The sequence below is a fragment of the Papio anubis genome, chromosome 1 (assembly GCF_008728515.1).
Source record: "Papio anubis isolate 15944 chromosome 1, Panubis1.0, whole genome shotgun sequence".
Lineage (NCBI taxonomy): Eukaryota > Metazoa > Chordata > Mammalia > Primates > Cercopithecidae > Papio > Papio anubis.
The window spans coordinates 157,140,497-157,201,444 of NC_044976.1; the positions used below are offsets into that span (position 1 = coordinate 157,140,497).

Here is a 60,948-nt window from a genome sequence, read left to right on the forward strand (position 1 = left end):
GACTAATCAAATGAATTCAGAGTTGGGGACAGACATCACAAGGTTAACTCTGTAAGCCCAAACCTGTAATGATTTGAATTTTTCCTAATAGCAATAACTCTTTTCATACCTTTATATGATGGACTTGTGTAACTCCAGCAAAAACAAACAAACAAAAAACCCCAAACCCTCAAAACAAGCACTGATGTGAAATTTACCTATTAACAATAGTTTGTGCCAGGCAAAAACAACATTTTGGGAGGCTGAGGTGGGAGGATCGCTTGAGCTCAGGAGTTCTAGACAAACATGAGCAACATAGTAAGACCACACCTCCTCACACACACACACAAATATTTTAAATTAGCCAGGTGAAGTGGCATGAGCTTGTGGTCCCAACTACTCAGGAGGCTGAGGAGGACTCTTACCACTTGAGCCTAAAAGGCTGAGGCTGTGATGAGTCGATTGCATCACTGCACTCCAGCCTGGGGTACAAAGCGAGACCTTGTCTTCAAAAAAACCTGCAATACTCTGTAAGCTCAGTTACGTTTCCGCTTGCCTTCTTCCTCTAGTATCAAAAATACATTCAACAAAGATGATACATCTACAGCACCAGGAACTCAAGGTGAGCAGGATGGAAAACCCCAGGAAACATGTTATGCAGTTGAAATTGCATTAGAGTACCTTGCAGAGGTCATGTACAAAATGTGAAAAGGCTTAAGTAGACAAAGAAGCTGGCCTCATTATTGTTTCTAATGCCTCCTTGTTTTCACTTTAAAAATACTGGGGGCCCGATATGGTGGCTCGCGCCTGTAAACCCAGCACTTTGGGAGGCTGAGGTGGGTGATTACTTGGGCCCAGGAGTTCGAGACCAGCCTGGGCAACATGGCAAAACCCCATCTCTTCAAACACAAAAAATCCAGCCAGACATGGTGGTGCATGCCTGTGGTCTCAGCTACTCGGGGGGCTGAGATGGCTGGATCGCTTCAGCCAGGAGATCAAGGCTGCTGTGAACCTCTCGCCACTGCACTTCAGCCTGGGTGACAAAACAAGACCCTGTCTCAAAAAAAAAGTTACCATGTGTCCAGTATCAGCCCACCCCATCCCCAAGGCCTCCTCAGATATATATTACATATCTCCAAAGGATATCATTTATATGGCAGCCTATGAAGAGTGCCCCAAGAACTATACAGTTCACACCAATCTGCACCAACTATATGGTAATCCAGCCCCCATCGAAGCTCAGGACAACCAGCCAGATGTTTCACTCACCTTAATGGCTTTAGCTGCAAGTGAATGACCTTTTGAAGAGTCTATGTGCTACCAAGCTTTGTAGCCCATTCACTCTTCTTTGGTATCCCTCCAAAGAACAGAACCTGAGGGTCATGGATCAGTGGCTTCAATGAAGCCCTGAAATTGATGTTTACTATTGTGCTACTTATAAGAGGTTTCATGAGATTCATTAGCTTTTCAAGGAGGACTATAATCCCCAAAAGTTTAAGAACCACCAGTAGAGACCCTAGCAGATGCTAGGCATACCAACTGATTAATGCATATGATGTGACAAACCCTCAGTACCTCTCATACTAGCCACAATTTAAAACCACAAGCTCAATGTTAGAAAATACTCTATAAAATTTGGTGGATTTCTTTAGGATTGGGACCCTGAAAATAAACATGGCAACTGCTCTAAAAGGTAAGTGGGGGAAAATATCCAATGCTGCTGATTTTAAGTCCATTAACTTCCCCCAAAGAAGTAACAGAAGTAATTTTCTGTTATATCTTTGGTCTATCAGACCAAAAGATAGAATAGCAATGAGATTTAACTGTATATACACAAAATTACCTATTTCACAAATAATGACAACACACAATGGCAAAAGGAAAAACATTTAATACACAAAAAAGCACAATTAAAAAGTATTAAAAGCATTACATAGTGCAAACACCAAAAAGACAGCTATTAATTTCATGGCGCTTATAAAGAAAACTAGGCAAGAATGCAGAAAATGCCTTCCTCTTTCCTCATTTAGTGAGCTGGCCACATTCAAAAGGTTATTATTATTATTATTTTTTTTTGTGAGAGACTGAAGTTTTATTACTCAATTCAGTCTCCCAAAAAGTTATTTTAAATTGCCACTTTCTTCCCACTTTATGAAACCACATTTGCTGCTCTTGATTGTGACTCTCTGATCGGAAACATTTGGAAAACTGCATGTTTTCTATATATGGGCAGTGCATTTTATGCCACCTACTCAAGTGTACGTAGAAAGAGACATTTTGGGCCAGGCATGGTGGCTCACGCCTGTAATCCCAGTACTTTGGGAGGCCAAGACAGACAGATCGCCTGAGGTCAGGAGTTCGAGACCAGCCTCGCCAACATGGTGAAACCCTTTCTCTACTAAATATACAAAAATTAGCCAGGTGTGATGGTGCACGCCTGTAGTCCCAGCTACTTGAGAGGCTGAGGCAGGAGAATCGCTTGAACCCAAGAGGCTTACAGTGAGCCAAGATCACGCCACTGCATTCCAGCCTGGGCGACAGACTGAGACTGTCTCAAAAAAAAAAAAAAAAAGAAAAGAAAAAAGTTTTGTACATCAAGACCACAGCAAGATGGTTTTATCAGGATAGAATGTACTATCCAAATTTACAAACTTCTCTCAGAACACCTAGAGAAAGAACTCTTTTCTAGTCAAGAGCCTCATATCAAAGAAAGAATACCTAAACTAGAAACATGGGTAAAAGGGCTTGCAGTAAGCAAACAGGCTCTGCCAGGCAGGCAATAAAGGAGAGCTTGTGCTCAGCTTCCAGAACATGAGGTATTCTGAATATATACCCAGAGCTTGGTACACCAAGAGCATAATACTTCTTAGATCTCTTCAAGGATACTAATAGGCTTCAAAGTTGCTCTCCCATATTGAATCCCCACAACAAACTATGAGGTAGAAGGGTAGGTATGTGTACTGCTTTTTATAGATACGAAAAACTGAGGCATATGGAGGTCAAGACTGGCACTCAATACTTACTCTACCTCCACCCCAAGAGGCACTTAATAGTGCACAGCTAGAGACTAAAGAAAGTCATATTCAGAGGTTGCTATGAGGTCTACCTTGCCAAGTGCTGAGGAAGTCAAGCATTTCATCCATCCTTTGAAATATTTCCTGTTGATTTTTAAAGAGGGAAGAAAAAACCCCCGAAGAAACACTTCGATTCTCATTGAAAAGGAAGTGAAAAAATGAGGCAAACTACAGAGAAAAAAATAATCATGTTAGAAGGAAGTCTGGCCTCAATTTCTTTGAGACAGGGTCTCTGTCACCCACCTTGGATTGCAGTGGTGCCATCTCAGCTCACTGCAACCTCCACCTCCGAGGCTCATGCGATCCTCCCACCTCAGCTTCCTGAGTAGCTGGGACAACAAGCGTGCACCCACCATGCCATTTTTTCTATTTTTGGTAGAAACAGGGTTTCGCCATGTTGCCCAGGCTGGTCTTGAGCTCCTGAGCTCAAGCAATCTGCCCATTTTGGCCGCCCAAGTGCTGGGATAACAGAAGTGAGCCATTGCGCCTGGCCTGACCTCAATTTCTTAGTGCTGAGACAACAGGGGAGCTAACTTCCCAATCCCCCGTCACACACAAAAAGGAAGCCTCAACTACGAGTTGTCACTTTATTAGATAGTAGCTCTGCCATCACAGCTTCCCATCTACTGCCTAACTCTGCAACAGAAACATTCCCTCTTTCCCTGGGAAGAGGAATCTTATCTAAAGATACTGTAGTTACAAGGACTGATAAGGGTCTTTGGTATAAAAGCAATATCCAGAAATAAGATAACAACTTTGAACTAAGGGGATATAAATGACACAGTAAAGGTGGAAGAAAGGGTTTTTTCTAAGGGAGACCACAGTTTTATTATTACTCAAATCAGTCTCCCAAAAAGTTATTTTAACATGCTGTTTTCTTCCCACTTTATGAAACCACATTTGCTACTCTGTTGACAGGGACTATCTGATCAGAAATATTTGTCTGTTGATATCAGTACTTGACTGTTAAAAAAAAAATGCCTTCAGATAGCTGTTATAATGATAAATGTCAATTTTCTTTTTTCTTTTTTTTTTGAGACTGAGTCTCGCTCTGTCGCCCAGGCAGGAGCGCAGTGGTGCGGTCTTGGCTCACTGCAAGCCAGAGATTGTGATTCAAGTGATTCTCGGATTCAAGTGATTCTCCTGTCTCAACCTCCTGAGTAGCTGGGACTACATGTACACACCACCACAACCGGCTAATTTTTGTATTTTTAGTAGAGACAGGGTTTCACCATACTGGTCAGACTGGTCTCGAACTCTTGAGCTCAGGCAATCCACCCACCTTGGCCTCCTAAAGTGCTGGGATTACAGGCATTGAGTCACTGCCCCTAACCTAATATCAATCTTCGATAAAGCATTTGCCAAATTACAGTAACTGCTCTGAAAGAAAAATTGCTCTTCTAGCATTATTTGACCCTTTTTAGGTATCCTTGACCCTCTTCACCTTAAGAAATGGAGAGTTCCGGCCAGGCGTGGTGGCTCACGCCTGTAATCCCAGCACTTTGGGAGGCTGAGGCGGGCGGATCACAGTCAGGAGATCAAGACCATCCTGGCTAATCCGGTGAAACCCTGTTTCCACTAAAAATACAAAACTTAGCTGGGCGTGGTGGCGGGCACCTGTAGTCCCAGCTACTAGGGAGGCTGAGGCAGGAGAATGGCATGAACCCGGGAGGCAGAGGTTGCAGTGAGCCGAGATCGCGCCACTGCGCTCCAGCCTGGGCGACAGAGAGAGACACCATCTTTAAAAAAAAAAAAAAAGAAAAGAAAAGAAATGGAGAGTTCTACTAACTGTCCTGTGCTCCCAGAGGGGATTCAATGAGGATCGTAAGAAGGAAAACAACCTGTAGGGAAGCAGCATGTTGGATTTCAGATAAAATACCAAAAAATATTAGCTACCTCTTTCTGCAGACATGCCTCTTTTTCTGTAACACTTTCAGTCATTCAAAAGCCTATTGGTAGAGGTGCAGTAAATCCAAGTGTAGATTTACTGTAACAGTTTATTTAACTATGCTATATTCACCAATAACAGCATTACCAATAACAGCATTAGTGCATATCAAAAGATCTGAAATGCTAATGGGACATTTCCCACAAAAGCAAAGAAGCCCGGTGGCTCCTATAAAGGGAGAATATAGCAATGGCAAGCAAAATGAAAATTTCTTCAACACAAAGTACTTCTCAAAGCAATCAGGAAAAACTGTTCCCAAATTAGGCCTGGGGAGCCACATCAGCCGCTATCTCAGACATTGATTATTCTGTTTAGCCTTAGGGGCCTCAATATTCCCCCTCATCTGCTAAACTTCAACTTGTTTACTCACAGTCTGATAAATTCCAGCCAAGTAACCTTAACATTCCCTATGGCAGTGCAAAATTCCAGACATTTGTAAACACTATACATTTCAGGTTCGGTACATGAGAGAGCTTACTGGTTCCTTTATCTTTGAAGTGCAGATTCTAAAAACATAGCTAGTTCCTAATCTACGGCCATTTTTAGCAAAGGAAGCATCAGGATCGAAACGTGCTTGCACACATGCACACTCATGAGTGGGAGAACCATCAGAACAAACGGCTCCTTAGGATGTAATTCTGAACAATTTAAGCAGATAACTGACTAAATGGAAAACAGATTCACAGTATCTAAAGCCATATATCAGAAATTCACATAATTCTGAGGGGAAAAAATTCAAATATCTCATTAACAATTGTCTTCCTTTCAAAAGTGAGTCAAGAGGTAATATTACATAGCTTTGTATTATGGAACAGAAGAACATGCACCAATATATCAGTGACTTTTCAAGGGAGCCAACATTGCATTGAATTTACACACACAAAAATATTACAAATGGCCGTGACCCTTAAAAATAAATTCTTACAAACCAAATAATATCACACAATGCATTACATACATCTAACTATACATAAATTATAATTAAAACACAACTGCATATTTCAAATGCTTGGCAGTGACTCAATCTTGTATTATACAAATTAGTGGCAGTGCAGAGGCTGGCATGGCTCAACTTCAATCCATTGTACAAGCCTAAGATTAGAAGCCCATACTATTCCATTGGTAGACTGGCGAAATGGCATACCATATTAAAGGCCTGGTTTAAGATTTTTATAAAGTCTGATTTAAGCATTAAAAAAAAGCATACCAATTACTGTTAAGTACACTGCAAGGAGAGTGAGTTAATATTGAGACAGAGGAACTTTTTAGCCGTAATACTGAAATTCATCGTTGTTCTAATGATTTGTCATCTCTGAACTTTTTGCCCAAGATAACAATCATAACTATTAATTTAAATGACAACTAAAACAAGAATTCTGATGGTAATGTGGTATGATTTCATTATTCATAGTCTATGGCACATTGCAGCAGAAACAATGAGCTCCAATGACACAGATCTTTCCTCACCATCAAGATTTCAACTCAAGCATGGCTTACCTATAACTAGGTGACCATATAATTTAACATCCAAATGAAGACATTTGAAAGTGAAAGGGGACAGACAGAAACAAACCAGGTGGGATGCAGAAGGGAGCAAACTGGCAGTCTCCAGAAAACCAGAGCACATGGTCCCAATAACTACAGCTAAAAGGTGAATGTCAGTATTAGGAAGTTTCCTTATAGCAGTAAACTCTGAACACTTCACATATAAACTATGCCTTGCTTTAGTTTAGTGGCAGTGAGTAAAAAAAATCTGTACCGCAGTGGCAAGGAAAAAAGAACAAAATCAAAAACAGATCACGAAAACAGTTTAAGCTGGGCACTGTGGCTCACGCCTGTAATCCCAGCACTTTGCAAGGCCAAGGTGGGTGGATGACCTGAGGTCAGGAGTTCGAGACCAGCCTGACCAACATGGTGGCACCATCTGTACTAAAAATACGAAATTAGCCAGACATGGTGGTGCACACCTGTAATCCCAGCTACTTGGGAGGCTGAGGCAGGAGAATCATCTGAAACTGGGAGGCGGAGGTTGCAGTGAGCCAAGCACTCCATTGCACTCCAGCCTGGGCGACAAGAGCAAAACTCCATCTCAAATTTAAAAAAAAAAAAGAAAAGAAATAAAGTTTCCTACAAGTGAAGATGAAATTCGGCTCAAGAACATAGCTTAGGATCGCCTAAGTACTTAGTGCTAACAGAAGCAGTGAAAAACCCTGGTGAGCAAGCAGGAACAGGAGTAAAGCTGAGTAGCATAAGAGGATACTTTCGTGGGCAATGATGTGCCAAATTAAGATCAAATATCTATAAACATAAGTAAAATGCTTAATTCTTCTTAAGTTTTATTAAAAATTATAACTTGGCTGGGTGCGGTGGCTCACGCCTATAATCCCAGCACTTCGGGAGGCCGAGGGGTGTGGGTCATGAGGTCAGGAGTTTGAGACCAGCCTGGCCAACATAGTGAAATCCCATCTCTGCTAAAAATACAAAAATTAGCTGGGCATGGTGGTATGTGCCTGTAGTCCCAGCTACTTGGGAGGCTGAGGCAGAAGAATCACTTGAACCCAGGAGGCAGAGGTTGCGGTGAGCAGAGATCGTGCCATTGCACTCTAGCCTGGGCAACAGAGTGAGACGCTGTCTCTAAAACAAACAAACAAAAACAACAACAACATTATGAGATTTTTTTTTTTTTCTGAGACAGAGTTTCGCTACTGTTGCCCAGGCTGGGGTGCAATGGCGCAACCTCAGCTCACCACAACCTCCACCTCCCAGGTTCAAGCAATTCTCCTGCCTCAGCCTCCTGAGTAGCTGGGACTACAGGCATGTGCCACCATGCCCGGCTAATTTTTTGTATTTTTAGTAGAGATGGGGTTTCTCTGTGTTGGTCAGGCTGGTCTCGAACTCCCGACTTCAGGTGATTCACTCGCCTCAGCCTCCCAAAGTGCTAGGATTACAGACATGAGCCACTATACCCGGCCCACAATTTTTTTTTTAAGCTCATCAGCTATTGCTAGTGTTAGTGTATTTTATGTGTGGTCCAAGACAATTCTTCTTCTTCCAATGTGGACCAGGGAAGCCAAAAGATTGGACACTCTTGTCTAAGGCAAGAATTCCAAAAGCATGTTCTGTATAAAACTTGCATAGAGATTCCAGAAACACTTGTTCAAATGCAAATTCCTGGTCCAGATCTCAGGGATCAGTCTCGGGGGGTTTGGGCATTTTTAACAAGCAACTCTCGTGATTTTTACGATCCTTAAGTTTGACAGTTCTAGGGCCTTGGTCTCCAAAATGACACATGCATACACCAACATTTTCCCATGGGGTAAGGATACATGCATAGCTCTATGGAAACCAACTTAAAGATGGTGCAAGCAGCTCTGGAGGCACTAAACAAAAGGATAAAAAAAAATCTAAATGACTCCTAAGAGGCAAAGAGGGTAGGGGGCAGTAGCTCAGGACTATACTCCTAGCACTTGGAGAGGCTGAGGCAGGACAGTTGCTTGAGGCTAGGAGTTTGGGACCAGCCTGGGCAACATGGCAAAATGCTATCTGTACAAAAAATACAAAAATCAGCTGGGCATGGTGGCACGCGCCTATAGTCCCAGCTACTTGGGAGGCTTAGGTGGGAGGACTGCTTGGATCTGGGAGGTCGAGGCTGCAGTGAACTGTGATTGTGCCAGTGCACTCCAGCCTAGGCGACAGAGCAAGATCCTGTCTAGAAAAGAAAAAAAAAAAAAAAAAAAAAAAGGAACTGATCCTTCTGAAGGCTGCGCTGGAGAAGTATGTTTGTGCATTTATCTGAATGAAAACCAAGACATGTTCTGACTGAAGTTAAGTCTGATTTGGCTAATTAAACTGAGAACAGGCTTTGCCAGTTTATATGACAGGACTTTTTCTATAATCAGCTAAATCTGCCCCAGGGCTTTCATAAAAATGTCTTTAAGCCAAGCATAGTGGCTTATGGCTATAAGCCCAATACTTTGGGAGGCTGAGGCAGGGGAATCACTTAAACCCAGGAGTTCGAGACCAGCCTGGGCAACATAATGAGACGCTGTCTACAAATTTTTTTAATTAACTGGGTGAGACAGTAAATGCCTGTGAGGGAAGCTGAAGCTGGAGATCACTTGAGCCCAGGAGGTGAGCCATGTTTGCACCACTGCACTCCAGCTTGGATGACAAAGTGAGACCCTGTCTCTCAAACAAAAAAAAAAAAAAAAAAAATCTTTAAAGCACATATATAATATGCAGTATGTTGGATAGTATATCCTTTGTAAGTACTTAAATTTCAAAAATTTAGATGTCGGATTAAAGTCTTGCAAAAGGGCCAGACTAGGTGGCTCATGACTATAATCTCAGCACTTTGGAAGGCTGAGGCGGAAGGATTGTTTGAGCCCAGGAGTTCGAGACCAGCCTGGGCAACACAGTGGGACTTCATCTCCACAAAAAATTAGCCAGTGTGGTTATGCTAGTCTACAGTCTCAGCTATTCAGGAGGCTGAAGTGGGAAGACCACTTATTCCCAGGAGACCAAGGCTGCAGTGAGCCATGATCATACCACTGCACTGCACTTCAGCCTGGGAGACAGAACAAGACAGACCCTGTCACCCCACACCTCCCCTATATCCTCGAAAAAAAAAGTGCAAAAAAAAACTAATCTAGGGTGAGAGCCTTGAAATAGCTGAAGGACTGTCTGAAAAGGGGCAGAAGGGAGTATTTTGGGGTGACAGAAACATTCTATTGCTTTTTTGGGGTGGTTACTCAGATTTCTACAACTCGTTACAAGTAAACACCTTATCATGTTAATTATACCTCAACACTGTAAATGTGCATGGAAGAAATCTCTTGTTTTTCAAGAGTTTTTCTTTTGGGTTCACCTACCTATGTACCTGACTGCTGCATAAAGTAATCCACGGCACTTCATAATTTGACTAATCAGATTACTTCTGTTCTTCATTGTTAGCTCCAGTATTTTTCCTACAGCTACCTCGGATTTTGATGCCTAAGAACATTCTGACAGGTAAGAAATAAAATTAAATAAAGGACTGATTTTCAAACAATGTGTAAGTGAATTGAAGAAACGCATTTTTATGTTCTACTACCATTATGCTATAAAAACCTTAATAACCAGCTGAATCTCTTTCTTGCAAATAGGGCATGAAGCCCCAGCCTTCTTTAGTCTTCTGGCACAGTGAAAACAAGTGACAAGATGGCCTGTCCTCCCATGAATAATGTTCCCGTCTCGTGGTCTTTTCTCACATAAGCTACACGGCTTCAAGAGGTTCTGGCAATCCTCCATGTTTTCTGTATCTGTTCTCTGTTCAGAAAGGTTATCTAACTGTTCTCCCGTGCTTGAGATGGTCTCTTGGCTTTCAGAACTGTGAGCCAAATCCAAGAATTCCACCGAGTTGCAAGGATCAAAAAGTTTGGAGTTTTCTTTCTTTATATACACATCTTTAGGCCTAACGACAGGAGCCGAAATGGTTCTTCGACAATCAGGGACATCATTTCCTTCATTTTCCTTTTCAGGTATGGCAGTGATATCAGATGTGGAGAGAGAATGGGTTAACTTTGAACAATCTGAATACCAATCCTTCCTCAAGGCCCAACAACGAAAACAGTACCTCTTGCTTGGAGAGTTAAATTTCTTGCATTCAGTACACTGCCACTCGTCCTACAAAGACAAGCGAAGCCAATTAATACTCAGGGGGTTAATATGATGCTGAGAAAAAGGAAAGGAGGCCAAATTCATTCACATCCTCTCACTAAGCTATTTCACACCAGTGATCTAGCCTAGGATTTGAACAAATTCTATAGCCACATGAAGGAAAGTCTTTGGAAGTTTTACACCAATAGTGCCACAACTGCTATATTCGAGCCAAAATCTGATATAGCTATCTTTAAGAAAGTTAAATTATTCTGGCTTTCTACCTCATCTCAGTGAAATTTACATTGTCTGCTGTACCTTATGGGCTTCTTTGGAGTTACTTTTTTTTGCACAACTTACTCCTTTATCGGGCAAGAGGCTGAAGAACGAAGACTGTCATTGTTTTCTACACTAATAGCAAATATTATAAAATTTGGCAAAAAAGACAGCTAAAACAGATGAGATGTGAAAACTACTAAATTTACTCATGCACTCTCATTGTACCCAGGATTATAGGTATAATTGCATGCCTAAATCATGCCCTCTGAAAAATAAATGTTCTTGTCCTTGAATGCCAAGTAATTTTTCCCTACTTTTCCATATTCAAATTAGGAGATACTAGATCTCAATCAATTTTAAATGCTTTGCTTAATTCAAAAATAGCTACAAAACAAGTAAGAATATTTAATGTAAGAACAAGTAAGAATATTTAATGTGGTTAACTGCCTGGCTTTGACAGGATCAATGATTTCACATAAGCTGAACTTGGTTACTTTCAGGTCAAAGGCCAAGCACTTTAAGTCTAGAAGTCATAACTCAATTGTCCAGACTGAGAGGCCAGGGCACAACCATGTGTTAAACTGACTCCAGACGGCCTCAAAACACTCTTGCCAGTCTAAGATCTTCCAATCTCATTTAAAATGCTATACAAATAATCCAAGGAACTTCGTAAAGATTTGGAATTCGTGATTGATGGTGTGCCACAGTTTAAATTACACCACTTTTTCTTAGTAGGACATAAAATAGGGCTTATTAAATTCAATGGCATCTTTGATTTGATGAAATACAGTCTATTTGCTTAATAGGTTTTCTGTGCCCAAGTAGTCACAGAAGTCTGATTAAGATGGAAACATGGCCAGGAGTGGTGGCTCATGCCTGTAACCCCAGCACTTTGGGAGGCCAAGGCAGGCGGATTACCTGAGGTCGGAAGTTCGAGACCAGCCTGACCAACATGGAGATCCTCATCTCTACTAAAAATACAAAATTAGCCGGGCGTGGTAGCACATTCCTGTAATCTCAGCTACTCGGGAGGCTGAGGCAGGAGAATTACTTGCACCTGGGAGGCGGAGGTTGCAGTGAGCCGAGATTGTGCCATTGCACTCCAACCTTGGCAACAAGAGTGAAACTCCATCTCAAAAAAACAGATGGAAACTTTTATCTCTGTTATTTGTATTATGGTCAAGAACACTTCCTGGACCAATATATTTCACTTTATTACTAAGCTACACACAGATAATGGGCAATGAACTACCATAATGGTCAACAGTGGTGTGGTGGGATTAGGGGAAGGATCAACACCAGAAACAATCTAAAAATGTTTCTCTTTTCAAGCAGCAAAATGTAAAATCCCCTTCTTACCCTTCCTCCACCAACCTTTTTCCCATAGTGTGTTACCTGTGGCAAGACTAAAAGAAACATGGGGAAATAGCAAGAAAAAAGCAAGGTATACATTTGGGTCTAGACTTCAGTTGTCAACTAGTGACAAATCCATCCCTATTAACCTAAGAGCGGAATATCAAATCTTCTTTAATAGTCCTCCATTAATACTAATCTGTGTGGAAATGAAGCTGTTTTCCATTTGCTTCTTTTTAAGAAAACAATGACAATATTATTTTTATACTCAACAAATAATTTTAGATAGCCTATGGGTCTGTCTTTGGATTGCAGAGAGGTGTTGAGTCAGGGAAAGCAGGGCAGGACTATTTTGAATAACTTTGTGTCTCCAAAGAGATTTGATGGCAGGGAGAAAGGCACACAGAGGCATTTATATCATCCTTTTCAAGGTAGGGAGAGGTTAAGATCAACTTATCCCTTTCTCTTCTTAAGTTCTAATAAAAACCTCTTAAAAGACATAAAGAAATCAACATCACTTAGCAACTATGCAAGGGAGACAGAAATGGGGGGAAAAGCAGCACTCTTCAACACAAATGAACTGCTGGGATTACATCATCTGAAGATGGGGCTGGTGCAAAATAGCTTTAGCTAGAGATTCATACCTCAGAGGTAACTTCTACATCAGTATCATCACTTAAGGACTTAGAGTCCTCAGGGTCATCATTTTTTCCCATTTCAATCACCTGTGAAGGCAAAAATCTCATTAGTAATGTTTACTTGTTTCAGATGAAGCTAATTACCTAAAAGCAAAAAAGACAACTGCTTCAATTTAAAACTCACATTCTGCTCCTATCTCTAGCACTTAAGGAGACAGCTTAAATGCAAGACCAAACACATTATTCTGTACATCTAGTTGGCATTTCAGTAGTAGCACAAACGAGAGAAAAGCACCCAGAAGGGTTACCAAATAAATTTTGCATTCAGAAGAGAGAAGATGCCCATATTTATGACTTTAGAGAAAATAGCTGGGCATGGTGGCTATTTTACAGCCAGGTTCCTATAATTTCAGCACTTTGGGAGGCCAAGGCAGGAGGATCGCTTGAGCCCAGGAGTTTGAAACTGGCCTAGGCAAGAAAGCAAGACCCTATCTCTACAAAAAATTTAAAAAATTAGCCAGGTGTGGTGGTGCACACCTGTAGTCCCAGCTACTTCGGGGCTGAGACAAGAGAACTGCTTGAACCCAAGAGTTCCAGCTTGCAGTAAGCTATGATCTCACCACTGCACTCCAGCCTGGGTGACAGAGTAAGAGCTTGTCTCTAAAACAATTTAAAAACAAATAAATAAATAAATAACTTCAGAGTAGAAAAGCTCCAAATTGTTAAACATGAAAATTTTTATCTAAGCAGACAGGAAAAATGAAACAAAATATTTTAAAATTTTACTTTTCACATTCAAAAGTAAAACCAGTTATGTGATACTCTGGCTGTCCTATAAAAACATGCCCATATAAACAGAAACAAACAAAAAAAAGTCCATTTCAAAAGTGAGGAGTGTTCTAAATTTTAAAATTTAGAATTTAAAAATTTAAAGCCCTAGTTTTGTGGTCCAATAAAAGGAATAAAACCAATTATGAAACCATTATGAACCTCTGTACAGCAACCTTCTCAAAAATGGTCAAGTATTTTAAGTCCCATCTCTCTCTATAAAAGTTTCCCAGGCCAGGTATGGTTGCACATGCCTGTGACCCCAACTACTTGGGAGGCTGAAGTGGAAGAACCACTTGAGCTAAGAAGTTTAAGACCAGGTTGGGCAAAACAGTGAGATCCCATCTCAAAAATAAATAAAGTTTCCAAATGTCACTTTTGTCTTAATTCAAGCCACCTGCATTCCTTCTAATGCTACCCATATAACTAGTCTAAGAGAACCCAAGCACCATTTGACTACAACGAATATACTAGGGTATCCTTCAGGAACTCAAAATTCCTATGAAAATCCCTTAAATAAATAAAAAAGATGACCCAATTTAGGTTTGGTTTTCTTTGCTGTATTTATTCAATGGATGTTTACCAGCACTCTTCTACATCCTGGCCACTGGATCTCCTCCCCAATTTCTTCTGAGTGTTGAGCAAGTTGCCTATATGACTCTTCATCTGTACATGAGTACACACTATATGTATGAGTACTTCATGAGTACATACCATATGTACTCAGAGTTCAATCTCCCCTCTTTTCTACTATTTTAACTCTAAAATAGCTACAAAGAAATAATCTTATCTTTCCATTTAGGTATAAAATGGCTATGGAAGCTATCAAGATTTCCAAGAAATAAGTTTTCTCCTACAGACTGCTGTTCATTTAGAACAGAGATGTCCAATCTTTTGGCTTCCCTGGGTCACACTGGAAGAATTGTCTTGGGTCACACATAAAATACACTAACACTAATGATAACTGATGGGCTAAAAGGAAAAAAAAAATCACAAGAAAACTCAGAATGTTTTTAAAAAGTTTATGAATTTGTGTTGATTCAAAGCTGTTCTGGGCCGCATGTGGTTCACAGGCTGTGGGTTGGACAAGCTTGATTAGCACCTTACCTTGTTAGCAAAGGGAGAAAAAAGATAGCTAGTTGCTATAAGCAGGGGAAAAAAATAGCTTACTGCTTTTGACTAAGTAGGGGCTTTTTAAGGCAGCCCTGGTTAACTTAACACTTAATGTGAATCTTAAAATTGCATTGAAAAATTAATTAAAGTTAAAAAGGGGATTATGTAAGCAATCTGTTATACAAAGAGATACAAAGAGATCTGAACAGATTATACTATGAGCACACAAACAGAATCAACATGGAATTTTTCCACAACATACCTTTTTGTCGCTTACTTTCCCTACTTCTTCACTTGTTTGTTCAGTATCAGCAGCTTCAACTTTTATTCCAACACCTAACTGCTCTGATACTGACTCATTCAAAAACCACAAGTCATCTGTAGTATCTGAAACAATGGCAGTACCCACATCCTAATAGAAAAAAACAAACATGAGTTTCTGTATTCAGAGGTTTATCAGACATGTTGAAACAACACAAATGAACCCAAAACTCAATGTCGTCACACTACATCGCCAAAGAACATCTTGCCTTTATTCAGTGGACATGTATTCATTCAACACATATCTACTTGACACCTACTATGGATAAATTAATGGATGGATATAATAGTGCCAGGCATGGACTTTCCTCTTTTAACACTCAATCAGGTATAACACCTGAGAAACAGTACTGAAGAGTTTAAAAGGTAAGGACTTGTAGTTGCTCAAGTAAACAGAATCTGTTCCCTAAATTCCCTTCTACAGGTGACACTCTAAGAAGCTAGAAAACATTCCATTAGTTCTGAAATATTCTTTCCCTTAAAATGTCAAGGATGCTTATTAAAGAAATATGAGAAATACTGATGGTCACCCAAACCTTTTGTCCTGACACTTTCTGAACTCCATATAGAACTTTCTTTCTGCATTCATCTATGAGTATTTCATGACATGCTTTTCTACAACATTCATGAGAGACAATTTATTATTTTGCCACTGTTATATACTCATTCATTTATTAAACAAATACTCACTGAATACCTATTATGTGCCACATACTGTTCTAGGTACTAGGTAATGGAAAAAGTGGTGAACAATACAAAAGCTCTGGCCTTACACTTCAGTGGTAAACAGACAACACACATATAAAATATAGCAATATTTTTACAAAGTGAGAAGTGCTATGGAGAATAAAACAGGATAAAAGAGAAGAGTGGCTAGAGAGGAGGCTATTTTAACTAGGGGATGGTTTTGCAGGGCCACCACCTATAACTACACAGCTCCAAAACAAAAAGTGACTGGAACCTACTGGAACTGTGTAACGTAATAGCCTCAGGGGCCAGGAATGACCTCTTTGAAGAAATTACATTTGAGTTGAGTCCTAACTCATGAGAAGGCAAAGAAATAATATGGGGGAAGAGAGTTCCAGAAAGAGTAAAGAACAAACTTAAGGTGCCTGAGGAAGAAAGGAATTTTGGGCTACAGGGTCAGAAAGGAGCCTGGTATATCCAAAACACATGTAGTGAACAAGAAGAATGACAGGAAGTGAGGAAGGAGGGGGCTGAATCAGTTATTACTATAGTAAAACAGGCACATGCCACCACGCCTGGCTAATTTTTTATTTTTTGTAAAGATGGCATCTATGTTGCCCAGGCTGGTCTCAAACTTCTGGGCTCAAGCAATCCTCCTGTCTCGGCCTCCCAGTGTTATAGGCTGAGACTCCCAGAGATTACAGGCATGAGCCACTACGCACAGCCAAAAGCTCCATTTTGAAATGGTTCAATGTCAAATCCTCTAAGTACAGCTGTTAGTTAAACAGGCATCTGGAAACTGAAGTTGGGCATTTAGGGAAGAGGTAAGGACTAGAGATACAGATTTGGGTATCACATGCATACAGATGGTATTTAACGCTATAGGAGTAAATAAGAATTCTTAGAGAATATAATGTGTGGTCAAGAGTAACCAAGAATGTTACCCTTTCAAAAGAAAAAAAAAAAAACACTCCCCTTCAAATGTGAAATTTACCTGATTTGTTTGTAAATCAGTTGAGCCATTACTTCTAGGTGTATAGTTGCTTCTCAAGTTTCCTAAAAACCACCAAGGCAGGCCAGCTACATCCCACTCCTCAAATCCAAGGTCCAGCCTAGATGTCTCATCTTGGGTTAAATTTTCAATTAAGTCTCCATCTGTAGAAGTCAAATGAAAAGGATGATAACTATGCACAATACGTAATAACCAAGACTATCTTTAAAATACTTAAAACTTCTTTATCAAACAGGTAAAAAGAAATTCCTGTTCTAAGAAAGAAAGAACCAGAAATCAAGTATCTGTCTTAGTGGCAGAGCTCAAATCTCCTCCCTTGTTTAGGCTTCATTAGCAAGTAATGACACTACAAGTAGATCATCGTTTATCAAGTCTAAACTCTAAAAGCATTGTCTTCTATGAGAAGACAGGAAAAAAAAAGACTCCAAAAGCATCTGAACAATGACCTTGTTCTAAAAGAATTTCTAAATGGTCATTTACTGGCATTTTAAACACTCCTACCATGTATAAACTATAGAATTACTTGCTCTAGTACATAGTGCCTGATAATAGTTTGATTAATAGCAATGCAAATGATGGTAACATAGTGGTCTAACCCTTAAGATCAAAGCAAGGCAATACAAACCATAATAGGCGATCACAAGACTGTCCAGGCCATCTCACTGATACCACATATTCTGGGTCATTTCTCAATAATCCGTATGTTTTAGTGGGTAACAACCACTATAAAATACTAAACTCTAGGTTGTCCAAACACGTACATACGCCCTTGCTGGATCAATGGGCTCTTAGAGCTAAGTATCTAGACGTACCACAAATACTAAGACCCCACATTATTTCAAGTAAAAGATCTCACATTGTACATCTGAATGACACTGAGGGCTGCTAATAAGTCTGTTGTTATCACATGATATTCTTTTCTTTCCCAGACTCCAGTCTTTTGTTGTGCTCTGCTGCTCCTTTCTTACTTTCTCATTCTCTTCTACGTCTTCCCAATACATCAGGCCTGCCCAAAGCAACCATGGGCATTAATGTGTGCTGAAGTACATATGGTGAAAGAATTTCTGCAATACGTGGGTCCTTGCCAGAACATAAGGTTACCCTATTTACTTATAAATTATGTCAATATTGCTGACTAAAAGGCTTATCTGTGGCCAGGGAAACTTCAATTATGTTTCTACTTATTCATTACTGAAAATATCAGAAACCGGCCGGGCGCGGTGGCTCAAGCCTGTAATCCCAGCACTTTGGGAGGCCGAGACGGGTGGATCACGAGGTCAGGAGATCGAGACCATCCTGGCTAACACAGTGAAACCCCGTCTCTACTAAAAAATACAAAAAACTAGCCGGGCGAGGTGGCAGGCGCCTGTAGTCCCAGCTACTCGGGAGGCTGAAGCAGGAGAATGGCGTGAACCCGGGAGGTGGAGCTTGCAGTGAGCTGAGATCCGGCCACTGCACTCCAGCCTGGGCGACAGAGCGAGACTCCGTCTCAAAAAAAAAAAAAAAAAAAAAAAAGAAAATATCAGAAACCAAATTCTTGAAATGGTCCATATTAAAGTTATTCTTCCCTACTCGAGCTCTACAACTTATGAAGGAAATGAAAATAGGTCATTCTTTCCACAAATAAAAATTCTGTCCAGGCTGGGCGTGGTGGCTCAAGCCTGTAATCCCAGCACTTTGGGAGGCCGAGACGGGCGGATCACGAGGTCAGGAGATCGAGACCATCCTGGTTAACACGGTGAAACCCCATCTCTACTAAAAAAAAATACAAAAAAACTAGCCGGGCGAGGTGGCGGGCGCCTGTAGTCCCAGCTACTCGGGAGGCTGAGGCAGGAGAATGGCGTAAACCTGGGAGGCGGAGCTTGCAGTGAGCTGAGATCCGGCCACTGCACTCCAGCATGGAAGACCGAGCCCCCGTCTCTAAAAAAAAAAAAAAAAAAAAAAATTCTGTCCCTTCTACCGATAGGTCTTCCTGAAAAATACTATTATTTATTCTCAAATTTTCATCACAAACTACATATCCCCCCTTGAATTGGCTGTTCTTATACCTGCCCTTGCCCCCAACTTTTTTTTGAGACAGGGTGCCACTTTGTTGCCCAGGCTGGAGTGCTGCGACATGATATTGATTCACTGCAACCTCCGTTCACTGCAATCTCCACCTCTTGGGCTCAAGTGATCCTTCCATCTCAGCCTCCTGAGTGGCTGGGACCACTGGTGCACACCATCGTGCCCAGCTAATTTTTCACTGGGCTAATTTTTTGTAGAGACGAGGTCTCATTATGTTACCCAAGCTGGTCTCAAACTCTTCAGCTCAAGTAATCCTCCTGCCTCGGCCTCCCAAAGTGCTGGGATTACAGGACGAGCTACCATGCCCAGCCTTGATTTTCTAACAGTGCCCAGCCATGTTCTTATACATCTTAAAATTGCCTTTTGAGTATAAAATAAGCAAGGATTTGCATTAAGGAATAAAATTACACATTTAATATCATATAGACTGGAATAGTTACAAAGTAGGCAGACCAAAATTCAGTTTATGCTCAAATGAAATGTAAAGAAAACAATCTAGCATGATAAACTTATTCAAATTAAATTTAAGCTTTTAAAATAACTTCAGCAGCCAAAGTTTCTCGGATATAACCAGAGGCTTAACCTGCCATTGTTCCACATGCCTAGACTAGAAGCCATCATGCCATAAAATGACTCTGGGGAATTTATGATTTTACACATCTTTACCAAAAGAAAAACAAAAACAAAAAACTAATTTTAGAAAATGTTTGTTTGTTTTTTGAGACGAAGTCTTGCTCTTGTCCCCCAGGCTGGAGCGCAATGGTGTGATCTCGGCTTTGCAACCTCTGCCTCCCAAGTTCAAGCAATTCTCCTGCCTCAGCCTCCCAAGTAGCTGGGATTACAGGCGCCTGCCACCGTGTCTGGCTAATTTTTGTATTTTTAATAGAGACAGGGTTTCACCATGGTGGCCAGGCTGGTCTCGAACTCCTGCCCTCAGGTGATCTGCCCGCCTCAGCCTCCCAAAGTGCTAGAATTACAGGCATGAGCCACTGCGCCCAGCCTAGAAAGTGTTTTTAAAATAGAATTTTGGGGAAAATATGGATTAACTCATTAGCCTGATCACAGCATATCTAATGGAATGGCAAAGATCTGGTGACCACCATCCAAGGGCAAAACAATTTTTTCTGGATTTGGAATATCTGCATATATATAATGAGATATCCTAGGGATGGCAGCTAAGTTTTCTTTTCTTTTTCTTTTCTTTTTTTTTTTTTTTTTGAGACAGAGTCTCGCTCTGTCGCCCAGACTGGAGTGCAGTGGCGCGATCTCAGTTCACTGCAAGCTCCGCCTCTCGAGTTCACACCATTCTCCTGCCTCAGACTCCTGAGTAGCTGGGACTACAGGCGCCCGCCACAAAGTCCAGCTATTTTTTTGTATTTTTTTTAGTAGAGACGGGGTTTCACCATGTTAGCCAGGATGGCCTCGATCTCCTGACCTTGTGATCTGCCCGCCTCAGCCTCCCAAAGTGCTGGGATTACAGGTGTGAGCCACCGCGCCCGGCCAACGGGACCCAGGTTTTCATGCACACCTTGTACACATAGCCTGAAGGTAGTTTTATATAATATTTTAAATAATTCTGTGCATGAAACAAAGTTTTCACTGCAACCTGTCACATGAGGTCAGGTGTTAAATTTTCTACTTGTTGTGTCATGTGAAAAAGTTTTCAGAGGCTGGGTGTGGTGGCTCATGCCTGTAATCCCAGCACTTTGGGAGGCCAAGGCGGGTGGATCACGAGGTCATGAGACCAACCCATCCTGGCCAACATGGTAAAACCCTGTCTCTACTAAGAACACAAAAATTAGCTGGGCATAGTGGTGCACGCATGTAATCCCAGCTACTTAGGAGGTTGAGGCAGGAGAATCACTTGGAGGCTGCAGTGAACTGAGATTGCGCCACTGCATTCCAGCCTGGTGACAAGAGCAAGACTCTGTCTCACAAAAAAAAAAAAAAAAAAGTTTTCAGATTTTGGATGCTCAACTTTAATTCTAAGATCCTTTGAAAGGGTCTTGCACCATCTTAGTATTCATGGGTTGCTAAAAGAGCATTGCCATCTTTCAAACTGAGAATGCTCAACATTTCAAATTTAGAATGCTCAACTTATACCAGGCTTCTTATATCTCATTCTTGGCTTTGTGATTAAGTATATTATGTCATCTTTGCAAACTTCAAAATGTGTAAAAATTGGGCCAGGTGCAGTGGCTCGCGCCTTTAATCCCAGCACTTTAGGAGGCTGAGGCAGATAGATCATTTGAGGCCAGGAGTTTGAGACCAGCTTGGCCAACATCGCAAAACCCCAAAATTAGCCAGGCATGGTGGTGTGCACCTGTAATCCCAGCACTTTGGGAGGCCGAGGCGGGCAGATCACCTGAGGTTGGGAGTTGGAGACCAGTCTGACCAACATGGGGAAACCCCATCTCTACTAAAAATACAAAATTAGCCAGGCGTGGTGGCACACGCCTGTAATCCCAGCTACTCCAGAGGCTAAGGCAGGAGAATTCACTTGAACCTGGGGGGCAGAGGCTGCGGTGAGCTGAAATCACGCCATTGCACTCAGCCTGTGCAACAAGAGTGAGACTCCGTCTCAAAATAAATAAATAAATAAATAGCTGGGAGTGGTGGCACAGACTCGTAATCTCAGCTACTCAGGAGGCTGAGGCACAAGAATCACTTGAACCAGGGAGGTGGAGGTTGTAGTGAGCTGAGATGGCACTGCTGCACTCCAACCTGCATGACCCAGTGAGACTCTGACTCAAAAAAAAAGTATGAAAATTAGCCTTTGCCTCAAGTAGACAAATCAAAATAAAAATTCCAACCAAATCATATACATACAAGAATACTAAGATTGAAAAGTCTAAGGCAGCTGAATTCATGTATATAGAAAATTCACCTGGTGGCAAATCAATAAATGTATGGCTATTTTCTAGTAACACGCTAGCTCATGGAAGGGTCTCGCACCATCCTAGTACTCATGGGTTGCTAAAAGAGCACTACCATCTTCAAAGCTAACAATGATAGTAACTAGGCTGATAAAAAGGTTTTCAGTAAAGGATGAGAAATGATGACATATGCCTCTCCTACTTCACATACGGAGAGATTAAAAAAAAAAGGTTGGGTGAAGAGGAAGAGAACAAAAGTCCGTATAGCCTTAATCCAAAACATACCTTCTCTAGAATTTCTGCATTTATGCTCTGAGGTAGGCAGTGTGGGGATATCGTCTTCTGTAGTTCTTTTCCTGGAAGTGGAACTTTCCTCTGTACTTTGCTGAAAGAAGGGAAAGGTGTCCATCAGTGCAGTCGAAATAACTGAGACCAGGGGATGTAGCAGTTCCATTCTGGCTCACCAGTTAGTGTGCAACACAATGGGTTACACACAAGAAAGAGAACTCAAGTTCACAACAGTCATCATATAAAGGCAACACCTCTCCTCAACCCACTGTGAGCAAAGCTAGAAGAATCCCAAACCTGGGGCGATAAAAAACCTCTACACAAAGGCCAAAATCTACTGTTAAAAACAGGCTATCTGTATAAAGCCTCAAGTCTACTACAAAATTAGGCATAATTCAGAAAACATATGAAACCCTCACATGTACCAAGATGACTATAAAGTTTCCCCAGGTTTGGGGAAGCTTTAGGAAATGGCCTGACATGAACTTAACTGCAACAAGCCTATTAAAATCTAATAAAGCAATTTCCTCAAACACACACACACAGGTACACACAAACCCAAAGAAAAATGCAACTGGAAGAACTGAAGATCAGAAGTGCTACATCCCAAAGAAAGGTTCAGAGACTGGAACTCTGTTATGGGCAGAACAGAGAAGGTTCACTCTGTCCCTGGTCTGTGAACTCCCAAGAACCTTTCTTATTAAATTCTTACCATATTCAGGGAAAGGTCTTGGGAGTCCAAGATCCATAGGTACAGAGAAGGGGCCACTCTGTACAACAAAAGAAGTCACCGTGTGGTGATTTTACCTTCAGTTGGTCTTGACTTGGAATATCCATACTGTGATCCTGTGCGAGAGCGAGAGTCTGAGCAGCATCTGGATAGCAAGTAAAACAAAAGGAAAACCTTCCCTGGTAATAACCATTCTTTCCACACAAAAAGGACCTCAGCAAACAACCCGGGAGCCAGGTTTAGTCCCTAGAAATGTACTTCTCCATGTTGGCTGGACAAAGCTCTCATTTGCAAGGGAAAAATCAAAATTGATAAAAATGACAAAGACCAAGACAGGCCATATCCAAAATATATTACCAAAATATAATTGGGAAAAAAAAAAGTGAAAAATAGCTAAAAATGTTCTTCCATATCAAGCTTTTAAATTTTTATATGAAAATTGGCTCCAAGCAGGACACAATGGAGACTATTTTTGTCATCTCTTCCTATATTACCGAATTCACCTAACTCACAAACAACAGCAAAAAAGTGTGTGGCTTTTTAAATTTAATTTTGATTTTCAAGTGTTAAGTCATACAGGGTTATGAGATCTTAAAATCTGGATTTTTCCCCGTTTGCTTCATAAAACAATAGGATCTTCATCTAAAGCGACATTCTAAGTGTCAAGGATAATTTTATGGTTGAAATTCCCATCACCATCACGTGTATATAAATTAATTTTTTTCATCATCTTATTTTTCCCAGTTACGATAAACATTTCCTAAGAAGCAGCAGCAAATAAAGTTTTTTTTCAAGGCCAATAAAAAGAAGCAAGGAAAACAACCCAGTAGAGAGAAATTCTTAGATATTACATTAATCTAAAAGAGAGATGTATTCCAAGGACTTACGAAGAAATTTTTCAAGTAGAACAAAAGACAAAAACTTGGCTACAGGAAAAGATCAAGCTGCAAACAATTTAATAATCTGGACTATTCATTATTTGAGGCTATGTAAATGAGATACACCCAAAATAAGTCTACTGTGGGTCAGGTTCACCAACCACTACCAGATTCAGAGATAAAATATGGAAAATATCATCACCATCCAATAAAGGCTTCTAGAGGAAGGATACAGATCCTACAACTTATCTGTCAATGCAGTTCTACTGAAAAAGCAAACATTTTCAAAATTCTAATTATAAAAAACATTATTTCCAGAAACATTTTTGTAGACAAATGGAGACAATGAAAAGTTTGAGAGATGGCATTTTCTGACCACAGTGATCTTCAAAGCAAAGTTCGATTAACATATAATGCAGATGGAGCAATTTTTTTGTTTGTTTGTTTGAGACCAAGTCTTGCTCTGTCACCCTGGCTGGAGAGCAGTGGCACAATCTCAGCTTACTACAATATCCACCTCCCTGGTTCAAGAGATTCTTCTGCCTGTGCCTCCCAAGTAGCTAGGCTTATAGGTGCTCATTTTTATATTTTTAGTAGAGACAGGGTTTCACCATCTTGGCCAGGTTGGTCTCAAACTCCTGACTTTGTGATCCACCCACCTCAACCTCCCAAAGTGCTGGGATTACAGGCGTGAGCCACCGCATGCGGCCAGGAGCAATTATTTAATAAAGCAATCCTATTACTGTCATTTATATTTATAAAGCCTTACTAAGGTTAAAACAGTTACAAGCAAAAATAAATTATCTGGGGAAACCACAATATAAAAAAGAAGTTTTAAAACCGGCCGGGTGTGGTGGCTCACACCTGTAATCCCAGAACTTTGGGAGGTCGAGGTGTGTGGATCGCTTGAGCGCAGGAGTTTGAGACCACTCTGGGTAACCCACCAGCCTGGTGAAACCTCATCTCTACTAAAATCACAAAAATTAGCCCGGCATGGTGGTGTGCACCTGTAATCCCAGCTACTCAGGAGGCTGAGGCAGGAGAATCACTTGAACCCAGGAGGCAGAGGCTGCAGTGAGCTGAGATCACACCACTGCACTCCAGCCTGGTCCACAAAGCAAGACTCAGTCTCAAAAATTGATAAACACACACAAAGTTCATCATATTTATTTCATTTGTATACATGGGAAAATTTGGAGAAATGATTTAGAAAGAACTACCATTTCAGGCTAGGCGCAGTGGTTCACGCCTGTAATTCCAGTACTTTGGGAGGCTGAGGCTGGCGGATCACGAGGTCCAAGGTTAGGAGATCGAGACCATCCTGGCTAACACGGTGAAACCCAGTCTCTACTAAAAATACAAAAAATTAGCCAGGCCTGGTGGCGGGCACCTGTAGTCCCAGCTACTCAGGAGGCTGAGGCAGGTGAACGGCGTGAACCTGGGAGGCAGAGGCTGCAGTGAGCCGAGATCATGCCACTGCACTCCAGCCTGGGAGACAGAGCAAGACTCCATCTCAAAAAAAAAAAAGGACTACCATTTTAAACAATGTCATCTTCTTGATCAAAATGAAAAGTCTAACCCATCTGCAAAGGTATAAAATAGATTACATGAAAAGCATTTCTCTCATTTGTCCTTTCAAATAAAACACAAGCAACCGAAATCATAAAAATCAACAGAGATGGGCCGGGCGCGGTGGCTCAAGCCTGTAATCCCAGCACTTTGGGAGGCCGAGATGGGTGGATCACGAGGTCAGGAGATCGAGACCATCCTGGCTAACACGGTGAAACCCTGTCTCTACTAAAAATACAAAAAACTAGCCAGGCGAGGTGGCAGGCGCCTGTAGTCCCAGCTACTCGGGAGGCTGAGGCAGGAGAATGGCGTGAACCCAGGAGGCGGAGCTTGCAGTGAGCTGAGATCCGGCCACTGTACTCCAGCCTGGGCGGCAGAGCAAGACTCCGTCTCAAAAAAAAAAAAAAAAAAAAATCAACAGAGATGGCCATCCACAAGCACCATAGCAATTGCAAGTAAGAACAGATAACCAATCAGAATTACTTGGGGCAATTTTCTGGTTTTGATCATCACACTATTATCATGTAAGATGTTACCATTTGGGGACTCTGGATAAAGGGTATAGGGAAACTCTATGCAATACTTTCGCAACTTTATTAAATCTGAAATATTTTCAAAACGATAAGTTAAAGAATAAAAATGGGCCAGGCATGGTGGCTCACGCCTGTCATCCCAACACTTTGGGAGGCCGAAGAAGGGGTATCGCTTGAGTCCTGGAGTTCAAGACCAGCCTAGGCAACAAGGGGAAAACCTGTACTTACAAAAAAATACACAAAAAACTAGCCATGTGTGGTGGCATACTCCTGTAGTCCCAGCTACTGGGGAGGCTGAGGTGGGAGGATTGCTTGCGCCACAGAGGCACAGGCTGCAGTGAGCTGAGATCTTGCCACTGCACTCTAGCCTAAGCAACAGAGAGATCCTGTCTCAAACAAAACAAAACCAACAACAAAATATTCTTTATATGGCATGTTAAACTCTGCAGAGAAAGTACAAGAAAGGAAATGAGAGGAAAAAAGGGAGAATTATATTCAGAGAACAGATGAATCCGAAAACAAATTTTACTGAAAAAGTAGATCAGCAATTATAAAATCCTCCATGTATTTCAAACCTTTAGTGATTATCCCAGGAAAGCCATGCTATTTCACAAGTGACTGAAATTCAATAAAGCTGCCATATCATTTGCAGGATCTTCACTCTCAAATTTACAGCTATATAAAGTGGGCAAATGACTCAATGAGACTAACAGGCTTCAAAATTCAGTAACTTCAAAATCATATTTCAGTATGACAGCAACGTCTCTTTCTCTGCCTTTAAAGAATAAATCTTTATTAGGAATTGATTTAGGTCTGGGCGTGGTGGCTCATGCCTGTAATCCCACCACCCTGGGAGGCCGAAGTGGAAGAATCACTTGAGGCCAGGAGTTCAAGACCAGTCTGGGCAACACAGCAAGACCCCATTTCTACAAAAAAAAAAAAAAAAAATTAGCCAGGTGCAGTGCAGTGCCATGCACCTATAGTCCTAGCTATTTGGGAGGCTGAGACAGGAAGATGACTTAAGCCCAGGAGGTAGAGGCTGCAGTGAACTATGATTGCACCACTGCATTCCAGCCTGAGCGACACAGCAAGTCTCCCTACATTAAAAAAAAAAAGAAGAAGAAAGAAAAGAAAGAAAGAAAAAGATAAAAAGGCATGGATTCTTCTCAACCTACTTATTTCAATAAACTATCAAAAGACAGTCAATCTTGGACAAGTGCAGTGGTTCACACCTATAATCCCAGGATTCTGGGAGGCCAAAGTGGGTGGATTGCTTGAGTCCAGGAGCTCGAGATCAGCCTGAGCAACACAGCAAAACCCTGTCTCTACTAAAACTACAAAAAATTAGCCAGGCGTGGTGGCACGTGCCTATAATCCCAGCCGCTCAGGAGGCTGAGGTGGGAGAACTACGTGAGCCTGAGAGGTCCAGGCTGCAGTGAGCTGAGATAGTGCCACTGCACTCCAGCCTGGGCAACCAGAGACCCGTTTCAGAAGAAAAAAAGATGGTCAATCTAAAAAGATTACTAACTTGGGCTTTCTTCAAAGGGCAATGTTACCTAAAATCTAATATGAAGCTCACAAAAGGGCTTTATGTAGTAGCGGAAAGGAAAAAAGTTTCATTATTTGGAAATGGCTACAGTCTGTCCAGTTTATTTACCTATCTCTTACGGACCACCATTTTGGAGACTCCAGACCCCAGTATAGCCAGTTTCCTATACATACCTAATAGATTAAACTCTAAGAGCAGTATTTAGAAGGTCTAGAATCAAGCAAAGAGTTAGACAAATTGGCATTCAGATAAGAGATGGCTAAAGCCATTAGGTGAAAGGTTCTTGAGTGACCTGTATAACAGATGGATCAGACTGATAACACCTGAACCCACAGATTGTTAACATGACTGACTAAAAGAGAGACAGGCAGACCTTACATGACTCTGATGTGATTAAACAGAAGTATGAAGCACCACCTATAAAGCTTTCTTGGCAAAAAATTTAAACTTGAATTTATTCAAGCATTACCAGTTTACCAAAAATAGAGGGGGGTAAAGAAACACATTAAACAAAATCACAAGGATACAATCTGCCAACTCTAGAACGTGGGAAATTCTACAGAACAAATGACCCATTTCTTCAACAAGTAAATGACATGAAAACAAAAGGAAAGTTTTATAGATTAAAGACACTTATGAGACATATCAACCAAAGGCAATGTGTGGACTTTGGATCTTAATTCAGGTAAGACAAAAATACAAGGTATTTTTGAGATAACTGGGGGAAATGATACATAAACTAGCTACGAAATAGGATTATGGAATTACATGTTAAATGTGTTTTGTGTAATAATGATATTCAATGTTTGAAAAAAAAAGTCCTTATCTGCTAGAGATTTTTAAAAGTGTGCCTAGATGAAGCAATATGACAAAATGTTAACAATACGTCTAGAAAGTGGGAATCCTTCTACTCTGTTTGATTTTTCAGTGAAAAGTTAATAACATAACATTCTGTGTGACAGGTAGTATGTATTTCTCCCAGTCATGCCAAAGATAGCATTCTATTTCCACCTTCATCTTCTTTGCTTTCCCATCATTTGCCCCCTGTATCAAAGCTGTGATACAGACTGAAGAAATATGATGTGACATACCTGTAGTAGCAGTGGCTAAAGTGACAAGATTCTTTCTTAGCATATCATAGAGAGGGCTGTTAAAGAAAGAAGATAAAAAATTAACAACCCCAAATGTCACTATGAAGGTATCAGTGGTTTGCTGTTAAATATTAAACGTATTTCTGATGTTATCTCTCAACTCTCTCTGTAAGGCACAGAGGCAGAATCTTTTTCCCAGAACAGTGTTTAATTATTTAAATATTAAGATGTTAATGCCCAGGCCTCCGTGTTACTCTGCCCCCATTAAAAAACTGATTAATTTACATTTTATTTCATTAGCTAACAGTAATCCAAGTGGGGAAATCTCTTTTGGAAACTATTCCTTCCTTCCAGGAGTTAAGTTTCACATTTTAATTGCAGAGTGGGGGTGGAGGGGAGTTTTTTGTTGTTTTTTTTTTTTTGGAGATGGAGTTTTGCTCCTATTGTCCAGGCTGAAGTGCAATGGCACGATCTCGGCTCACTGCAATCTCTGCCTCCCAGATTCAAGTGATTCTCCTGCCTCAGCCTCCCTACTTGCTAGGATTACAGGAGCCCGCCACCAAGCCCAGCTAATTTTTTGTATTTTTGGTAAGAGACAGGGTTTCACTATGTTGGCCAGGCTGGTCTCAAACTCCTGACCTCAGGTGATCCACCAACCTTGGCCTCCCAAAGTGCTGGAATTACAGGTGTGAGCCACCGCACCCAGCTAAGGGAAGTCTTAGTGTAAGACAGAATGAGCTCAGAAGCAGCAGTCATCAAAAATACAGAGAAAGAGAGCTTCTAAATTACTAATTAGCTTCTGACTGTATAAGCTAATAACTTACACCCCATGCAGCTGGAGAAAAGTAACAGGTCAGGTTAGCCCTATTGTGATTCTGACTAGGCTCATCATCAACCCCCAACTGCCCAGCAATTCTACATCTCTCTCATCTGCTCACTCCTCTCTCTCCAACAATTATTTCACAAAATTCTAACCTAGTAACATCAAGCTTCCTCCTACCCAGGCCTTTACACATGGTGTTCAATCAACCTCAAACTCTCTTTCAACTAACTCCCTCTGATCAACTTCCTAATTATCGTTCAGCTTTTGGCTCAAATTTCACTTGCTCAAAAGAACACTTTCTTGACCTCTAACACTCTAAATCCCACCCACTACCTGCTTCATGTATCTCTTTTCTGTAGCACTTACCACAGTGTAGGTTTACTATGAATTAGTGTGATTATTTGATTAAGATGGGCAAGAGCATCTATTGACTCACTACTCTGTATACTCCAAGAAATCAGACTGTGTGTTGCTCATTACCGTATTCTCAGTGCCTCATAGGCTACCTAACATACATAGGCCCTTATATATTTGTTGAATAAAGCAATAAATATTAATAACCCATAGAAATTAAGTGGCTAGGTAAAAGAACCCAAAAAGATACGCAAACCCTCACTCTGTTTACCTTGGGTCTTTCACGGAGAAGCTCTGACGTCCCAGAAGTTCTCCCAAAAGATCTCCACCACAATATACCATATGCTGCTCCTGCTGATCATAAAGCTGCTTCACCATTATGTACTGACCTAAATAGTGCATGACCTGCGTGGAATAAAATACCATGTTGTGATCTGTCCAGCTGCTGCCAAAAACACAAATTCATTAGAGGAGGTAAGGTAAGTTAGTTTGCTAGAGAAAGAAATAACATATTTACAAGACTGTCAATGTTTGTGTAAGGGGTCCTACAACAGGAAAGCCACTCCCAACTACTAGGTCCACCTACTCACTGTCTTTCTGACAATTTAACAGACCAAGACTTTTAAGCACAGAAATGAACTGATCTGACAATGAGAAAAAGCAGTGAATTTACCTAGTATCCTCTTAAAAATTTTCTCAGCTGTCCAAATAAAGAAGTCTATTACTAGAAGTAATTTGCCTGGAGTATAAAAATATTTTCCCAGTCCAGGGCACATAAACAACGACTTTAGGCTTTTGATGTGTGTTCACGTAATAATTTTTTTGGCAAATGAAGCACAATGCTTAATAAGAGTCATCAGCACTGTAAGTGAACAAAACATAAAATCCAAGTGTTTATCAAATAAAAATTTAGTCAGCTGGATGAAGTGGTTCATACCTGTAATCCCAGCACTTTGGGAGGCCAAGGCGGGCAAATTGCTTGAACCCAGGAGTTTGATACCAGCCTGGGCAACATGGCAAAACAAAAAACACAAAACTGAGCCAGGTGTAGTGAGGCACGCCTGTAGTCCCAGCTACTAGGAAGGCTGAGGCAGTAGGATCACTTGAATCTGGGAAGCGGAGGTTGCAGTGAGCTGAGATACCACCACTGCACTCCAGCCTGGGTGATATAGTAAGACCCTGGCTCAAAAAAAATAAATAATAAAAATCAGGAAATTCCCTTTATGAAATAAATAGAGTCAAGGTTCATAACACAAAGCTCATTGTGTAAACTCAGGCAAACTCTGCCATGCTAAATGAAGGAGATGGCATAATTCATCATAACCACTATAATGATATAAAAATCCAGACTTTACCCCTTGCCTGCGTGTGATGTTAGAATCGCCATGGCCAGCTATCTGTATGGGCAGGGCTGCCCTGGAGATGCAGGACAAGTGCCAGGAACCCCTCCGGGTAGCTACTATCCTGAACCCCTCAATAGTGGACAGCAGTATGGCAGCGTGCTACCCCCTGATGGTGGTTATGGGGGTCCTGCCCCTGGAGGGCCTTCAGGACCACCAGCTGGTAGAGGGTCCTATGCACACTTCAATCTTGGGATGTTCCCCTCTGGAACTCCAGGAGGACCATATGACAGTGCAGCTCCAGGGGCCCCTATGGTCAGCCACCTCCAAATTCCTACAGTGCCCAGCAGCTCAGGCCTTATGGACAGGGTGGCTCCCCTCCCAATATGGATGAGGCCTACTCCTGGTTCCAGTCGATGGACTCTGATCACAGTGGCTTTATCTCCATGAAGGAGGTGAAGTAGGCTCTGGTCAACTGCAACTGATCCTTGTTCATTGATGAGACCTGCCTCATGATGATAAACATGCTTGACAAGACCTAATCAGGTCACATCAATGTCTACGGCTTCTCAGCCCCATGGAAATTCATCCAGCAGTGGAAGCAGCTCTTCCAGCAGTTATGACAGGGACCACTCAGGCTTCATTAGCTACACAGAGCTGCAGCAAGCTCTGTCCCATATGTGCTACAACCTGAGCCCCCAGTTCACCCAGCTACTGGTCTCCGGCTACTGCCTACGCTCTGCCAATCCTGTCAGGCAGCTTTATCGCTCCATCCAGGTGTGCACCCAGCTGCAGGTGCTGACAGAGGCCTTCCAGGAGAAGGACACAGCTGTACGAGGCAACATTTGGCTCAGCTTCGAGGACGTCGTCACCATGACAGCTTCTCGGACGCTATGACTCAACCCATCTGTGGAGAATGGAGTACACCAGGGACCTTTCCTGGCTTCCTAGAGTGAGAGAAGTACATGGACCTCTCTCTCTTCTTTCCCTGTCCCTCTTAGAAGAACATCTCCCTTGCTTGATGCAACACTGTTCCAAAAGAGGATTGAGAGTCCTTTATCATAGCCACCAAAGAGTGAGGACCAGGGCTGAGGTCACACAGGTAGGGGCCTGATGGAGGAGAGGATGAAAGCTGAATGTCCTGGTGGCCATGAGCAGTTGAGAGGCACAGCCTGGCACCAGGAGCAGGAGATTCTGGTCCTTGTAATGGAGTCAGTGTCCAGTCAGCTGAGCTCCACCCTGATGGCAGTGGTGAGTGTTCATCGGCCTGTTACCATTAGCACCTGTGTTCCCTCACCAGGCCATCCTGTCACATGAGCCCATTTTCTCCAAAGTGGAATCTGACCAAGCATGAGAGAGATCTGCCCATGGGACCAGTGGCTGGGATTCCACCACACCCATAAATCCTTGGGTGTTAACTTCTAGCTGCCTGGGGCTGGCCCTGCTCAGACAAATCTGCTCCCTAAGCCTCTCTGGCCAGGCGGCCAGGATGCTGCCTCCACAGCTGGGACCCCTCACTTGCCTGCCATGCTCTGCTCGGCTTCGATCTCCAGGGGACAGTGGTCACCTCTCCCTGCCAAAACTTTTTTTAATTTGCATTTTTTTCATTTTGGGCCAAAAGTTCAGTGAAATTGTAAGCTTCAATAAAAGCATAAAACTAAAAAAAAAAAAAAAATTCCAGACTTTAATAAGTTTGGGGAAAAAAAGGTTTTATGTGTCAAAATTTTCAGAGATATACTCCAAAACGATAAGCTTAATTTAAAATCGTAAAAGTAATATAGGTATTCTAAAAAATCAGATATGCCTCCAGATTTGTTGCCTTGAGAAGTGTATGGTTTTGGAGTCTGGCAGTGTTGATAGGTGTGAAGGTTTTAAGTTTAAAAAAAAAAAAAGCTTGATAATTTTGTTTATTCTCTTTAGGAAGGGTTAGATATCTACCCCACCAAATGAAAGCAGTTCCAACAGATTAACATCTTAATACCGAGTCTTTTCCACTTAAAGAATACAATTTGTTTTTTAAAAAACTTCAGAAGCTAAATAAGTTATCTAAACGCATAAGTGTTTAAAATAACTCACAGTGCTCAGAAGAGTGTCTGACACTTTTTTTTTTTTTGAGACAGCGTTTCGCTCCTGTTGCTCAGGATGGAATTGAATGGCGCAATCTCCGCACACCACAACCTCCGCCTCCCAGGTTCAAGCAATTCTCCTGCTTCAGCCTCCCGAGTAGCTGGGATTACAACAATGCCCGGCTACTTTTGTATTTTTAGTAGAGACAGGGTTTCTCCATGTTGGTCAGCTGGTCTCGAACTCCTAACCTCAGGTGATCCGCCCACCTTGGCCTTGCAAAGTGCTGGGATTACAGGCGTGAGCCACCACATCTGATACATTTATAATGAAAACGACTTCATTTAATTCCTGCCTCAAAATATAGCCTGTAAATCAGACAGTGTCTTTTTTTTTTTTTTTTTTTTTTTTTGAGACAGAGTCTCTCATTCTATCAACCAAGCTGGAGTGCATCTCATTGCAACCTTCACCTTCCGGGTTCAAGCGATCCTCCCTCCTCAGTCTCCCAAGTAGCTGCTGGGACTAAACAAGCAGACCACCAAGCCCACCCAATTTTTGTTTTTTTTGTTTTTTTTGTTTTTTTTTAGAGACGGGGTTTCATCATGTTGCCCAGGCTGGTCTCAAAATCCTGGGTTCACGCAATCCATCCACCTCAGCCTCCCAAAATACTGGGATTACAGGCGTAAGCCATGGTGCCAGGCCCAGTGTCTTTTTAATCTTTACTTGCTCTACATTTTAATTCTACAATCAATGAATTCATGGTTCATCTTATGTTTATCTTATAACACACTTCAAAAGAAACGAAATATGATGTTCAACTTAACAGTCTTTAAAACAGAGTAAAAGTTGCCCCTCTGATACCTCAGGAGAAGAACTTCCTTTCTTAGGCCTGATTTCAAAACTACATATTCACTGGCTTCTATTTCTCAAATGTTCTTAAAATGGAGAATCTGGCTGGGCGAGGTGGCTCATGCTTGTAATCCCAGCACTTTGGGAGGCTGAGGCGGGTAGATCACGAGGTCAGGAGATCGAGACCATCCTGGCTAACACGGTGAAACCCAGTCTCGACTAAAAATACAAAAGATTAGCCGGGCATGGTGGCAGGTGCCTGTAATCCCAGTACTCAGGAGGCTGAGGAAGGAGAACGGCGTGAACCCGGGAGGTGGAGCTTGCAGTGAGCCGAGATCGCACCACTGCACTCCAGCCTGGGCAACAGAGTGAGACTCCATCTCAAAAAAAAAAAAAAAAAAAGATAATTTCATTTGATGGCTTACCTCTTTAACAGTGAACATTTCACCTTGCGCACCTGCTGCATGCAAAATCTTCAAAAGTGGCAGTTTTGGTCGTACCTGATGTAAACATAAAATAAATGTGCTATTTACATTTCAAGTAGGTTTCTGAAACTATGGAACAAGAGAACCTCTTTAAATAGCTCCCCCCGCTTTTGTTTTTTGAGGCAAGGTCTTGCTCTGTTGCCTTGGCTGGAGTACAGTGGTGTGATCACAGGTCACTGCAGCCTCAACCTCCCAGACTCAACTGATCCTCCCACTTCAGCCTCCAGAGTAGCTGGGACTACAGGTGCACGCCACCACACCTGGGTAATTTTTGTTTTTTTTGGTAGAGAGGTGGTTTCACCATGTTTCCCTGGCTGGTCTCAAACCCCTGGGCTCAAGAGACCTGCCTACCTCCGCCTCCCAAAGTGCTGGGATTATAGGCATGAGCTACCTCACCCAGCACAACCCCCACCTCCCCTACTTTTTTTAAAAAAGAGACAAGGTCTCACTCTCTTGCCCAGCCTGGGTGCAGTGGTTGTGATCATAATTCACTGCAGCTTCAAACTCCTGGGCTCAAGTGATCATCCCATCTCAGCCTCCCAAGTAGCTAGAACTAAAGGCACACCCCACTGCACCTAGCTAATTTTTTCTTTTAGAAATGTTTTGTAGAGACACAGGTCTCACTATGTTGCCAAGGCTGGTCTCAAACACCTGGCTTCAAGTGAGCTTTCTGCCTCGACTTCTCAAAGTGCTAGGATTACAGTCATGAGACAGTTAAACTTAAAAAAAAAAAAAAAAAAACTAGGAATACCCAAAATGATTTACCTGATTGATTTGTCCAGGAGAGATCCTGCAAGCACTGTCAGATGTTGAACACTGGGCAGAGGTGGAAAATGATGTCATTTTGGCAGGGAAGAAACTGCAGTCTGTTGGTAAAACTAAATAGAAAAAAAAAAATTTATAAAATCTATTCTAATGTAGAAAATTCCCTATTTAGCATTCACACAAGGCAACCAGGAGAAATAAAAGCCACATATGACACATATAATGGAGCACCCTACACAAATGCTGTATACCCTCACTGAGGTTCTGCCTATCTTCTGACCACTTTCTAGTTCAGATTTAATTCAGAGTAAGAATTGTCCAAGCTTCTCTCAGGTGAAGCCTGAAACAGAAACAGTTACATGCATGCTCCAACCTCCAACTGATGTTAATGAGTAAACTGTTTTATTTGAAAGTCAAATCATTTATCTCCCCAATGGTTATCAGGTAGAGCACTCTCTAGATGCAGGACTGGGGATTTACCAAGGTAAGTCACAGGTTTTAAGATTCCAACAGGACTTCTAGGAAAACCTCTACAACATGTTGGAACATGTCTTGACAAAGGATCACAGAAAACTAAGAGTCAACACTTTAAGTACCAGTTAAAACAGCTTTTAAAAGTACCAACCCCAGAAAAAAACATAGCAATTACAAACCTACAAAACAGGTTAAACCAAGATGGACATACATCATCAAAGAAAAGATGTAGCATGAACTGAAATACAGAGTAAAAGTTCAATGAAAATCTTTCACCTACCTTTTATCCTTAAAAAAACAAAAGCTACAGAGAAGGAAGATAGATTTTTTATTTTATTTATTTATTTAGAGACAGAGTCTCACTGTCCCCCAGGCTGAAGCGCAATGGTGCAATCTCCGCTCACTGCAACCTCCGCTTCTTGGGTTCAAGCGATTCTCCTGCCTCAGCCTCCTGAGTAGCTGGGATTACAGGCACACGCCACCACGCCCAGCTCATTACTGTATTTTTTTTTTTTTTTTGAGACGTAGTCTCGCTCTCTCAGGCTGGAATGCAGTGGTGCGATCTCCGCTCACTGCAAGCTCCGTCGCCTCCCGGGTTCACGCCATTCTCCTGCCTCAGCCTCCTGAGAAGCTGGGACTACAGGCGCCCACCACCACGCCTGGCTAATTTTTTTGTATTTTTAGTAGAGACAGGGTTTCACCGTGTTCACCAGGATGGTCTCAATCTCCTGACCTTGTGATCTGCCTGCCTCGGCCTCCCAAAGTGCTGGGATTACAGGCGTGAGCCACCGCAACTGGCCTCACTACTGTATTTTTAGTAGAGACAGGGTTTCACCCTGTTGGTCAGGCTGGTCTCGAACTCCTGACCTCGTGATCTGCCCACCTCGGCCTCCCAAAGTGCTAGGAACAGGTGTGAGCCACCATGCCCAGCCAGAAAATAGATTTTTAAATAAACTTGTTTTCCTTCATTTACACCTTTTTCTACCAAAAGGAAACAATTATTAAAATTGATGATTAACAAGCCACATCAGGGAAGGGGTAAATGGAGCCTAGAAGGACAATCAATAGGCCAGGTGCAGTGGCTCACACCTGTATTCCTAACACTTTGGGAGGCTAAGATGGGCAGATCACCTGAGGTCAGGAATTCGAGATGTAGCATATAATAAATTCCTTTTCAAAGGTTTTAGCCTGTAAATTGTTAAGTACAATGAGTTCTGAGATCCTCTCCAAAAAACCAATGTATCACTATGTTCAGCTCCCCTGTTCTTTGTTCTTCATTTAAAACTTTAAAAGTTTAACTTCCTCGTTCTCCTTGTCTTCTTGCCCCTAGTTTCAGTAAACAACCCCCTCCCAGCTTCTATCACCTGCTCCGTCCTGAGTCACTCCTGGTCACCACCCTTGACCTGAGTCATCCTGAGTCACCTGTTCTGTAATCGTCCTTCCCGCCAAACTACTGACCCAGCCACTCCAGCTCGTACCCCTGCTCTCTTTAAAATAGGCCATCAGTATTAGCTTAGACTGTGCAGTCCAACCCTAGCCAACAGGGGAATGACACAGCAGTAGGGGCTACCTGTGTCAGGGATAAGAACCCCTTCCCCTCCCTTGTTCAGGTGTGCTCTCACCACTGCTTCACCCATGAGATGCACCCTTCTATAGAGGTAAAATTGCCTTGCTGAGAAAATTAAATTTATGTTTGAGTGATATTTCATTTGCAGCATCGAAAATTTATTTGTAACAGAGGCCAGACTGGGCAACAGGGCGAAACCCTGTCTCTACTAAAAATGCAACAACTAGTTGGGCATGGCACTTGCCTGCAGTCCCAACTACTAAGGAGGCTGAGGCATGAGAATCGCTTGAACTCGCAAGGTGGAGGTTGCAGTGAGCCAAGACTGCGTCACTGCACTCCAGCCTGGGCGACAGGGCGAGACCATATCTCGGGAAAAAAAAAAAAGAAAATTTTGGCCACGCCCAGCCAAAAAAAATTTTTGTAAGACTATCAGCCAGGCACGCTGGGTCATGCCTGTAATCCCAGCACTTTGGGAGGCTGAGGAAGGTGGATCACCTGAGGTCAGGAGTTCAAGACCAGCCTGGCCAACATGGAGATGTAGCCCATCTCTACTAAAGCTACAAAAATTAGCTGGGCGTGGTGGCACATGCCTGTAAACCCAGCTACTCAGGAGGTTGCTGAGGCAGGATAATCGCTTGAACCTGGGAGGTGGAGGTTGCCATGAGCTGAGATCGCGCCATTGCACTTCAGCCTGGGTGACAAGAGTGAAACTCCGTCTCAAAAAAAAAAAAAAGGACAATCAATAAATACACTGGCTGAAGATAACAAGATTCCTCATGCTTCTGAAAAGGTTTATAGCTGTAACAAAGTATAAATTCCTCCCTCTCCCATTACCTCACTCTGCTATAAAATAAGAAGTTAAATAGGAAACAAGCACAATTTAAAATTTAGAAGTGGGCCAGGCATGGTGGCTCACACCTGTAATCCCAGCACTTTGGGATTGTACTCCCCAGCCGAGGCAGGCGGATCATGAGGTCAAGAGATCAAGACCATTCTGGCCAAAATGGTGAAACCCCGTCTCTACTAAAAATACAAAAATTAGCCAGGTGTGGTGGCACATGCTTGTAGTCCCAGCTACTCAGGAGGTTGAGACAGGAGAATCACCTGAACTTGGGAGGCAGAGGTTGCAGTAAGCCGAGATCGCGCCACTGCACTACCAGCCTGGTGACAGAGCAAGATTCTGTCTCAAAAAAAAAAAAAAAAAAAAATTTGAAAGCTGGCTTTTAATGGGTGGCTGTTGATCTCATCACCTACTTCCTCATTCATTTTTTGTGTGTGTGAGATAGGGTCTCACTGTGTCACCCAGGCAGGAATGCAGTGGCACAATCACAGCTCACTGCAGACTTTCAACCTCCTGGGCTCAAGCAATACTCCCACTTCAGCCTCCCAAGTAGTTGGGACTACAGGTGCATGCCACCATGCCTAGCTAATTTATTTTTTGTAGAGACGGGGTCTTGCTATGTTGCCCAGGCTGGTCTCAAATTCCTGGGCTCAAGTGATCCTCCTGCTTCAGCCTCCCAAAGTGCTGTAAACCCTGGGATTCCAGGCATGGGCCACCACTCCCAGCCTGCCCTCTAGTTCTTATCCTTCTTTTTGTCTCTGCTCAAGTGACAGTCTGTCAACAAGGCATCATATGAACACCCATTTTTTAAACTACAACTCCCAACCGCTTGTATTCCCTATCTGCTTCCCTGCTTTATTTTTCCCTACCAACCTTTTTACCAACCAAAACACCATATATTTTAATTATTCATTATGTAAAACATAAGCTACAAGTGAACAGGAATTTGTAACTGTTAATTCATACATTCCCAGTGTCTAAATCTGACAACTACATACATGGTAGAGCAACATGGCAGATAAACATTAATTATAATGTGCAGACGGTTTCCAAAAATGGCTCCCAATGAACCACGTTCCCTAACTGGCCCTATGACTTAATAAACAGAATGCAGCAGGTGATAATGTGACAATTCCAGGCCTGGCAGGCTTATGGCTTTGTACTTTTGGAGGTGCTTGAAATCTGGCTACTCTACTAGAGACTACACAAAAAGGCTAAAAGGAGAGGGAGATGCAGTTGCCCAGCTGAGCCCAGACTTTTAGCCATACCTCCAAAGCACCACACATCTTCCAGCCCCAGTTGCCACCTGACTACAACAAAGCACTTACTCAACGGTCTTGAGGTGTCCTTAGAAAAAAAAAAAAGAAAGAAAACACAACAAAGCACCACACACGTTCCAGCCTCAGCTGTCACCTGACTTACAGCTGCATGACAAACCACAAGACCACCAGAACTATCCAACTCAGCCCATCACCCCACTGAATGAAAAATAAATAAAATGACTGTTTCGACTCACTAAGTTTTGGGATGGTTTATTCCACAGCATTAGATAATTGAAACAAATGGTAAAGACTCATCAAGGCTACTATGTACCAGGCACACATATAAACCCATTTAATACCAAAAGAGCCCTATTATGTAGATAATATCCTTATTTTACAGATCAGGAAAGAGAAACAGAAGTTATTTGTCCAAGATCACCCAATGAGTAAGTTGTTGGAGTCAAGATTTCAAACTCAGACAAGCACTAACATCCCCATTTAGCAGCATTTTTCCACATTAGATCTCAAGTACACAGAATTAATCGTAATTCTTTTATTCAAGACATACTCTGATTATTCATCCACACATGGCCCATTTTACTTATTTTTACCTTTTTATTTTCATAATTTTTTTGAGATAGGGTATTGTTCTGTCACCCAGGCTGGAGTGCAGTGGCACAAACATAGCTCACTGCCACCTCGACCTCCTGGGCTCAAGCAATCCTCCCACCTCAATCTCCTGATTATCTGGACAGGCTAGTCTCAAGTGATTCTCTCAACAAAAGTGTTGGGATTACAGGCATGAGCCACCAACCCTGGCCTGGATTATTTTGAATAATCCAATAATCATCCACAAACTACGACTCTGACGATAACCTATATTTAACCATAATATCCCCCATCCCATTTTTCTGCCTTCCTGCAATAATCATCCTGAATCCTATTGTTTTCATTTCCCTTGCTTTCCTTTTTATACATTTTACTGCATCAAAATGGATTCCTAAAAAGTATTTTTAGTTTACTCTATTTAAAAAAAAAAAAAAAAAAAAGCAGGGATGTTGTATGTAATTTGGAAAATTTTGTTCCACTAACACAGATTAATTCCTACTGTCATGTCAAAATTCATTTTTTATAGATTTTTATTATTGTGGTAAACCATACATACTAAAATTTACCATTTTAACCTTTTTTTTTTTTTTTTTTTTTAATGATAGGGTCTCACTCTGTTGCCCAGGCTCACTGTAACCTCGAACTCCTAGGCTCAACTCCTCAACTCCTGCCTCAGCCTCCCAAGTGGCTAGGACTATAGGTGGGCATCAGCTCACTTCAGTTATTTTTTTTTGTTTTGTTTTGTGTGTCTAGACAGGGTCTCACTATATTGCTCAGGCTGCTCTCAAACTACTAGCCTCAAACAATCTCCCGCCTCGGCCTCCCAAAGCCCTGGGAATACAGGCATGAGCCACTGTACCCAACTCATTCTATCCATTTATAAGTGTTCAATTCAGTGACACTAAGTATATTCCTAATGTTGCACAACCATCACCACTACCCGTCTCCAGAACTCCCTCATATCCCAAACTGAAACTCTGTACTCATTAAATAGTTCCCCCATTAGCTCCCTCTCTAGCACCTGGTAACCACCATTCTACTTTGTCTCTACGAATTTGCCTATTCTAGGTACCTGATATAGGTAAAATTATACAATATTTGTCTTTTTTATGTCTGGCTTATTTCACTTAGTATGTTTTCAAGGTTCATCCTTGTAGCACATTTTCGTTCATTTTTCATTTATTTTGACTTCTGTACAATATCCTTGCATGTGATATACATTTGAGTTGTTTTTAGGCTTTTACTGTTATGAACAGTGCTACGGGCTGAATATCCCTACTGGAAATGTTTGGGACCAGAAGTGTTTCCAGTTCTGGATTTTTTCAGATTTTGAAGTATTTGCATTATACTTACTGGCTGAGTATCTCTAATCCAAAAGTCCAAAACCCAAAATCCAAAACGCTCCAATGAGCATTTCCTTTGAACATCATGTCAGAGTTCAAATGAAGTTTCAGATTTTGGAGGACTTCAGATTTTCAAATTTAGGATGCTCAGTCTTATATTAACGTTCTTGTACATGGCTTAAGCAATCTTTTACTCCCTTTTGTGGTTTGAATATTCCCACTGTGGCAGTATTGAGAGGTACGGCCTGTAAGAGGTAGCTAGACTTTGGGGTTTTTAATCTGATTTGTCAATTTTTACCTTTAACTGGTAAGTTTAGTTCACTTAGTGTAACTGATATATATGGATGTTTCCATCACCTTATAATTTAACATTTTGTTTTATTCTATGTTTCTTTTTGAAATGTCACAACCTTTTTAAAAACCTGTATGTCTCCCTGCTAATAAGAATTGTAGACTGGGTGTGGTGACTCATGCTTGTAATTCCAGCACTTTGGGAAGCCGAGGCAGGCGGATCACTTGAGTCCAGCAGTTCAAGACCAGCCTGGACAACATGGCCAAACTTCACCTCTACAAAAAAATATAAAAATTAGCCCCGCATGGTGGAGCACACCTGTGGTCCCAGCTACTCAGGAGGCTGAGATGGGAGGATCACTTGAGCCTGGGGAGCTGAGGCCGCAGTGAGTCGTGATCACGTCACTGCACTCCAGCCTAGGCGACAGACAAGACCCTGTCAAAAAAAAAAAAAAAAAAAAGAAAAGAAAGAAAGAAAAGGCTGGGCATGGTGGCTCATGCCTGTATTCCCAGCACTTTGGGAGGCCAAGGTGGGCGGATCACAAGGTCAGGAGTTCAAGACCAGCCTGGTCAGCATGGTGAAACCCTGTCTCTACTAAAAAAAAAACAAAAAATTAGCTGGTCATGATGGTGTGCGCCTGTAATCCCAGCCACTTGGGAGACTGAGGCAGGAGAATTGCTTGAACCTGGAGGGTGCAGTGAGCCAAGATCACATCACTGCACTCCAGCATGGGCGACAGAGCGAGACTCCGTCTCAAAAGAAAATAAGAATTTTAGCATAATATAATACGGACTTTAAATTCTGAGGTAGATATATTTTTTGTCCTTTTTTTTTTTTTCTGCCTTAGACTTTAAGACAATAAACAAGACCAAGGAATCAGATAATCTTTACTTCATATATTTATTGTAACAGTTCTCAGGTTTGAGTATCTCACTACCTCATCCAGCACTGTTTTCAATGCAGGTCTTTTGCGTACAAAGTTCCAAGACCTCATATACCTAAGAATATTTTTATCATTCCCTTCTATTTAAATTTACGTGGTTGACTATAAAATTCTAGTTTGCCCTTTAATACTGTGAAAACACTTGTCTTCTTGCATTCAGTGATGTTGTTGAAAACCCTGAAGTCAATTCAGTTTTGCTCCTTTGTATATGATCTTTTCTGAGGCCCCTACAAATTGTATTTTGCTTTGATATTCTTAAATTTGCCTATAATGTGTCTAAGACTGAGTTTCCTTATCTCTCATCCTTAGCACTATGAGATCTTTGAATCTGAGGTATTTCATCATTTTTTTTATTATAAAGGAGTTACTCCATTATTTCTTAAAACACTTCCTCTTTATTTTTATTTCTCAAAGACTTATATTATTCAGATGTCAGTGCCTCTATACCTACTCTTCTTATCTCTTAGTTTTTCGTTTATATTTTCTCTTTCTTTGTTCTAGGAGATTTTCTCCTTCTAGAATTCTAACTCATTCCTCAGTTGTATCCATTCTGTTATTTATTCTATCTGTGATTCCATAACATTAGAGATGGAATAAATAACAGAATGGATACAGATGTTTTGAGACAGGGTCTCACTCTGTCACCCAGGTTGGACTGCAGTGCCATGATCATGGCTTACTGCAACCTCAACTTCCCCGGCTCAAGCAAGTCTCCCACTTTAGCCTCTGGACTAGCTGGGACTACAGGCAAGTACCACCTAACCCGACTAGTTTTTAATGTTCCCCAAACTGGTCTCAAATTCTGAGCTACAGCAATCCTTCTCAGCCTCCCAAAGTGCTGGGATTACAGGCATGAGCCACCATGCCAGGCCAATGTTCTTTATTTCAACCACCATATTTTTTTCCTTTTTATATATACATATATATATATATATATATATATTTTTTTTTTTTTTTGAGACAGAGTTTCGCTCGTTGCCCAGGTTGGAGTGCAATGGCGCACAATCCTGGCCCCAACGTGAACCTCCTCGCCTCTTTGGGTCTAAACGAGATTCTCCTGCCTCATAGTCCTCAGTAGGGATTACAGGCATGTGCCATCACCAGCTAACTTTTTATATTTTTAGTAGAGATGGGTTCTCTCATGTTGGTCAGGCTGGTCTCGAGGCTCCTCGGACCAGGCAACTACCACCTTGCCCAGCCTGCCAAAAGCATTTTAAAAAGAAAAAAAATACTATAGTGTCAGGCCCTGCTCAACTGCTTGCTACTGCTGTAAAGATAAACACGTGGGCTAGCCCCTCAGCACATTTCCAGTCTTACCTTGTACTGTTTGGTCATAGCCTGAGCCTCAGCCACACTGATCTTTTAATTTCTCAAACAGCCTTTGCACAAATTGCTCCTTCATTTGGAGCACTGAGTTCTGTACAAAACTGATTCATCTTTTTTTTTTTTTTGAGATCGAGCCCCTCTGTCGCCTCCAGGCTGGAGACAGTGGTGGGATCTCGCCTGTAGTGCTCATCTGACCTCGCCATTCTTCTGCCTCAGCTCCTCCTGAGAAGACTACAGGCTTCACCACCACGCTTCACAATTTTTTGTATTTTTAGTAGAGACTGGGTTTCACCGTGTCAGCCAGGTTGGTCTCGATCTCCTGACCTCGTGATCTGCCCGCCTCGGACTCCCAAAGTGCTGGGATTATAGGCTTGAGCCACCGCGCCCGGCCAAAACTGATTCCTCTTAAACCTTCAAGTCTCAGGTTAAATGTCACCTCTTCAACAGTCATCAAGACATTCCAGGCTGGGAGCAGTGGCTCACACCTGTAATCCCAGCACTTTAGGAGGCCAAGGCGGGCAGATTGAGGCCAAGAGTTCAAGACCACCCTGGCCAACATAGTGAAAACATATCTCTACTGAAAATACAAAAATTAGCTGGGCGTGGTGGCACACGCCTGTAATCCAGCTACTTGCGTGGCTGAGGCAGAAGAATCGCTTGAACCCAGGAGACGGAGGTTGCAGTGAGCCAAGATCATACCATTTCACTCCAGTGGCAGGGGCAGGGGATGCTAAAGCCATTTGAGTGAAAAGTTGGGGTGGAAAGAAAACATGTGGAGTAGGCTGACCATTCCACCATCCTCAACCTTATCACTAAAAGAGGGTCATTCACACACCACATACTATCTGATTTTGAAGCAACAAGAAACCAGCATACCACCTATTAAGTATTGCTGACCAAAAGATAAATAATTCAAATTGAGATCTACCTACTAACTGCAAGTTACTAGGCAAAATGGAGAGCAAGCAGTTAATCAGTCAAATCCAGAATGTAGGAGTTCTACAGGACCTGGGAAGGCAGGGAAGATTAAAGTGGGGGGTTGTTACAGAAGCTTAAAAAACCAACTGCGGCTGGCGGCTAGTGTCTGTAGTCCCAACTATTCCGGAAGGCTGAGGCAGGAGGATCCCTAGAGTCCAGGAGTTTCAGGCTATAGTGTGCGATGATCAAACCTGTGAATAGCCACTGCACTCCAGCCTGATCACACAGTGAGACTTCATCTCTTTTTTTTTCCAGACAGGCTCTCACGCTGTCGCCTAAGCTAAAGTGCAGTGGCTCCATCCCCGCTTGCTGCAGCCTCCACCTCCTGGGCTCAAGAGATCCTCCCACCTCAGTCTCTCGGGTAGCTGGGACTAGAAGCTCGCTCTATGACTCCCCACTGATTTTTTTATTTTTTTTTTGCAGAGAAGGGGCTCAGTTTGTTGCCTAGGCTGGTCTCGAACTCCTAGACTCAAGCAATCCTGCCCCCTTGGCCTCCCAAAGTGCTAGGATTAAAGGTGTGAGCCACTGGGCCTGGCCGAAATCCTATTTTAAAAAAAAAAAAGTATGAGGAGAGACTGAATCTAAACTGAGATACAGTAATACTTAACACCAAAAGGTTCCAAGTATCTTTGACAGATACTAGTTCCACGTGCCAACACCACAGAGCATTTTTCTCCGGGTGTCGCTTTAAAACCGTGGTTTTCGGCCGAGCACGGTGGCTCCTGCCTGTAATCCCAGCATTTTCGGAGGCCGAGGTGGGCGGATCACCTGAGGTCTGGAGCCTGACCAACCTGGTGAAACCCCGTCTGTAATAAAACCGAATTAGCCGGGCGCAGTAGTGCGCGCCTGTAATCCCAGCGTCCCCGGAGGCTGAGGCAGAAGAATCACTTGAACCCGGGAGGCAGAAGTTGCAGTGAGCCAAGATCGCGCCACTGCACTCCAGCCTGGGCAAAAAGAGCTAAACTCCACTTATAAAACAAACAAACAAACAAAAACTGGTTTTCAAGCTTTAAGGTATACAAAAAATCACTGGGAGGTGTGCTCATTAAAATATATTTCTCTGAGCCCCATCTCGATACTGTCTGGAGGTTTCGGTGTGGCCCCGAAACGAACATTTTCCTTTTTTTTTTTCCTTTGAGACGGAGTTTCCCTCTGTAGCCCAAGGTGGAGTGCAGTGGCGCTATTTCGACTCACTGCAACCCCCGTCCACGGGTTCAAGTGATTCTCCTGCCTCAGCCTCCCGAGTAGCTGGGATTACAGGCGTGCGCTACCACACACATCTAATATTTTTGTGTTTTTAGTAGAGACGGGGTTTCACCAGGTTGGCCAGGTTGGTCTCGAACTCAAGACCTCAGGTAGATCCACCCACCTTGGCCTCCCAAAGTACTGGGTTTACAAGCGTGAGCCACCGCGCCCAGCCAAAACGAGCATTTTCAAACAAGCACTCAAGTGCCTCTAAGGTAGACTGTCCGCAGCCTTAAAAACTAACTTAAAACGCGTCGGCCGGGCGCGGTGGCTCAAGCCTGTAATCCCAGCACTTTGGGAGGCCGAGACGGGCGGATCACAAGGTCAGGAGATCGAGACCATCCTGGCTAACACGGTGAAACCCCCGTCTCTACTAAAAAATACAAAAAACTAGCCGGGCGAGGTGGCGGTCGCCTGTAGTCCCAGCTACCCGGGAGGCTGAGGCAGGAGAATGGCGTGAACCCAGGGAGGCGGAGCTTGCAGTGAGTTGAGATCCGGCCACTGCACTCCAGCCTGGGTGACAGAGCGAGACTCCGTCTCAAAAAAAAAAAAAAAAAAAAAAAACTTAAAACGCGTAAATGTCATTCTTCCCGCCTCCCCCTCTCCCACCTCTTTTCTCCAAATTGCCTCAATAGTCCTCAAATGTTGTGTCCACTTAAACTCAACCCAACCACATCGACTTTAGGTTTGTCACCTGTTGGCCAAAGTTACATCACGTCACCCCATCTCCACTTTTATCTTCCGCGAGCCCTCATCCCACAACTCTTCCCCTCCCCCCAAGCCCTTCTTCCGCCTGGCGCGGCCTTCCCCACGCCGCCCGACCCACCTCTCAAGCTCCTCCCGCCCGCTACCCGTACAATTGGCAGTACGGCCGCCTGCTCCTCACTCTCCAGCTCCCGCTCCCAGCACCCCGCCGACGAAGGCCAAGAGCCACACCTTACGGCAGCTCCATGAGTCGCTCCCCCGCCGAGCCCGGGTTGGGGGAGGGGTAGCAGTCACAGATCCGAGGGCCTCGGCAGCATTTTGAAATGGCGAGTAATGAAGCCGCAACTTCCGGCCTCCCACACGGCCTCACAGGAGGGCTTCCGGTAAGGCCTCCGGAAACCATAGATGGAGCAATGGGAGGACTACAGAGCTAGAAAGGCTGATCTCACTACCATAGAGTAGATCCTAGACCGGGGAGAGAGTCGTGGGGGCCCGGAAGATTGAAAGTCGTCGGATTTCAAAAGATAATATGTGAGGGACTTGGCAGGGTCTTGTGATACTTTCAGGCGTGTATTAGGAGATCAGAAAACAGAGAAGGGGAAGAGCTAAGGTCATAATCCCAGGCTGCCTTCAGCTCTTTGGAAAAACTACGCTTCTTCTGCCATTCCCCAGTACTCACCCTTGCTCCCCAAGGGTGGCAGGGAGGGGAAATGGAGCGATGGCGCCACTAGGGTGGCCCGGAAGCTTGAAGCCGCGGCAAATAATGGAAGGCGCCGGCCGCTGTGGCTCACGCCTGTAATCCCAGCAATTTGGGAGGCCTAAGGCAGGCGGATCATCTGAGGTCAGGAGTTCGAGACCAGCCTGACCAATATGGTGAAACCCTGTTTCTACTAAAAGTACAAAACTAGTGGGGTGTGGTGGCGCATGCCTGTAATCCCAGCTACTCAGAAGGCTGAGACAGGAGAATCGTTTGAACCTGGGAGGCGGAGGTTGCAGTGAGCCGAGATAGTGCCATTCCAGCCTGGGGAACAAGAGTGAAACTCCTTCAAAAAAAAAAAAAGAGAGAAAGAGAGAAAAGAAAGAGAAATAGTTGAAGGCTCAAGGGAATTTTTAACCTGCATGTAAACAAGGGAGGCCGGGCGCAGTGGCTCACCCCTGTAATCCCAGCACTTTGGGAGGCCGAGGCGGGCGGATCACCTGAAGTCAGCAGTTCGAGACTATCCTGCCCAACATGGCGAAACCGCCGTCTCTACTAAAAATACAGAAAGTTAGCCGGGCGTGGTGGCGGTCGCCTGTAATCCCAGCTACTTAGGAGGCTGAGGCAGGAGAATCGCTTGAACCCAGGAGGCGAAGGTTGCAGTGAGCCGAGATCGCGCCATTGCATTCCAGCCTGGGCGACAAGAACGAAACTCCCATCTCAAAAAAAAAAAAAAAGAGGGAAAGGGTTGAGCATGGAAATTGGAAGCTGTCTTCAAATAACTGAATAGTATAATATTGGAAATAACGGAGCCTTATTCTCTTCTCCAAAGTGCAGAACTAAAACCAATAGAAATTACAAGGCAGTATTTTAAGCTCAGAAAATCCTCTAACATTTAGGGTCATTCTGAAATAAATGAAATTAGGTATTTGGGGGAAGTAATGTCATTTGAAGACAGCCTGCCTGAGAGGTTTGTGGAAAGTTCTTCTATATTAGGAAACATTAAAACTGGTTGTGTAACCCAAGAAAGTTCCATCTCAGTGTTCTTTGCACCTCTCTTTTAGCATTTACCACGTACTTTTGTTTTGTTTTAGTTATTCGTGTATATACCATTCTTATCTCTCCCAATAAACGACAACAAACCGTGGCTCCCAATGCTAGATACAGACCCATGCAAAAGAACATAGGGCAATAACCTTCCTTAAATTTGTACATTCCACTTTGCTCTACTTCTAGCATAACCTCCTGCATAGCTGGGAGATCCAGAGTTCCATTAAGGAGCTGAAGAATTAACTTCTTTTTCATAGAAATCTGCAACCACCTCACTCAAAACAAAAAAGAAAAAAAAAGGTGGGGGGTGCTTTTTTAGGTGAACCACTGTCAACTATTTCCCCTGTCCTTTTGTGCAATTAGTATTTTCTAAAACTTTCAACAGGAATTTTTTTTGTAACTTTTAAATAGCATCTGGTTAGTTTGGATCCTTTCCCAATGTCTCCTGGAGTCTTGGAATATGATCTGTTCATGCAATTCAGTTTGTGTAAGATCAACGAGTATTTGTTGAGGCCAGGCGCAGTGGCTCACACCTGTAATCCCAACCCTTTGGGAGGCCAAGGTGGGAGGATCGTTTAAGCCCAGGAGTTCAAGACCAGCCTGGGCAAGAAAGTGAGAACCCCATCTGTACAAAAAAAAAAAAAAAAGTAATTAGCTGAGCATCCTACTGTGTGCCAAGCACCAATCTAGAGGATTCCAAAACAAGATCTGAAATCTGTCTAGTGGAGGAGTCCAGCTAAAAAGAATGTGGTAAGTGCAATGATTGGTGAGCTGCAGTTAACCTCCCCTAGGTTAAGAGAGATGAGCCCTTTCAATTTGGGCAAAATATTGACCAACGTCTTTAATTTGTCTTCATTTAAAACCTTGAGGGCCCGGCGCAGTGGCTCATGCCTATAATCCCAGCAATTTGTGAGGCCGAGGCAGGTGGATCATGTGAGGTCAGGGGTTCGAGACCAGCCTGGCCAACATGATAAAACACTGTCTCTACTAAAAATACAAAAAAGATTAGCCGGGTGCAATGGTAGGCACTTATAATCTCAGCTACTCGGGAGGCTGAGGGAGGAGAATCGCTTGAATTGGGAGTAGGAGATTGCAGTGAGCCGAGATTGCTCCACTGCACTCTAGCCTGGATGACGGAGCCAGACTCTGTCTCAATCAATCAACAATAAAAAAATAAAAAACCTTGATAAATATGTTGACTAGGCCATGGTGAAGAATAGAGTTTTTCCCATCATAGATAACACTGATTTGTGAGTAATTGTTCACCTTCTAATTAAAAAAAAAAAAAAAAAGACACAGGGTCTTACTATGTTGCCCAGTCTGGTCTTGAACTCCTGGCCTCAAGTGATCCTCCTCCAACCTTGGCCTCCCAAAGTGTTAGGATTACAGGTGTAATCTTATAATCCTACAGGTGGCACTCGCCAGCACGCCCAGTTAATTATGTGTGTGTGTGTTTTGTTTTGCTTTGTTTTGTTTTGTTGAGACGGAGTTCCCTTCTGTTGCCAGGCTGGAGTGCAATGGCACGATCTCGGCTCACTGCAATCTCTGCCTCCCGGGTTCAAGCAATTCTCCTGCCTCAGCCTCCCAAGTCGCTGGGATTACACGTGCGCCACTACACTCTAGCGTGGGTGAGAGAAGACTCCATCTCAAAAAAAAAAAAGAAAGAAAAGAAAAAAAGAAATGAAATTGGAAATTGGCTTAAAAACTTAACTGGCTCAGTGATCACCACTTCCTTCTTTAAGAACTATGCTCACAAACCGTTGATTTGATTAAAAGGACAGGAAATCTGGGTTCTAGTCTAGCTATTTTTAGAAACCAGAAAAAGTTACAGTTTTTCAGGTCTTCAGTTCCCTAATCTGTAAAATAAAATGGCTGAATTCAGCCATTTCTTATGGCCCTTCTAGTTTTAAAAAAATTAAAAGTTAGTATTATTTGTCTATAGCCTTTCTGAAAAAAAATACAATGAATGACTTTAGACATATCAAAGGGTATAAAGAATATGATCTCCCAGCTGGGCGCAGTGGCTCATGCCTTTAATTCCAGCACTTTGGGAGGTCGAGGCGGACGGATCACCTGGGGTCGGGAGTTCAAGACCAGCCTGCCCAACATGGCAAAACCCCATCTCTACTAAAAATGCAAAACAATTAGCCGGGTGTGGTGGTGCATGCCTGTAATCCCAGCTACTCGGGAGGCTGGGGCAGGAGAATCACTTGAACCCAGGAGGTGGAGGTTGCAGTGAGCCGAAATCCCGCCATTGCACTCTACCCTGGGCAACAGAGTGAGACTCCATCTCAAAAAAAAAAAAAAAAAAGAATATGATCTCCCTTTTCCCATTCCTTTTCCTAAGAACAATACACATACAAAGAAGTTACCTGTAGTCACCTCTATGGTATCTCCTTTCTTCATCCTCTGGGAACCACTGTCTTGAGTTTGATATTTACCCCTGCCATGCATTTCTATAGACTTTTAGAGTTTATATGTGTATATATTCCTTAAAAATGTGTTTATGCTTTTAAAATTTTTCTAAATGGCATCAAACTATATGTGGTCTACTGCAACTTATATTTTTGCTCAGCATTGTGAAGTTCAGTGCTGTTAAACCGTGTAGTTATGGTTAATTTAGTTTTGTTGTTGTTGTTCGGAGATGGAGTCTTGCTTTGTCGCCCAGGCTGGAGTGCAGTGATGCGATCTTGGCTCACTGCAGTCTCCACCTCCAGGGTTCAAGCGATTCTCCCGCCTCAGCCTCCGGAGTAGATGGGATTACAGGCACGTGCCACCACGCCTGGCTAAATTTTGTATTCTTAGTAGAGACAGGGTTTCACCATGTTGGCCAGGCTGGTCTCGAACTCTTGACCTCATGATCCGCCTGCCTCGGCCTCCCAAAGTGCTGGCATGACAGGTGTGAGCCACTGCACCTGGCCCTGGTTAATTTGTTTTTTTTGTTTTGTTTTGTTTTTTAAGACAGAGTTTCACTCTTGTCACCCAGGCTGGAGGGCAGTGGCACCATCTCGGCTCACTGCAACCTCTGCCTCCCAGGTTCAAGTGATTCTCCTGCCTCAGCCTTCCGTGGTAGCTGGGATTACAGGCGCCTGCCACCACGCCCAGCTAATTTTTTTTGTATTTTTAGTTGAGACGGAGTTTCACCATTTTGGCCAGGCTGGTCTTGAACCCCTGACCTCAGGTGATCCACCCACCTCGGCCTCCCAAAGTGCTGGGATTACAGGCGTGAGCCACCATGCCTGACTTCATTTTTTTTTTTTTTTTTTTTTTTTTTGAGACGGAGTCTCGCTGTGTCGCCCAGGCTGGAGTGCAGTGGCGCGATCTCGGCTCACTGCAAGCTCCGCCTTCCGGGTTCACGCCATTCTCCCGCCTCAGCCTCCGAGTAGCTGGGACTACAGGCGCCCGCCACCACGCCCGGCTAGTTTTTTGTATTTTTAGTAGAGACGGGGTTTCACCATGTTAGCCAGGATGGTCTCGATCTCCTGACCTCGTGATCCACCCGCCGCGGCCTCCCAAAGTGCTGGGATTACAGGCTTGAGCCACCGCGCCTGGCCCTGACTTCATTTTTAATGTTGTAACGTTGTTGTATAGTAATATATTGAATTGTATAAATGCATAATGAATTGTTGTATAGTATTAGTTTTCTAGAGTTGCCATAACAAAATACCACTGAGTGGCTTAAACAGAAATTTATTTTCTCATAGTTCTGGAAGCTAGAAGTTGAAGATCAAGTTGTTAGCAAGTTAGGTTTCTCCTGATGCCCTCTTTCCTTGGCTTGATAAATATATTGACTAGGCTATGATGAAGAATAGAGTTTTTCCCAACATGGTTGACACTGATTTGTGAGTAATTGTTCATCTTCTAATTAAAAAAAAAAAATAGACACAGGGTCTCACTATGTTGCCCAGTCTGGTCTTGAACTCCTGGCCTTAAGTAATCCTCCCCACTTGGCCTCCCAAAGTGTTAGGATTACAGGTGTAATCTTGTAATCCTACAGGTGGCATCCACCAGCATGCCCTAAATTAGCATGCTAATTTTGTGTGTGTGGTTGTTTTGTTTTGCTTTTTTGTTTGTTTGTTTTTTGAGACGGGGTTCCGTCTGTTGCCAGACTGGAGTGCAGCCTGTCTTTTCACTGTGTCCTCGTGTGGTTGCCCATTGCCTGTATGTTGTTTGTATCCTAATCTCCTCTTCTTATGAGGACCCTAACATATTGGGCTCACCCATGTGACCTCATTTTACCTTAATCACCTCTTTAAAGGTGCTCTCTCCAAATACATTCCCATTCTGTAGTGCTGGGGGTGGTGTTCAACATGAAGTTTGAGAGGGACACATTCAGCCCATAATAGTAATGGATGCACCACAATTTTTATTCATCTCTTTTAATAAATACTTAGGCATCAGTTAATTGTTTGCCGTTACAAACAATGTTGTTATCGTTCTCGTGCTTATCTCCATGTATACTCTAGAGGAAATTATTGAGTTACAGACTATGTATGTTGTCCACCCTATTAGACCATGCCAAAGTGCTCTCCAAAGTCATTGTAGAAAAATACACACTCCTAACAGATGTGTATAGGAATTACCTTGGCCGGGCGCGGTGGTTCACGACCGTAATCCCAGCACTTTGGGAGGCCAAGGTGGGCGGATCACGAGGTCAGGAGTTTGAGACCAGCTTGGCCAACACGGTGAAACCCCGTCTCTACTAAAAATACAAAAATTAGCTGGGCATGATGGGAGTGTCTGTAGTCCCAGCTACTTGGGAGGCTGAGGCAGGAGAATCGCACCACTGCACTCCAGCCTGGCAACAAAGTGAGATTCTGTCTCAAAAAAAAAGAGAATTATCTTGATGCATATGTTTACCAGTACTTGGCATTTTCAAATTATAAAAAATAATCTGATAGATGTAAAATGGTTTCTCATAGTGGTTTGTTTTATAGGTCCATGATTATTAATAAGGTTTAGCACTTTTTCATATTTATCGACTTAAGGTTCCTTTTTTTTTTTTTTTGAGACGGAGTCTGGCTCTGTCGCTCAGGCTGGAGTGCAGTGGTGCGATCTCAGCTCACTGCAAACTCCGCCTCCTGGGTTCACGCCATCCTCCTGCCTCAGCCTCCCGAGCAGCTGGGACCACAAGCACCCACCACGACACTGGGCTAATTTTTTGTATTTTTAGTAGAGACAGGGTTTCACCATGTTAGCCAGGATGGTCTTGATCTCCAGACCTCGTGATCTGCCCACCTCGGCCTCCCAAAGTGCTGGGATTACAGGCGTGAGTCACTGTGCCTGGCTGACTTAAGGTTCCTATGTATGAATTGCCTAATCAGACCTTTTGCCCATTTTTCTATTGGATTGTCTTTTACTTTTTTGTTGTTTGTTTGTTTGTTTGTTTGTTTGTTTTTGGAGACAGAGTCTTGTTCTGTCACCCAGGCTGGAGTGCAGTGGTGCAATCTTGGCTCACTGCAACCTCTGCCTCCCAGGTTCAAGCAATTCTCCTGCCTCAGCCTCCCAACTAGCTGGGACTACAGGAACCCACCACCATGCCCAGCTAATTATTTGTATTTTTAGTAGAGACGGGTTTTCACCGTGTTAGCCAGGATGGTCTCGATCTCCTGACCTCAAGTGATCCACCCACCTCGGCCTCCCAAAGTGCTGGGATAATAGGCATGAGCCATGACGGCCGGCTTGTCTTTTACTTATTGATTTGTGGGAGTTTTCCATATAATCTGGATATTAATCCTTCTTGGTTATATGTGTTATAAATAATGACTTCACATATGTAGCTTTTCACTTTTTAAACATTGTCTTTGATTAACAATTTTTAATGAAATAAAATTTGTTAATTTTTTTATGTTTTGTGCTTTTTAAAAATTTATTCTAGAAGAGATGCTTCCCCGTCTCTGGGTCATAAAAATACTCTCATATATTTTCTTCTAAAAGTTCCAAAGATTTGCTTTTCTTTTTTTTCTTTTTTTTTTTTTTTTTGAGACGGAGTCTCTTTCTGTCGCCCAGGCTGGAGTGCAGTGGCGCAATCTCAGCTCACTGCAACCTCTGCCTCCTGGGTTCACACCATTCTCTTGCCTCAGCTTCCCGAGTAGCTGGGACTACAGGCGTCCCCCACCACGCCCGGCTAATTTTTTTTGTATTTTTTTAGTAGAGATGGGGTTTCACCATGTAAGCCAGGATGGTCTCGATCTCCTGACCTCGTGATCCGCCTGCCTCGGCCTCCCAAAGTGCTGGGATTACAGGCGTGAGTCACCAAGCACGGCCTGCTTTTCTTTTTTTAAGGGTCCAAAGGGCCAGCTAGAAAGATTTGCTTTTCACACTTAGGCCATTAATATATTCAGAATTTATTTTTCTGCATGTTGTAACATGCAGATCCAACATACAGTGCCCTGACTGGAGCACAGTGGCTCCATCCTGGCTCACTTCAGTCTCCACCTCCTGGGCCCAAGTGATTCTTCCACCTCAGCCTCCTAAGCAGCTGGAACTATAGGCTCACGCCACCATGCCTGGCTAATTTTTAAATTTTTTTTTTTTTTTTTTGTAGAGAGGGAGTTTCACCATGTTGCCTAAGCTGATCTTGAACTCCTGGGCTCAAGCAATCCTCCCACCTCAGCCTCCCCAGTAGCAGGAATCACAGCCAGGCGCCACCACGCCCAGTTTATTGATTGATTATGTGGGGGAGGGTGGCGGCGGGAGGGGGCAGGTCTCCCTGCTTTGTCTAGGCTGCTCTGGAACTCCTGGCCTCAAGCAGTCCTCCCATCTCGGCCTCCCAAAATGCTGGAATACCATGCCCAGCCTTAAAAATCAGCTTTATACATCTTGTTCCACTTCCATCAAATATGTTAATCCTTTGTTGAAAGGTGAATGGTATCAGAGAAGGTTGAAAGAGCAGGATCCATAGGGTCTGTTCTTGTTACATCTTTGCCATTAAATCTTTATGTGCCTCCACGAATGCTTATTACATGTCAGACACTATTGCAAACAATATCTATTTACTGTATTATTTAAATCTCACAGTCTTCCTATTGTCCTGATACACAGAGAAGTAGCTTGCTCAAGGTTACACAATGGTAGTCAGGATTCAAACAGGGCACCTAACTTCAGAACCCAGGCTTTGTATAAGCATTTATCCTTTGTTTTTGTTTGTTTGTTGTCTTATCCTTTGTTTTTCAGTGCACATATATGCACCATTTTCTTGAAAATACAAAACAAGCAAAACACTTTTTTTTTTTTTTTTTTTTGAGACGTAGTCTCGCTCTCACCCAGGCTGGAGTGCAGTGGCGCCATCTCGGCTCACTGCAAGCTCCGCCTCCTGGGTTCACGCCATTCCCCTGCCTCAGCCTCCCGAGTAGCTGGGACCACAGGCGCCCGCCACCACGCCCGGCTAATTTTTTGTATTTTTAATAGAGACGGGGGGGGGGTCACCGTATTAGCCAGGATGGTCTCGATCTCCTGACCTCGTGATCCACCCGCCTCAGCCTCCCAAAGTGCTGGGATTACAGGCGTGAGCCACCGCGCCCGGTCACCCCCTGATTATTTCTTCAGGACACATTCCTAAAAGTGGAATTGCTGGACCAGAGCAATCACCCCGAAAGAGATTAAGGATGGAATTAAGGTAAAGTAACATCAGCTAACAAAGACCTTTAGTGTCCCGCTCTCAAAACTCTACCGTGGTAATTCTCAACACCAGCTCCATAGCAAAGGGCAGTGCTCAAATTACTGATGGCTACGGAAGGGAAGAACCTCCAATGCCAAGATCAAAACAATCTCTCTTCAATGCCATGCTCAGTTTTCCTGTCTCTCTAGCTTAGTAGGACTTCTGCCCCCAAGGTCGCTGCTGATGAACTCCTCCAGAGTTTGCGCCCCTTAAAATTACTTGGATGCGCCAGGCGAATCACCGGAGGTCAGGAATTCGAGACCAGATTTGCCAACACGATGAAACCCCGTCTCTACTAAAAATACAAAAATTAGCTGGGCATGGTGGCAGGCGCCCGTAATCCCAGCTACTCGGGAGGCTGAGGCAGGAGAACTGCTTGCACCCGGGAGGCGGAGGTTGCACTGAGCCGAGAGATCGTGCCATTACACGCAAGCCTGGGCGGCAAAGGGAGACTCCGTCTCAAAAACAAACAAACAAACAAACAAACAAACTTGGATGCTTTCATGGGACCTACTGGTTAACCTCACCATCCTTCCTTTCTCTCACTTTATACCGCATAGTGCAACCCGATAGCTTCAGAACACCATATTCATAGTCTCTTAGACAGATTCATTTTTTTCTATTGTTGGATAGGTTTTAGCACTGATGCCCATCCTATTATCAATGGTAAAATAGATGTAAGGTTATTACAGCACTTCAAAAGCGACACCTCGCCATTCTTTTAATCCTGAACGTATTTAATTACAAATCAAAAAAGCCTACCTAATCGTACTTACTAGGCGCATAAATATCTCGCAATTCTGAATTAGCTGGTGATGCTGGTGAAAGGCGCAGAATTTGGGCTTTCTGTTTTTCCTTTTACGCACGCATCACGAACTTTCTTGGCGTTAAAAGCAGCTTCACAAAATGCAGATGATGCAATTGCTCAAGGGTCCTCATTCTTATGTAAGAAATAGCAGAACAAAAAGTATGCTACGGGAGCCCGGATAGCTCAGTCGGTAGAGCATCAGACTTTTAATCTGAGGGTCCAGGGTTCAAGTCCCTGTTCGGGCGTCGTGTTTTCTTTTCCTTAATGGACAAACACAAATTGTATATATTATGGGGTACAACACCATCTTCTGAAATATGTGTATATTGTTGAATGAGTAAATCAAACTGATGAGGGTATGCATTACCTCACATATCTTATTTAGTGGTGAGAGCACAAGGTGCTTGCTTTTAAGTTTTTTTCTTCCTTTCTCAATTACGAGCCATCAAAAAACAAGTATTTTTCTGGGGAAGCACCGTGCCAGACCTCGATACTCGCCAAGAAATTAAACGATTTTTCAGTCATTTTTTTCCTCCCTGAAAACATGTTTATCCAGCATATTCTGAAACCGATGAAAAACGAACTGAATTCGCTTTGAAATGTAAGGATTTACAACGTCCGCATTTCGGACTTGGTGAGATGATACAAAGTAACTAAAACTACAAACGCCCGAACAGGGACTTGAACCCTGGACCCTCAGATTAAAAGTCTGATGCTCTACCGACTGAGCTATCCGGGCGCTCGGGTAGTGAATCCTTTCTGTTTACTTCATATAGGGTGTTTTTTTTTCTTTTAATTTGAGATGATGTCATTCTGTCGCCAGGCTGGAGTGCAGTAGCGCGATGTTGGCTCACCGCAACCTCCGCCTCCCGGGTTCAAGTGATTCTCCTGCCTCAGCCTCCCGAGTAGCTGAGACTACAGGCGCGCGCGCCCACGCCCAGCTAATTTTTGTATTTTTGGAAAAGACAGAGTTTCATCATGTTGACCACGATGGTCTCGATTTCTTGACCTCGTGATCCGCCCACCTTGGCCTCCCAAAGTGCTGGGATTATAGGAGTGAGCCACCGCGCCGGCCTGCTTCCTTTTAAGCAGCTAAATTTAGGTTTTAATTAGAATTAAAGGTGTTTTTTTGTTTTTTGTTTTAGCGAGATAAAGCAAAACACATATTTTCCTATCCTTTTCTTTTTGTTCCATTCACTTAAAACATGTGTTCTTCAAGCTGTTTCATGTTTGATAAGTTACCAGTATTTACTAAACTCTCTAAAAGGAAATTAATGGTAGTAAATGACAGAAAAATGGGCAACCAAGATGAATATTCAAAATTTAGACATGGGGTTACAACCTCTCTTTCCTTCCCTCTTTCCGTCCTTCCTTTCTTTCTTCTTTTTTTTTCTTTCAATCTTTGCAGCTGTGCCAGGGAGCAACCTCTTTTATTATACTTCTGCCTTCTATTTATCACTTCCCTGATGAGGTCTCTTAATTTTAATTATTCTACCAAACTAGATTACAGCATTTCTCCCATTAATGAAAAATACATTTCCATTCATCAGATGATGTAGTTGTTAGATGAGCATTCCTTAGCACAAAAGAAGGAAAGACACTTTTGATGCATGCACAGAGGAGCTAATACTATAAGAAAATAGACGTGATTGTGGAAAGGTCTGAATTAAGATTGTGGGAAAAGGAGTTTAGACCTTTAATTTAAATTTAGATTGAATTTTTGCCTTTCTTCCCGTTTCAGGCAAGTTGCAGTTTTCTTTTCTTTTCTTTTTTTTTTCGAGTCAGAGTCTCACTCTGTCGCCCAGGCTGGAGTGGAGTGGCAGGATCTCAGCTTATTGCAACCTCTGCCTCCCAAGTTCAAGCAGTTCTCCTGCCTCAGACTCCCGAGTAGCTGGGATTATACAGGCGCGTGCCACCACGCCCTGCTAATATTTTTGAAATTTTTTTAGTAGAGATGGGGGTTTCACCATATTGGCCAGGCTGGTCTCGAACTCCTGACCTCAGGTGATCCGCCTACCTCTGCCTACCAAAGTGCTGGGATTACAGGTGTGAACCATCGCACCCGCCTCAAGTTGCTGTTTTCAAGACAGACTCACAAGACGAATCCTCCCAAAGCAGTGTGCACCAGTGGGAGCAACATAGAGTATTAAGAATACAAATCTCCAGATCAGCCTAGTTTCTCCTAAAATCAATTTCTTTCTTCTTTTTTTTTTTTCTTTGAGCCGGAGTCTCGGTCTTGGGGCCCAAGCTGGAATACAATGGCGCGACCTTGGCTCACTGCAACCTCCACTTCTTGGGTTCGAGCGATTCTCCTGCCTCAGCCTCCAGAGTAGCTGGGATTATAGGCACGAGCCACCACACCTGGCTAATTTTTTGTATTTTTAGTATAAACGGGGTTTCACCATGTTAGCCAGGCTGGTTTCGAACTCCTTACCTCAGGTGATCTTCCTGCCTTGGCCTCCCAAAGTGCTGAGATTACAGGCATAAGCCACCGCACCCAGCCACCTAAAATCAATTTCATCTACCCTGACACATGGGTTGTGGAACACAAGATTATGAAATTTCAAATAGTGATAAGGGAATTCATTTTAGTTTCTGGGTACTAGTGGCTTCTGAACACAATGAACAACAAAATAGCTCAGTCTCAGTTGGAGGAATTTTTCTTTCCTACTATTGTCTGATTCTTATAGAACAAAGACCAACAAACTGTGTGATCCTGAGCAGGCCTGGGTTTCCACATTTATAAAATAAGGGAAATTGATTAGATGGCCTCTGAGATAACCTGTAAATCTAAAGTTTTACCATTCTGTTACTTTTTTCCATTGTGAATAAGATTAGAAGGAACAGACTCAAAATGTGCCAGAATGGAGTGATTTAATTCAACAAACATTTACTGATCGTCTATTACAGGTTAGGCTCTGCGCTAGCCCTAGAGTCTGAGACGAGTAGGACATGGGTCCTGCTAACAGTCTAGGAAAGAAGACACACAAACAAACAATTTCAACATAAAGTGGAGTGGCGGCAGATGAAGATGGACAGGAAAGCAGGGTTTATAAAATGAGGGTGCCTGGGCCCTTGAGTTTTCAGCAGGGAAACTGCATGATCATAATTAAGTCTAAACAAGTAGCTGTCAGTGGTGTAATAAAGAAATTATAATGAGCAAAACACAGACATTTATTTATTTAGACATTTTTTTTCAGCACCCACTGTGTTAGATAAGGAAAAACTGCCAGCACTGTTTCTATGAATGCAATGTGGAAATAAATTATACCACTTAAATTTTAAGGAAAGGAAATGGTGTCTATCCAGGCCTCCTTCAAAGGGCAAGAACAGATAAAGGGGTCTTCAAGTTTTTTCCTCCCCAAGGCTTTGTTACATCACATTCCCTTTCCTCCGGGATAACAAAACCTGCTGTTTTAAAATTAAATAAACTGAATGGGATTAATCAATCAAAAATTTGCTTACCGATTACCCACTGCTTCCACAGCAGTGAGCTAGGCACAGTAGGGAGGAAAACAGGAAATCTGGAAGGAATGTGGGGACCACAAGATGTATTTAGAGAATGGGGAATAACTTAGTCTGGTTGGAGCAGAGGGAGATAGAGAGGGGTGAGGTCACATTGGAGACTACACTTCCGTTAGGCTAAGGCAAACGATTTTATCCTACAGGCAATGGCGAGCTATTGAAAGATTGGCTTGTTAACATTGCAAAGTCCATCTGAGATAGCATGAAATGAATCTGTTTGCTTCATTTATGTTGCATCAGAAACACAAGTGCCATCTTGTCCTTTAGCATAAAATCTTCCTGGAGTGCTTCTTGAAGCTTCTTTATGCAGACTGTTGAACTTCATTTTCCCACTAGAGGGCAGGCTAAACTCACAGATTCTATATATTTGGTGATTCTCCTAGTTCTTAAATTAAATTTCTCCCACTATTTTTAAAGCGTGTGCGTGTGTGTATGTGCTGAGAACACTTGAGATTACACTCTTAGCAAATTTCAAGTACACCATACATCATTA

At 42.8% G+C, this 60,948-nt stretch overlaps 1 protein-coding gene, 2 non-coding genes and 1 pseudogene across 14 annotated transcripts; 2 read left to right on the forward strand and 2 right to left on the reverse strand.

The window, feature by feature from the left end:
- Positions 1-7,989: 7,989 nt before the first annotated feature.
- On the reverse strand, positions 7,990-57,022 carry MDM4 (MDM4 regulator of p53). Of its 12 annotated transcripts, none has more exons than XM_021928084.2 (12): positions 56,899-57,022; positions 35,131-35,243; positions 34,306-34,380; positions 29,899-30,032; positions 28,451-28,506; positions 22,908-22,975; positions 22,098-22,197; positions 17,726-17,875; positions 16,852-17,012; positions 15,112-15,261; positions 12,915-12,995; positions 7,990-10,665 (listed from the first exon to the last, which is right to left on the reverse strand). In XM_021928084.2, exons 2-12 carry the CDS (start codon positions 35,206-35,208, stop codon positions 10,096-10,098), a joined length of 1,623 nt encoding a protein of 540 aa, XP_021783776.1. In that variant the 5' UTR covers positions 35,209-35,243; positions 56,899-57,022; the 3' UTR covers positions 7,990-10,095. The 12 variants fall into 12 exon arrangements, 10 of the variants coding, with proteins under 10 accessions (XP_021783776.1, XP_021783768.1, XP_021783779.1 ...); XM_021928076.2 differs by lacking the exon at positions 56,899-57,022 and adding an exon at positions 46,947-47,081; XM_021928087.2 differs by lacking the exon at positions 56,899-57,022 and adding an exon at positions 46,947-47,059 and having other exon boundaries at positions 29,899-30,072.
- On the forward strand, positions 31,013-31,864 carry LOC108586102 (annotated as a pseudogene).
- An 80-nt stretch (positions 57,023-57,102) lies between the features above and the next one.
- TRNAK-UUU lies at positions 57,103-57,175 on the forward strand. Its single transcript has one exon. It is a non-coding gene; the product is annotated as a tRNA-Lys (tRNA).
- A 421-nt stretch (positions 57,176-57,596) lies between these two features.
- TRNAK-UUU lies at positions 57,597-57,669 on the reverse strand. The gene has a single exon. It is a non-coding gene; the product is annotated as a tRNA-Lys (tRNA).
- Positions 57,670-60,948: the final 3,279 nt, after the last annotated feature.

Coding starts and splice junctions, on each gene's coding strand:
- MDM4 (XM_021928084.2), bottom strand. CDS start 35,208: ATGACATCATTTTCCACCTCTGCCCAGTGTTCAACATCTGACAGTGCT. Junction 15,262..16,851: donor CTGATTTACAAACAAATCAG/GTAAATTTCACA, acceptor TTTTTCTATTAG/GATGTGGGTACTGCCATTGT. Junction 12,996..15,111: donor GGAAAGTAAGCGACAAAAAG/GTATGTTGTGGA, acceptor TTGCCTTCACAG/GTGATTGAAATGGGAAAAAA.